General features: G+C 34.7%; 1 protein-coding gene across 1 annotated transcript; it reads right to left on the reverse strand.

The window, feature by feature from the left end:
* Nucleotides 1–22,132: 22,132 nt before the first annotated feature.
* LOC121428810 (LDL receptor repeat-containing protein egg-1-like) lies at nt 22,133–60,596 on the reverse strand. The gene is made up of 8 exons (XM_041625656.1): nt 59,874–60,596; nt 47,920–48,039; nt 35,383–35,505; nt 33,927–34,040; nt 28,052–28,165; nt 25,256–25,375; nt 23,532–23,693; nt 22,133–22,843 (listed from the first exon to the last, which is right to left on the reverse strand). Exons 1-8 carry the CDS (start codon nt 60,211–60,213, stop codon nt 22,716–22,718), a joined length of 1,221 nt encoding a protein of 406 aa, XP_041481590.1. The 5' UTR covers nt 60,214–60,596; the 3' UTR covers nt 22,133–22,715.
* Between the last annotated feature and the right edge of the window lie 352 nt (nt 60,597–60,948).

A 60,948-nucleotide genomic window follows, 5' to 3' on the forward strand; every position in this document is an offset into this window, starting at 1 on the left:
GTGTACCGGGCAGTCATCCTGCCGTCCTGTCGTCTCTGTATGCCGGTGAAGCTTGGACAGTCTACAACTGGCATGCCAGGCAATTGGAATCTTTCCAAAAAAACTTTTCTTTATCTCAAGGCAGGACAAAGTGCCAGACACAGAAGTTTTGCAGAGAGTTCCGATGGGGAGCATTCATGCAATGCTCAAGCACTCCCAGCTCAGATGGGCAGTCATGACCACAGAATGGTCGATACGCGTTTGCCAATTAGACTTTCTACGGCGAGCTGATGGAAGGCAAACGCTCGCATGGTGGTCAGAGCAAGCGTCATCGCTGTATGCCTGCCCCACTGATGTCTTGTGCCTGCCCACACTGCAACAGACCTGTTCGGGCAAAGATTTCTCTATTCAGCCTTCTTCATACCCACAGGGGTTTTTGAAGTTGTGATCGTCTTTGCTAGCGAAGGACGAACATCATCAGTAAAGCAAACAAATAATAATCAAAATCAAAACTACCTCCGAACATTTTCCTGATCTATGAGGAAAAGCTTCGCATATTTTTGTTGGATTTATACATAAGCGTCCATTAAAACTGTGTGTTTTTTTGGCTTAAAACTGAATATGAAATTCAAGAGATTCAAGCGCATCATTCCTCTTACCTCTTATTCTCTTTATTGCCTATCCACTATTATCCTATTGAGATTTATCTTAAATTTCCTCCTGTCAACATCAAATGTATGAATATCTATGTCTTATCTTCACAGCGACTTAAGCTTCTCATCAGCAAATAAATTATCATAAAAATCATTCGATCTTGTATTACTTGCATTAATTTAAGAAGTTGAATAAGAGTATGACAGAGAGATAAATATTTTGATCCACCCGCCAAGTTGTGCCTCTGAAAGTTTTTGGGTCATTGCACCATTGAAAAATACCAAAAAAATAAAGCAATCGAGTTAACTTAGGATTAAACTTTATTGTGTAATGACTTGCGAGTTAGATTTGTCCTGTCTTAACAAATCTGATGTTTTTATTTTAAAATGCGAACTTACTATCCCTCTATTTGTAGAATAAAAATGCACATGTCCCTTTACTTAGAACCAACACAACCTTTGGCATTATCTATCACATCTTCCATATACATTCAAAAATATATACCTTATAAAATCTAACCTTCTACTTTCATCCAAAACTGCAGCTACAATTGGATTGTGAATTGTGTTTATTCAAGTCATAACATATGCAATTGGAGATCTGGCATACCTTTATCGACAACAGTTGCCAAGACAACGGATTTCACGTGTATATCGTATGTATTTCTCATCAGGAGGAGCAGCAAACCTGTCCACCACTTTGTCTAGATTCATAACAAAAATTTGTACTTGTTCGGCATCGGTGCTCTTTACTAGCCGCATTTCTGATTACAAGATTTGTTCATGAATGTTCATGGACCTGACTGATTATAAAGCGTTAGCGCTTGATAGTAAGAAACCAGAGGACCAACAGTTAGATGCTCTTCGAGGGACTTAAGCATGCCTACCTGATCCCCCCTTGCCCATCGTTGTAGAAGTACATAAGTATATTAAAAATTGTAGAGATGTAAAACCATTTATAAAGTTCCGGAAATGCGGCTGAAAACAAAATGGCTAATTTATTTAAAAAACTTAACGTTTATGTCTCGAAAGGCTAAACGTTTACATTGAATATTAATATCATTATTAATATTTAGAAGCAAGGCAAAAATAAATGTGAATTCTTTTTTTATTGTGCTCATTCAAGATATTAATCTAAAGAAATAAAAGAAGATGCATAACACAAATTGTGACGTCATCACTTTGGCAATTAGACAAAAAAATCTTTACAGTCAATAAAGACACAACACACACTGTTTTCTGTATTTTGTTGTCCCATTGTATTCTGATCGCAAATCAAAATAAAGGGAAAATATTTCAAAGTGTGTATGTTCTTTTTTCAATCATTGAGGCTTCCTGCATTTCAGATAACTGACGATAAAATATATTGAGCACTTGTTTAATCTCAGTTTCAGGACACTGGAAATTATCTTTGTTTTCTTTATATATTATCAGGCCTGCAAGAAATATAACAAAAAATTACTTTTCAAAATTTGAATTGAAATAGCTAGGACTATTGAAACATGTCATCAATAAAAATAGGAAGAGTAAAAAATAACATATTAGGTTTTTTTTTACTTTCTTCAAATGCATAATAGTAAAGGATATTATAAATGAACAATGAAAAAATGATGATTGGTTGTAATTTTGTAAAACGGCTAATATTTCATTGCATATTAAAATATTGGATTAAGATGAGAGTAAGAAAGAGTCACTCTGGAAGCAGTTTAACTGATACCATGAATGTCAAATGTAGGCGATTGAAAGAAGTCACATGAATCCAGTTTATGTGTTGAGAAGGCAATCATATAGTGGATGACTTAATTTCATTCCACTTTTAAGCTTTCTACATCCACCATGATCTGTACTTTTATAATTCTCAAGAATTTCCTTAATGTCAGATTTCTCATTTATTCTACATATTAATTGGCAATCATAAAGAAGTCCATTTCATAAAATGAAGACAAAAATTGTCATATAAAATGGGTCGTATCAGTAATATAATGCTTAAAAGAAGCAGTGAGATATGGAAGTAGGGAGTCTTAAAAAATAATTTTAAATTACTTTGACCCGTAGAAACTTTTATCATCGGTTTTCCACCAAACCGTCTGACTGACTGAGTTTGTCGTCAAATATTCATCACAATCAATTTCTTGAATTAAACCTTAATTCTTATCACGTACGTGAGTAAGTTGGATTATGGATGTGGATACAGTAACCATCTTGTTTTTTTTTTGTTTCCTTCGTAAAAGATCAATGAACTGGTCATGGAATATACGGTATATTGTGAGACGTAGAATTGAGTTTACTTTCAGATAATAATATCAAACATCAGATACTTCATAAAAATACCAACCTATTCAAAGCAACATGAACGTTTACACAGTATTTTTAAAAAGAAAACAAAGTGATTTAAAGCTTTGGAGCTATTTTATTTCGGATATGTCCTTTATAAATATTCGGAAGTAAAAGGAGAAAAATAAGCTGAAAATTAATTTTCCATGCGTGGTTATATATATATCAATTGCCGATATAATTTGTTAGGTAGATTCTTTTACTCATTGTTATTATTATTTGTTATTCTTCTCTCGTATATAGATTCAACAAACGTGACGAATGAAATTTAAAATGACGGGCGGATATTTTAATAAACTAAGGTATACCACAATTCTGGATCAAAATGTCCTGGGAGAGTAACGCATGAGAGGATTACTTGACTCGTCCTTAACTTTTCTTTTCTGGAGAGCGTTTCATCAACATTTTTGTCCGACAAGTTATCAGACAATTTTCGTTGATTCTGATGGGTCGAGAGGCACTGTTACTATGACAACTGTCGGATGAAACATGATGAAACGTCCAACAAATCCTTTCATGAAATGCTCCCCTGTTTACCCCCATCCACCGCACTTGGCAAAAGTTTGGATCTTTAACAGACCCGTGAGGATGTCTCAGAGTACGCTTATACCCCCCTCCCTTTGAATAGACAAAAAAGAGAAAAATGAAGAGAAAAATGAGAAAAACGAATGAATGTGAGAAAGCGATTGTGAGGGTGTGTGTGGGTGTGTGTTTGTGTGTGTTTTACCCTCTTCGAAATATAGACAAGTTTCGCCTATTGCAAAGGTATTCATTATTTATTTGAATATGAATAAACAACTTGACAGTTAATAGAGTCATATACTTATACTTCGCTCTCTCTGCAGCTTTTTATTTGACCTTAAAACTATTAATAGACATAAACCATAAAACCGCCAAGATTTCAAGCTCTAATAATCGTTAAGGGTTTAATAGGTTCATCATTACCGAAGGCATATGTACTTGATTTATAGCCACACGCAATATAAATGCACTTTAATAAGTAGATATACGAGGTACACTTCGCAGTATAAGGGTTGATAATTCGGGAATGTTTTTTTTGGGGGGGGGATAAACCTATTTAAAGCATGGTGGCAAGAAAAAAATGATGGCATCCGACTCAAGATAAACAAACATAAATCAATAAGCAAGGAATGGTATGGTCATTATCACAAATGTAAAGACAAATCCGGTATCGCATTAGGAAACCTTCGATTCCAAGATAGCCCAATGCTTAAAAATCAATTACTAAAACTTGGATGTAATCCGAATTGAAAAAAATCTTTTAATTCATGTTTCACTATTTTCCTCCTAATCTGCCTGCGTCCATCCCTCATTATACATTCCGTTTTCTACAAACAAACAAACATGAAGATATAATCAAAACACAATAAACATTCCCCTCATTTATTTTTGTTAGTTTGGTCACAATGGATTGACATTTAGGATTATTGTAAATGTTAACGCCGCGGGAAATAAGAAGGGCGGTTAGATAATGAGCTCTATCAATCAGATGGCAAGAAAAGTAACACTTTTAAAATGCCATATTACATGGCTCTTATGACACATCTTTGAGGCTCTTTCTAGTCAGTTAATAACCTACATTAATCGATTCAAAAGTCAAACGTGGACATCACCCACCCTAGTCTCAAGCCTATAGTAATACATACAATATAAGCCCGTCTACATATTGAATGTTATATTAAAAGGCCAGAACTTGGACAACAAAAATGGGCGAAATGAAGGTGATACAATAAAAATGCACATGCCGAGAGTCAGGAAATTATATGAAATAGGTAAATAAAATAAACGCAGATTATGATAAACATTCGATATCAAATTACAGCAAAACTGCATTTCATTTTGAAGATGATAATTAATTTATTTGATTGAATGTCCACAGAAACTTTGATATGCCAGCGTGTATATAAATATGTGCAGGGGATTGATCGTGTATCGGTGGGTGTGCGTAGGTTGGCATGTTTGTTTATTGACTTTAGCCTTAAAAGACAAAAATACGCGTTCGTCAAACTTTATCATAAACATTATGTATATTTCCATCCCCCTTTCTTATATATATATATATATATATATATATTTATATATATATATATATATACAGTGCGTATCAAAAAAAGTTTACACTTTGAAAAAAATCCTGTAAAATTATACATTTGTAATATCCTGACGATTTTTCCACATTTTAACATTGGTACAGATCCATTTAATCAAATGACGATATAAATGTCAAAAAATATTTCCGCTTGAGTGAGCACCACTTACTTTTGAAAAGTTAGTGAAAAATGATTTGCGCAGAACTTTGAAATAGTTATGCGAATAAAAGTAGACCTTAATCATGAAGAACATGTATAATTCAGCTATTAGAATTGATTAAAAGATATCTTTTACCTTTTTTGACTTGTTTCCTTGCCCAAAATGCTTCGAAGAGAGCATTTCACCCCACCCCTCTCCCCAAAATACCGATGCCATCGTGAGGATATTTGCTTTACACTGAGCTGTGATTTACATGGAATGGCTTAAGCTTGATTTTCATTTTGTTAATCGTTGCCAAGCTTGGGAAAAGTGTGGAGAAACAAGTATTAAATGAAAAATGAAATTTAAACCCACTTCCAATGATAAAAAATTAGTGAAATAATGCTGGAGATGTCTGATATAAACTTTTGTTCATATTCAGTTATGTCCTCAGATCCAGCTGGCACAAAAAGGGTAAATGTTGTGCTTACTAAGTGTTGAAATTTCAATTTGGGTGGCAAAATCGTTACACAATGCTTGAATGTATCCATCTTATTTCAACTGACTAAAAGTGCAAGGAAAATGTATGAGAAATGTTTCGCAGAGTAAGTTTGATTTCACTGTTTCCCCTTAACACAGCGTGAAAACGAGCATTTCTGCGCAAACTGATTTCTGCGAGCTTTACAAAAATGGACAGTGCTCACTCATGTGTAACATTCTGACAAAACTTTTACTTTCATTAGATAGATGAGACCCAAACCCAATATTATATGTGAAAAAAATTAACCACATGTTGTATATTGTTTAATTCCCAGGGCTTTTTCAAAGTGTAAACCCTTTTTTTGATACGCACTGTATAAGAACCCATTAGTTTAAGAATCTACCAAGAAACTGTTACATGTTCTTGCTTATGAAATCTGTTTCTCTTTACATGTTAGATCAAGACAATCATATCATTTTATTAGATTGAGAGCACTATAGGCAATGTATTCATTAACATAAAGCAGATCACATATGCACTGACATTATTGATTTTGACATTTGGTTTCTGCAGTGGAATATTGTTCCAGCCGATGGCTTTCATGGCTTGAGTATCCATGGGTCAAGCCCATTATAGGTTAATATCACGGCCAACGTAATTTTTTTTCAAATATCAGGAATCATTTCATTCAAGGCCCTCTACAGATGTAATAAACTACCAATCCGTCTTTCATTTTACTATACTTATATCCATCATTGTGAGGAGAGAGGAGAAAACAAAAACATTAGGAAGAAAAAAGAGGGTAGAAGAAGGAGGAGGGCAAGAAAACAAAAAGGAGAAGGAGAAGAAGAACAACAACAACAATAGGAAGAAGAGAAACAAATTAAGATCGAAATATGGTACATCCATTCGAACTAAAGCAAATTCTTACAAATCAGCATGCATTTCGAACTTAGGCATGCATGAGGGGTTATATTCATTCCTGTATTACTACTTCAGTGAAACATCTCAACGATCCACCCCATTCAAGACCATTGCTTCCCAATGGGTTTACATGGTGTGAAAATCGAAGGGATCTTAGACACATGTGTTTTTATAATCTTAAAATATCCTATTTTTGGAGGGTGTGGGGGTTATATATACACAACAAAAAAGTAAATCCCCCCTTAAACAAGCATCCATAATTTCCGAACCACTGGGAGTGTTTAATATATTTTCCATGAGCATGTAGGTAATTTTATAAGCTACCCTCTTTGTGAATGTTACGGATGTATTTTATGTCATGCTTCAGTAAGCACCGGTAGAATGCAAAATTGTCACTTTTTAAAAGTCACAAGCAAAATATCATGACTTTTAATCCAGTTTATTGGAACGAATTCAACATTCTCATCATGAAAAAGAGTCAACAGGCTTGTAAAAGATACTTTCTAACGGATGATACAACTTTTTTGCTAAATTTTTTGCTAAATAAACACAATCATAATTTGCTAATTTGCTAATAATTTTTGCACATTTCTATTGATGAAAATGATCGAATATGATGACAATTACTTTTGGTAAGAATGTATTCAACAATATTCATCATTCCATGGCTCAATGAACATCTAATGAAAACAAAAATACGATTATCAAATATCATCGGCAAGTAATGTTTCAATTTGGTAGCTGAAATTATCTTTTCTCAACCTTTTACATTATGTTCATGACCAATTACCATGCCTCAATGATTCAAGGGCATTTAATTAAACATTCACGCTTGAATGAACATGTGAAATGTGATTAGCTCTTTTTTCCGTTATTAGAAAAAATTCAATTGCTAACTATGGATATCTATCACAAACCTATTTGCATAGTTAATTTGATTGGATTTTTATAGAAATCTTAATGCCTCAGTAAGCGCACAATATTCGAAAATTATGCAAATGAGAAGAAAGTTCAAGGCCTTGGCCCCACTCTATGCCGTATCGAATAGTTGTTTGAGTGTGTGAGCCCTTTGGATAGTGTCACTTTGATGCCATGTGCGAAGTTTCATGAAAAAACTATTGGCAGAAGTAGCAAAAACCGTCTATGAAACAAACCTTTATTTCACTTTTGTTAAAATTTTGACCTCCTCTTTCATAGAAATTGTGTACACTATGTACGCATATATGTTAAGGAATAAGTAACCCCTTATTCAATTAGGTATAACTTTTTTTTCAAAGCTGTCCTTAGCAGTATCATTTGGCAGTGATGTTTAGCAACCTATGGGCAGAATTCTATGCAAAAATGATATCGATTTGCTTATTTATGGATGAGTGAGTACGCCTCATAGGGGGAAAAGGGGCATTTTCATTGTCACAAACTCATTTTGAGGGGTTATAAAGTGAATAATGGGGGTAAATTCGGTTTCAAAGGTAACTTGATTGGTGTTGTTTTTATCAACCAGCATTTTTATCATCTCGCTTTCCGAAATTTTTACACTGTCATGATTTAGTGCAATCTTTTCCTAACAATTTTTCAGGATCAGTTGAAATTTATTGCCAAATCAGTGGTGGATCCAGAATTTGAAAGTTGGGAGGTGCCGAAAAATTGGGGAGGGGGGCACTAACATGTTTTAACAAGTTACAGAGGACACTACCATAATCCCCTATAAGATGATAGGTCACAAAAACAAAATTTGCTCACTCAACCATGAACATACGTTATCAAAATTTTGTGTGGAGTGGAATTGAACAGCAAAAATTGATATCACATTGTGGAAATATGTCCATTTTATGTCCACTTCGCTCGTGAAGAATTGTTTGATAAAATATGATAGTAAGTTTTGGTTGTCATTTCTATACTAACTTTGAAGAATGAACTATTCTTACGTAGTAATGCATGGAACTACCGTGATTGTTAACCATGTAACCAGGGAACATTCATACGGAGTACTTTTATTTTCGTCATCGGGAAAGAGAGAGCGAGCTAAAAAATATAAAAGGGTTCGTTTGCTTGAACGCTAAACTAAATGGGTCTGAAACCAGTAAATTAAGTGAGTCAACCACTCAATTAAATTAAAAGTATGAAACCAGTCTGACTATACTAAAATGGAAAATGGATCCCATGCAGTCCTTTTCTAGATACCACCCCCACCCCCACCAGCCACCCCCTCCCTCCTCTCCTCGAAGAGACAGAAAAGAGAGATCAAACTCACCTCGGTATATAAATTAATGGCTGGTCTCTAGCGATACAATTTCTCTGCGCAGATGAGCTCAGTTGATTAACAGATATCCGTCAGACTGCGAATCAATGAAATCTTATTAGATATTCTCTCTTCCAAGTGATTTCTTCAATCAGTTGCTTAATATGACGGCTTTTAACCCTTCAAGCAAATGATTACGCAACTCCTTTTCGGTAAGGCTAATGTACTAGAAGCTTATGACAGTTTGTCAATAGAAGTGATCAAATGTCCTCACTTGCCAGCTTTGCCTCCGTATACTGTTGTTACGAATCTATATATCTTCACTGCTCTGAGATCTCACACTTTATTGTTTGACATATCAATCTGCCATGAACTAAGGTTGGTTTAAAAACTTGTTTGTTTCCTTCCAGTGGAGAATAAGATTCCAAGAATAAGAGTTAGTGTGATGTGAAATGAGTCTACGGTAGATATGAAAATAGTTGATCATGTAGGGATTCTGTCGTTATTCACATGTCAATTCTTATGTACAAGAAACCTTCAATGAGATGAGCGCATTACAGAATCTACTCATGCTTCTTCGCTCTAGCTTTACAGGAAGAAATGTTAATCATCCGGAAAATGTCCAAAACCACAAATAGATTTAGATATTGTTATTTTTACAATGTCTTAAATGGTGTTATTGTCGATTTCCAAGGTGAATAATTCGCGATGGATTTCAGAAGTCCTTACAAGCGCAAAAGATCAATGCACTTAGCAACCGCGGTCTACCGTACTGTCGGTTTAATAGAATAATATATATGTCCTTGGTTCAAAGCATAATACTCGATTTCAATATAAATAGAAATATATTGACATCCGATAGTTTCGACCAGTGTATACAGCAGTAATGTCCTCAAATTGGCAAAGGATATTGATTACAATTTTGAGAGCATTCACAAATGTTTTGTATTGAAGACTGATTTTGATCAGTCTTATAAGTGTATCATCCTCAACATATGCTCAACAGCAGAACCGTATATCGCAATCGATGCATAACCAACCGGTGAAAATTATTCTCTTGATGCAAATATAGATGGTAAATAACCTGTTGTCAGACAACTACAGCCTCATTAAAAGCTCGTGTGTTTTTATCAGGGTAAGAGCGTAGAACGTAAATCAAAGACGCTTACTATTTGACCTAATACATCAAGCAAAAGGCGAATCACGATGGGCAGCAATTAGCATAAGAAATTGAATCACACCAAGCCTTTCTTCGTCACACACTTAAAAGATCAACCCAACACAGGTATCAAGAATGGGCAATGTCACACCAGTTCCCTGAGATGGAGTAAAGGCATCCAACCACTCACAGGACGACGCCGTTGCTATGCTCCAGATTGCAAATGAAATGACCATTGACTGAATTTTAACAGGTAGTTTTCCCGCGCTTCAAGATGTAATTGACACTTGGATCCTAATATGACATAACAAGAGAAAGCAAATCATTCACTCCCATAGAGGAAAATTGAAAGATAGGTTAGAATGGCAGTTCGACGAATGATCCAGTGTACTCATAGAGCAGAGTGATTTTACGGAGCAAGCAAGTCCAGACGGTTTAGAAATTTATATTGCGCGGCAAGTAGACGATAGCGTGTGTAGATGTACAAAATGATAGAACGTTGTGTCCCGCTTGCACGCGCACAAGCTTTTTTTCAATATTACGATTCATCCACATATTGTGCTAAGAAGTATGATGTACGGGAAAGCGAGCGCATCGCATGTGCACTAAAGTACTGACAGTGAAGATGTACATAGGAAGGGGATGAAAAAAAGTGCCCTTCGCCGTATACAACAGCTAGAATAGAGGGATCATGCCCCGTGGGACGAGAATACGACATTAATCAGACTGGGTACTTATGCATAGGGGATGTGCAGGAGGTACCCTCATTGATGACGAAAGGATGGGGGAATGAGAGAGTGAAGAGGAGAAATCACCAGGATTTGAGTGAATAAATGAATAACTGATTTCTAATTTGGTGTTAAATGACATAATGTACATTTCGTTTTCAGGTTTGGATTGTAGATCGAACACGAGTTATATGGGAAATTGAGACTGACTCTTTACACAAATCATATTTACTGTTGAATATAGCAAAATGTTATTTGGAAAGTTTTATATATTCTTTTAAGAATTAACAATGACATTTAATAGAGAAATTGAGTAATAGAGTGGTCTGGTGACAACGATCAATTTGTTAGTACCCTTTGGTGAGAAAAGCAAAAATAAATAAATAATGCCCCCCCCCCTGATCCAGACCTGCAGTGCATACGATTAGGAAAAAACCTTTGAATCACCCATCTCCATTGAATCCATTGTCATAATAATGAATAAAGAATGATCATGGAAAGTAAGACAACACCAGACATGCATTTTACCTCATATATTCCATCCAACAAACGTACAATTTCATATTAACCAATGAACTTGTTTTTAAATATAGGAAATGAAATTGCATAACGAGCATATAAGAGACGAGAAATTATGAAGTATGAGCTTTACGGCTCTTTATAATGCATGCGCGTATTCGGGCAGGCGAAAGAGGGGGAACAAAAAGGGAAAGGGAAGGGGTAGAAAGAAAAGGAAAAAAGGAAAGGGACGGAGGAAAAGCGATAGAGAAAAAGAAAATAAGTGGAGGAAAGAAAAGGGGGAAAAGGAGGGGAGGGAGGGAGGAGAGAGAGAGAGAGAGGGGGAAAAAGGGAAATAAATGAGCGGAGGGGACGCCAATTTGATGTTGACCAAAGGGGAAGGCGCCAAGTTCATGTTCAACCGATGGCGCCAAATTGACCTGTTATAATATTTACTAAATAACCCCTCAAAAAATGACGGAAATTAAATTTTGGCGGGCCGATTAGGGTAATTGTAAATGTAAACATTTCTTTTTCGCCCCTCTCTTTTAATGAAAGCTGGATCTGCCCGTTGGTATGACGTAAGAGAATGTGACTGAGGAGAATCAGAAACACTAACAATCATGATTCATGGTCGCTTAATAGGGAAGTTTTTGTATTGTATTTTAATTTCTTGCTTGCCCTAGCCCCTACGTATATATGATCGCATACTTGATCTGAAAAATAAGTTAGAAAAGAAAATATTGGAACCATCGGGATTTGAAACTCTTTTCTACTGTATCCTGGTAAGCGACCCTACCACCAGAGTCGATGACCGGCAATCAGTAGATGAGAGGTTCAAATCCCGCTTGAATGAATAAACATGGTTTTAAAACAAGATCTGCCGATTCTCTTAATGTAATCTTGCCAAACCCAATTTAAAATGTTTCAAACATGGTTATATGTATCTGGGAGGTAAGCTGTGGAACACATTTTCCATATGCTACAAACATTCAACATCTGCACAATTTTTCAAGCATATTTTATGTAAGAAAGCATTTTAACTGATTGTGTCTTATACGTATCTTTACCAGTGTAAACGTCCAGCTACATTTTTTTCTCTTGCCAACTTTTCGTGCAATAATTCTGTTAAGCGCGGACCTGGACGTTGCAAGTTTCCTCTCCTATTTACAATAGTTATCCTTGTACGTTTAAGAATCTGCAGTGTGCGGATTGTTTTTATTCATGTGTTATTCCAAGATGATCAGTCTACCGTGATTGTTTGCTGAAAGTTTATAAGTGGATGTTGGATGGGGATGTGAATGCGATAATTGATTGTGCGTAAATGTGTGTTAGGTGAAAGGATGGATGCATGTAGTGTGGGCTCCTCTGATTGGTCATGAAGTTTGCAAGTGGTTCCAGGTTCCTCATCTCTTTTTCTTTTTAACTAGTATATAACAATTTTTAATAAATTGCGTCAATACGAAATGCCTCTGTCATTCTTCTTTTTTTAAGCTTGGTATATGCAGCTGGTCGTATTCTTTATATCTGCTTTGATTTTTTATTTAACCTTTTTATTTTTTAATTGATCTTGATGTAAAAGAGTGTTTTATACTGATCTTGTGTTTTCCTTAAGAAACATACATTTCAATAAAATTGGTAAATGAATGGAACATGAAAATGATAAACTAATGAAACAAAAACTGGCAAAGTCTTTGACCAGACCCTTTATAGATTTTAAGACAATTTAGTTGAGGATTAATTTTCAGAATTATAATTGCATTTCACGAAATACCGTTTTGTTCGAAAACTATTTCAAACTTTAAAAAAGATTGTCTATACAAATATTTACTCCAGACGTTAAGGTCTAACAGCAATCCACACATCGCAAAGTTTCCCCGAGTATTCACTATTATATAGATCATGATTGCAAGGTCTGTGAAGTTCCCTGAATGCACCTATCTATGCAGTTTAGTTGGAAAACGAATTGAAACTGATCGAATAAAGTGCCAAACCAGCTGTCTTCTGTATACATGTAGATGCTAGCTGGTTTGATTACCCGGCATAATGTTCATTATTCTGGTCACCTTTAGTGTATTTCTGTAACATGAGCGATATTCAGGAAATATATTCTTTTTTTTGCAGGTACAGTTATTATCGTGAGGACTGCATCTCGAATCTCGAAAACGATAACTCGAAACTCGAAAAAGAGAATTCGTAACCCGAAAAGGATCCCTGCTTCTCACAATTATATACCTATATACATATATACATGTACCACCTTTATTTAAGCTACGCCTACCATTGTTCTCTTCATCCATTTCTTTCACACAATATTTAAATAAAAGAGTTGCCAAAGCTGTAGTACTTGTATAACTTCACACATTTTTTGTATACTTTCTCCCATACGTGTACTGTATCAAAGCAATAGCGTTGATCCAGCTGAGGCATGGCGGCTTGTCATTGTTCAAAACCCACCTTCACCCGACAAAGGAAATTATAGTTGGTATGGTGTCGAAGATCTGTCTATCTGACGGTCAATCGGATCGGGGTCGCCCTAGCCACTAACCCGTCTATGTGGTCTAGTGGTTAATGCACAGGCGTTCAAAGCTGGGGGGCCCGGGTTCGATTCCCGGCATGGGCATTTTTTCGGCATTACCGATTTTTCCAAAGGGTAAATAGCTCTGGGGAACCTTGATTTAAGCTACGCCTACCATTGTTTTCTATATCCATTTCTTTCACACTATGTATATATATATATATTATATTTCATAGGTCGTGTGTGTGTGTAATAGAATGTTCGCGTACAATATCCATGTACAATGTCGACTGCGGTGAGGCTATTCTCCTATTTTCACATGGCTGTATAGGATACACCTCACAAATTATCATTGAACTAATTGATTACTTATAATCAAACCGAACAAAACAAGGACGAAAATATTTATATGGGCAATGGGTAAAGATGAACTAAAATCGGTTAATAAATCATGAAGTGCTCCATGTATACACAATTAGTTATCACCGCCTAAAGGGATATTTATTCTTTATTTTGCAGGAGCAGGCGTGCACAGAGTATATAAAAACTTTTGGAGTGATATGATTTCGTCTTTCTTTTGGCTGCTTTTGCAGTAAAATAAACCGCATGTCACGCGGTGATTTATATCCGATATTTTCCAATCACACAACTGGAATTGCTGTGATGTATGAGAGTAGTCCAGTAGATCTCGCTTCAATGGCCACTTTGCTCTGATATTCATCTATTATGTAGACAGACCGCCGTTATTCTGCATGCTTGGTGAGTTCGGATAAATCATGCGCTGATATCGATATGAAATTTTGATGATGATGACCAGTTAAAGTATTTAGTAACTAGTCTCAAGGGCTTTTAAAAGAGGTTGAAAATAATCATATGTTTCGAATACGATAAAAATTAGATTTTTAAGAATGCTTCTCGGTAAGCAGTCTATAGCTCAGTGAAAGAGGTTATGATAGCCGCAGACCTACTGATTGATTTCTCAGTAGTCCTGTATAACTTTTATTTATATATATTAAAAAAAACACTGATGCTTTTTCCATTTCATCCCAAATCATGGTTATTCCATCCATCTATATGCAATCATGTTATGGATAACTCTGATAGCTGATTTATGTGTGTTAACTTCTGGTATTATAATTGTCACTTTAGTTTCACATTGTGATAAGCTATAATTTTTTTTACCTGATTGGCTAAGGGCATTTCTTTGTCAAAGTTAAAAAATCGACGTGACAAGTTTACTATGGTAGACCCCAATTCATGCAAAGGGTGAACAAAGTCTCCTCCATAATCAGAATTATATGGATATAACGCGTCACAATTGGCTACGAAATGAGTTCTCGAACCGAAAATAAAATAAAATATTCGGATATCCTCTTTATCCAAAAATATGATAAAACCTAAATCAAATATGTCAAAAGTGTTTATAATCACGATTAAACTCTAGCCTTTGACAACACGAATATATCAGTACACTGCTAGGCAAGGCACTCGGATTTCAATTTGAACTATTTGTTTACGTTGCCGTATCCATGGTAACGGCGGGCAAATCTACCAGTCGTTCGTAAGCATTGACATTACGTGGGCCTACAAATTAAATTGGAAAGCAGTATGGCAATGTCACACAGTTAGCAAGGTTTTATCAAGGTTCAAATTGCATTACTCCATTCTGCTCTCCTTTCCCCTCTTTTCTGGAAGATAATTTTTCTTTCATTTTTATGACCTTTATACACTGAAATTTCGTCACATTTTCACACTTCCATATCTCTTTGTCTCTCTCTTTAAAAGAAAACAGGATGGGTTCCTTTTATTATTTCATGGTGGGTTTGAAAATTTGTCTTGTATATTTAATTTTGGAAAGCGGAAAAGGGGCATTTGAAATTTACATAATTCTTGATTCTTTAAGCAGTTATTAATTTGAAATAAATAAGTCTTAATATTCCCTTGTAAATAAAAAGTTCCGCAACCAAGTAACAGATAATAAAGAAAAGCAAAAAAAGGTACGTAAAACATGATATAATTTTCTGAGTGTCAAAATCTATCACAAATTGAGATTTGTAAAGGTTAAAATATGCCATGTATGTCATGTTATGAAATTCTCAAAGTGTTTTGTCCGTTTTGTCATTACACGCACCCATATAGGCCTATTTCATATTCACTTACACATAATTATATATATATACATATATATGCATATATATATATATGCATATATATATATATATATATATATATATATATATATATATATATATATATATATATATATATATATATATATATATATATATATATACCGTACATACACAACCTCATCCCCATCTTCACGGACACATCACTCCACACAAATGTATAACTTGAAGTTTGCCGAGTTGTCGGATATGAAGACCCATATCTACACCACTTGTGCAGAATATGTTGTTGTGGAGTGCCTGGCTGCCTACGATGTAGCATCACTGTGTTTTAACTGCTACACATAAAAACTATAGGGTGTAATGTGCCTGAGAAATGTGAATAAAAAAAGCAAAAGAAAAATTAAACTATACCTGCTCATTCTCATTTTTACCAGTAGTGGTTAAAACCCAAGAAATACTGTGTGTAGCCGAAGCAGTTGTAGGAGATCCATGGAGGAAATAAGACGCAAATTGACCGGGTCAAGGTAATTTTGCTTTTATTTGTAAATTTAACAGCAGAATATAGAATTAGGAAAATTTCTATTTCACTCTTAATAATGTTCTCAAGTCTTTAATCGAATTATCCACACTATCATGCACACTTGTAGTAAATAGGTCATGGTGTTGTTATTATTATCTTGCTTTACCATAACAAGCCGGATCCATGGCGTCAAATTTCATACACTGTAAAAAACTGTAGTGTTAAAACTGACACCAATTGGTGTTAATAGAGGACCACACCCTGAGGTGTTAAAATAAGACCCTAGAGATTGAAGATAACACCAAAGAGTGTAAATGTAACAACCATTTGTGTTGTAATAACACATATAGGTGTAAAACTAACACCACCAATTTAACACCGGTGTAAAATAGCTGGAGTGGTCCTCTATGTACACCGGTTAACATCACAGTTTTTGCTGTGTACATAAGCAGTGGAATGGTATTTACAGTCATGTAAATCTGTAAATCAATAAATCAATCATAATTCCCAAATAGATTGCAGTCATCTAACACATGCCTCTTGTATCTTCTGCTTCAATCAACGATTTCAGGACAATTACATATATTTGTTTCGTAGATATTGCTTTTTGCCAGGGGAAGTGGGGTCTTTTAACGCTTTCCTTATAGAATCAGCAGACAATTGGGCCAAAATTAAAGATCGTGTTAATATTTTGTTAATCCAGATGCATTAAAATGATAAAAGCACCTTCTCTAGTTTATTATTTAAAAAAAAGGATAATTTGGATGTCTTATCCAATCACCAACATAATCATGAACATCATCATTATGATCATCATCAACATACCCATTGTTATCATCATCATCATCATCATCATCACTGAAGTCATAATTATCATCATCTTCATCACTGAAGTCATTATCAGCATCATCATCTAACCATTATTATCATCATCATCTTTATCCTTATCATCATTGTCACCATAATTGACGCAAATCAATGGTTTCGTAAATTTGACTATATTCTTATAATTTCTTACCTTTCATTAACTGAATCTTTGAAAACTTATAGACAGCTCTTCAACCTATTTTTATTCTCCTTACTTCTTCTTTCCCCTGTTCAGGTTCCATATACAGATATTCATTGGCCTCTGGGAGTATATTATTAGTTACCTTATTGGACTCTGGTGTTTCAGTCAGTAAGCATTACCATGGAAACAGATTCCATTTTAAGGATGATGAGCACTGATACATAATGCATTTGTGCAGGGACTTCCTTTTCTGCAATTCCAGAGTTAGGATATCCACATTCACGTTTATTCAAAGCACATCTTAAATGTCAATTCTGTATTTTCTTTCGTAATTCATGATCTTGTTTATTCAATAACGATAAAGCCGGAATCTACATCCGTGGGGAAAAATTGACCACAGATTTAAAAGTGCTATGCAGTTTGGATACCATGGGAGAAAAATTGATGTATACTATAAAAAAAATCAACATCATTAACTTACCATTGATGTCGATTAGATTTTCATTCACATGTAACCTACAATCTGGTTGGAATTGTAATTGATCTAAAATGAATTACATTTAGCCTATTGTAACGCTAGAAATTGTTAGGCCACAGGGGTGATTTCTTTTTCACATGCCAAAATTATTTAAAAAAATATATATTGATCTTGAACGGACTGAAGTGTCAAAGGTCTGATTTTCGGGTCAAATCGGAATCGGAAATTTTGTTTAGTTTGTATAAAACGAATTTTATCAGCAAAGTGCTTAATTAATAGGAAGACTGAAGGATATCTTGTCTTGCGATATTATCCATCTGGAACATGAAAAATAATAATGTTCCAAATTAATATTTTGAACAGAAATAGTGACCATGTTTATCTAATAGTCAATTAATTCAGGCGAAATTTTCATATTCTATTCAAAGTAGTTCTCCGGCCAAAAATTACTGTGATTTTAACAAATTGTAGTACAATTAAACAAGCAATATGGACAAATTTACGAAATCAGAAGAAATTTATAATACAGTTGGGATATTTAAGTTCTATATTATTTAGATGAGGCATTTGGATGGATATTGTGCAGTGAACAAGCTTATGAAATTGTATTTAAGAAATTATATTATAGATACACATATGGACTGGATTGAGAGGCCCAAGGGGGCAATGACTAATTGCATGGCTAATGCTTACAGTTTCCCCTAAATAATGCAAATTTTGAAGAATGCAACAACTGTGCTTTTCTTTCACATTTCAATCAAATTTCTGCGTTTTGCTTCCTTAACTTTACTAAGGTTTATACAATTTATATTGATTTCAGGCATGCGTAACCATTAAGTGTTATTTTGTCATTTTATTCATTCATTTAACGATATTTTGATAAAAGAAGACGACAGTCGTTGACATTGAATAGATATCCAAGGATAGCTTTTATTTATCTCTCACAAATTAATGGAATACATCACCCTGATACTATAGGTACACATAAATATACACTCAATAATTTGAGGTAAAGTAACAAACATTATATATAATCACAAGTTTTTTTTATCTCATAACCTCAATTTCCACCATTATATGTCTGCAGAAAATTAATAATGCTAATATACTTCAAAGAACTCGTTTAATTGTAATAATTATCAACCAACAACAAAATGATAACAAGTTAAAATAATTTAGTTTGAATGCTAAATAAGCTTCAGTATCATTGAACTAATCATCGTACAGACAATAAACTGAACCAAATCAAACAATGCGACTTAACCTATTGCCTTCTGGGAGTAGCTGATCCATGTTTAATATACTGCATGGAATGACAGAATTCAGTACTCAACGGGTTAATGGTGTGTGTGAGCATGGTGACAAAGATAAAGCAATGTATAAGTATGTAAAAGTAATGTGTGAGATTTTAAATTATAAGATTTAAGGAATATATATCCTAACACATTCAACTTATTTATTTCCATACTTTGAGTAGTAATCGTCTTTCACTTTTAGATTAGCACCTATATACAATAAATCTTAATGTACATGTATGTAATACATTAGCATAACAATGCACTCATTAACTATTTGCAAAAATGATAATTTGTGTTGATGTTACTGAAATAGGTGTGAAAATAAATAACAACATAAGTAATTAACAGCATCGTATGACAAAATAAATAATTGATATATTTCATTATATACAAATAAAATGTGTTTCCATTTACGAACGTTTAAAACATAAATGCAACCACTGGCTCACAAAAACTTTTGTTGTTGTTTGGTCAATTATCGGCAATAATAGATTAATCTAAGATTTGATAAGATAATAAAGCTGGAAACAGCCAGGTGATTCAAGATAGGAGCACCATTCATGAAATAATTGAAAGTAATGTATGCGTTTAAATAAGTAATATACTGGATAGAAGCACAAGGTCTATCTAGATTCGTTTTCTTTTGTTTTAGAATTCTTTATAATTGCGGAATGATTTGTCGATAGTCATATCGTATAAATGAGTAAAATGCTTCAAGAAATTACATAAAATATAGAATATTTCAAACTGCATTTTTTATACAAAATGTACAAATATCAGCAGCAGCAGTAGTGGTAGTAGTAGTAGTAGTAGTAGCAGTAGCAGTAGTAGTAGCAGTAGTAGTTGAAGTAGTAGCAGCAGTAGTAGTAGTTGAAGTATAGTAGTAGTAGTAGTAGTAGTAGTAGTAGTAGTAGTAGTAGTAGTAGTAGTAGTAGTAGTAATCATCATCATCATAATAACGGTATATTTACCCAGGCTGGCCACTTCAGTTTCGAAAACTGTTCTCCCAGCGGGCCATACTATTATTACCGCGGCTAAGCTAGGCTACCGATTCAGGTGCACACAGATTTTTGAGGAATTGTTTCTTGCCGGTACCCATTTACCTCACCTGTGCAGTGCCGAGTGCAGCACACCGGAGATTAATATCTTGCTGAAGGAAACTACGCCATGGCTGGGATTTGAACCCACGACCCTCTTTTTCAAAGTCTGGAGAATAATCCACTAGGCTACAACGCTCTAGTAGTAGTAGTAGTAGTAGTAGAAGTAAAAGTAAAAGTAGGAGTAGAAGTAGAAGTAGTAGTAGTAGTAGTAGTAGTAGTAGTAGTAGTAGTAGTAGTAGTAGTAGTAATAGTAGTAGTAGTAGTAGTAGTAGTAGTAGTAGTAGTAGTAGTAGTAGTAGTAGTAGTAATAGTAGTAGCAGCAGCAGCAGTAGTAGTAGTAGTAGTAGTAGAAGTAGAAGTAGTAGTAGTAGTAGTAGTAGTAGTAGTAGTAGTAGTAGTAGTAGTAGTAGTAGTAGTAGTAGTAGTAGTAGTAGTAGTAGTAGTAGTAGTAGTAGTAGTAGTAGTAGTAGTAGTAGTAGTAGTAGTAGCAATAGTAGTAATGTAATAGTGGAAGTCGTGTTAGTAGTGGTAGTAATGATAATGATGGCGATGATGATGATGACGATGATGATAATGATGGTCGTCATCATCATAGCCGTCGTCGTAAATCAGTATTAGTCAGTTTCTAGTAATAGTCGTAACGGTATCATCCTCTTTATTATCGTCACTATAACATGGTTTTGATGTTTAGAGGTTAATGAATATGAAAGAGCAAATTTTTGCCCAAGATAGACACAACCCATGGCTGAATCATGGAGCTATTAACAGAGTTGATAGCTCTATGGCTGAATGAATTGATTTGACAGGCTACATGTACAGACTCTTTTTTCCCCAAAAAAATTCTTTTAGGGTTAAACGGGTAAAATGCATGGAGCCTTATCAATCCGTCAGAAGAAGCATGGTCCATGGAAGAAGCAACCTTTTCAGCAGTGCCTTCAATAACACAGCCTTTGAAGTCTTTATAATGACCATGCTCAGTAAGAAAGCAATGACTCAACTGGGTGAAAGTGATACTTGCCATAACTTCGACAAAAATTTCGATTGGTTGAGTTATGCGTACTGGTAGAGGCAAATGTAAGATATCAATGGAAACCTGAAAATTGTTCTTTCATATTTTTGTAAACTCCACTGCTAAATTTGTTTATTCATAATTTCTTGATATCGCCTCCATAAATTTATATTGATGCGCTGTAAATTATTATCAAATTGTTATCTGTTGATCTGTCATTACTATTTTGAAGTCGTCAAAAGATGGCGCACAACAATAAATATATTTTTTTAATATTGAAGAGGGTTATGATATGGGACGCATTCGGTTCTAGTCGGGTCAATTATGGTTTTACCCCACACTAATTGCAACAGAAGTTTTTTTTTCAACTGTTTCTGATAGTATTTGACCCCAGGAAAAACATTCTAAAAATCATACTACCAAAATCCGCGTCAGGAAAAAGTGGTTGTTTTCAAAATGGCTTTCAAAGGGGAGGTTCACCCTGACAAAAAGGTAACTGCAAATATAGCATTAAAAATGATAATAATTAATACCGAAGGTTTGAGGAAAAATGGAGTATAAAATGGCTGCTACTACTTCAAAACCGACATAGTTCGTTTATTTTACGCTTGAGGAATATGATTCAAGAGTCAACTAATACATTGAGACAGGTAATAATGACAGTCAGTGGTTGAGTATGTCCAAAATCCAAGATGGCTTATCTTCGAATAACATTTTGAGCGTTTTTGTTCGAATTTATAGTGCGATCAATTATTTAGCTCTCACATTTGATAATACAAAGCAGCTATCATGTAAATATTCTATCGATTTATTTACTTTTTTCAATAAATTGAATATATTTTGATCTTTATTCATCAAACGGAAGTTTGCTCATCCGGCACCGATATAAGAAACGGTCAGGGTGTGAAATGAGTTAGTGAAAAGTAATATAGAACAGCGTGAAACATACATCTAAAAATTTGCTATCGTGGTATGGGGAATGACTCATGTTTGCTTATGCATGCATGATACATAGAATCGATCTCTTTTCAATGGAAAGCGAGGGTTGAAGGGAAATATTGTCACTGTCCTCGATTCCTTTTTCTTATAAAGAGAAGGGAGTGTAAGATGGTAATGTAACTTCACGTAATTAGCCCGAGAGTTTTTATTACAAAAGATCAATGCACATTTGAACCAATGTCACGCTTACAATTTGTTTTCGAGAATATTTGCAGATACTGTTTGAAAAATAATCAAATCTTTAAAATAAATATGAGGCATTCTCTGGAATCATCAAAACATAAGAACTTCCATGCAATCTCTCCTCCCTGATATGAAGCAGAACTTGCTGATATACAATAATGTGATGTAAAATTGATTGGTCACTAATAGACGAGAGAGGGCTGAATACACTATCCGACTGCTTATTATAAATAATCCCCAAAGTCACATTCTTCATCGCTTTGATCGGGACAGTCGTATACACCATTGCACATACCAAATATAGAATAGCACTTGTCTACTGTTTTACACCGCACTTGACCCTCAGGACAACCTGTAAAAGAAGATAATGAAGAATTTTTTTATATGAAATAAAGGAGCCTGTCTATATAATATCGAGTTTTTTTTTGCATACCAGAAACCTGAATTTCTTCCCTCAAGGACAATAACTTATCTTTTAAAGTGATGTCACATTATTTGATCGTAACAAACCTGTGTATGAATTATTCTCATTAACATTATTTAATCATAGATGTATATCATAATTTAGAAAATTGTGAAACTCTAGATTTCATTCAACTAATGGTCAAACTTTTGATTATCTATTGGTGGTTTGACAAGAAATTGGTCATTGTTTTCACTATGTGTATTAAAAGTACAACCTTCAACCGAAAGTTCCTTCCTATGAGCGCGGACATTGGTAAAAGAAAAATATTTTCGACCGAAATTTTTTCAGTTTCTAATGCCAATCTAACTTTCAAATCTCCTACAGATTCCCCAAATCATAGCAAGATATCTAACATGTTCTTTTTCTCAATATCTCGCTACTGAATTAGTTCAACAAAGAGTTATCAGCATGAACATGAAGAATGCTACAAAACCGTCTAGAAAGAAATAACGAGATCTCGCATAGTTTCCGAATTATTAAATGTTTGAATCTTTTGTTCAGCACCAATGAAAGATAGATATTTGGAAGTATATATGTTCTCGTTTATTATTCTACATTAGGCATCTCTACTTACAGAACCACTCATCATGGTGGTTTGGACACGCTGTATGTCCATCACATTCTTGATGTGAGAAAAAACAAACACTTTCATGAAGGCATCTTGTTCCATTCAGGTCATGGCAGAAATCCCAGAAAACGTCCGTCTCGCCATGGTACATGTTAAATGGATCATAGACTGTAAGGAAAATGAATGGAAACTGCAGCATAAAATATGAGTATAATACAGCTAAAAATTATGGTTCGGCCGATTTAGCTTATCATTTGGCTTAGCATTATTTTTGACAAACTAAAGGGTAAGTCTATATCATTGACCAACATCATAAATGATGAAAGGAAGATAATTGACGATGAAATGTGCCGGTATATCATTAAAATGGATAGGCCAATAAAGACGGCAATAAAGAGATTTCATGTTTTTTCTTTCAATTTGATATTTTTGACAAACTAAAGGGTAAGTCTATATCATTGACCAACATCATAAATGATGAAAGGAAGATAATTGACGATGAAATGTGCCGGTATATCATTAAAATGGATAGGCCAATAAAGACGGCAATAAAGAGATTTCATGTTTTTTCTTTCAATTTGATATAAACATGATGTTCCTCCCTCGGTCGCGCAGCTTTCTTCTAAACACTCTTTATAATACCGGATCACATTGTACCTGGGATCCAGTTTGTTTGGGTCATAAAATTACCCGGAATGACGCCAGATGAGACAAAGACAGGGTCGAAATGACCTGGGAAGGATAGTGACCCCAATTGATTTCTGATCCGGAATTTTTAAGAATGCAAATTTCTAAAAATACAAGTTTCTAAAATTGCAGCAGTACAAGAACGTAAGAGCTCTTGGAAATCATTAAAAGTATCTTGGTCGGAGCAAGGTCGGAGTAACTCTACTCAGACGGAACTACTCCGACATTTCCTCCGACTGGGCTTCCTCTGACCATTCCTCCGGTCAAAGCAGCCTTTTTCCTGGTGGGGATACAAGAAATATTTTTGGAATTTAATCCATGCACAACAAAATTTTACTCCGACTTGGATCCCGTATCTGAACGAGGCTAAAGACTTCCATCTTGAATTGTAAATAGCAGGTTATAATTGTTATACGTGTATTAGTATCATTTAAGGTCAAGACGACCACAGAAAAATGTTGATTTAAATAAATAGAGTAGAATCAAACTAGCATAACGCTGAAAATTTCATTAAAATCGGATGTAAAATAAGAAAGTTATGGCATTTTGAAGTTTCACTTGTTTTTCACAGTTATATGCACAACTCAGTGTCATGCAAATGAGTCAGTCGATAATGTCCATCACTCACTATTTCTTTTTTTATTGTTTGAATTATGAAACATTTAATTCTTTACATACTTGACAAATAAGTACCAAGTTGACTGAACCATATGGTATTAAACAATGCTAATTCAACATGTTCAGGGAGGGGTTAATCGTTGTTTCACTAGACAACGAGGAGAAAATTATAATATTTTATATTTCATATAATAAAATATAAAAGAAACAGCGAGTGCATGACATCACCAGTCTCCTCAATCGCATACCGATCAGGATGTGCATATAACTGTTTGTAAAATTAAGCGACGCTTTCAATTGTCATAACTCTCTTATTTTTCATCCGATTTTGATGAAATTTTCAGTGTTATGTTTGTTGGATTTTTTTTTTATTCAAATCAACTTTTAGTTGGGGTGGACCTGTCCTTTAAAGTGGATATACATACCACATGCAGTCTCGTCACTTCCATCAGAGCAATGAGTGTAATTATCACAAAGCCAGTCAGGTAGAATACACTGCTTATCATTTGCACACTTCATCTGACCAGGTTCACACTCAAATTTACCTGGATAGCAGAAAATTTAATGAATAGTGTTTATAAATCGCCATGCAACACAATGGTCTCACTCAGGGAGGGGTCTGTCCTAAAAGAACAGTCATCTTCTTTTCTCATTATTTGATTACATCACTTAGATCACTTGTGGCCCAGTGGATTAGTCTTCGGACTTTGAAACAGAGGGTCGTGGGTTCGAATCCCAGCCATGGCGTAATTTCCTTCAGCAAGAAATTTATCCACATTGTGCTGCACTCGACCCAGGTGAGGTAAATGGGTACCGGCAGGAAGTAATTCCTCAAAAAGCTGTGTGCACCGAGAAGGTAGCCTAGCTTAGCCGGGTAATAATAGCAGGGCCCGCTGGGAGAACAGTTTTCGGAACTGAAGTGGCTACCCTGGGTAAATATACCTTTATTATTATTATTATTATTATTATTATTACAATGGGTCCGAAAAAAAATAGTTCAAGGGACTGCAATCTATGGCATTCTTGAAAATTGATGTAAGTGAAAATTATGTTGATGGTTATGAAACTGTTTCTTTTGGAAACTATAGGCCCCTACTCAAAATGGTGTCTGGATCCGTCGGCAGTGGCGGACCGTGACCCGGAGGAGACAATGCTTTGGGGGGCACAGCATTGTTCACAAACAATGCAGTGCCCCCCCCCCCCTCCCCCCAATGCTATGTCTCCTCCGGGTCACGGTCCGCTATACTGTCCGTCGGTGAAATATGCCTGTATGACGTAACAAGAAAAATATCATTAGGCATGTTAGGCAAATGATATCGAAATCGACATTATCATAAAATAGCCTTAAAAACGGCTGATACTAAGCCTAAATTTTTTACCGTGACAGCCAATCGCGGTTCCCCGTTTGGTGTCCATCGTCTCTTTCGGTTCTATTATACTGTATATTGTTTCGCTCCAGCGTTCTAGTCATTGATGCGATTCTAGTACGATGAGTGCATGTCGAAAAGCTTCAATATGTCAGTTTTAAGGCTATTTTACGATTTTGCGGTACCAAACACTTATTTAAATCGACATTAGATTTCACTTCAGTTCAGTGCACATGGGTGTAACATTGTACTTACAGATAGATCCGAATTTGTCTTTGCTTACTCTCTTATATCCCTTCTATTCCCGAATGAACCGATCACTTATGAATAATGTGAGATAAAATTGAAATAATCATTTTGAGCTCTCAAACTCTTTCCATGATATTTAGGAAGAACATAATTTTAAAGTGATCCAGTGAATATTCTTTTTATTACAATTCCCTTACATATAACACACGAAACGTCCACCATATGATTGTTTGTGGTATCATGCATTACTATTCTTTACAAATGACTCCAAGCAAAATTGCCTCAATTTATTTGGTCATGCGCAATCGAGCCAGCGCCGTACAATCTTTGCCAATTGTTATTGTTATCAACGATTATTAGGGAAGGTGCCGTGGCCGAGTGGTGTAAGGCGCCTGGCTATACATGGAAAGTCCGCGGTTCGATTTCCGGCCGCGGCACCTAAGCCCATACGTGAGCAAGTCATTTAATGTACAACTACAATGATCTTTTATCCAGCTTTCAAATAAATGAAAATGCTATATGCATTATTGGTAATTAGGTGTGCACTTGTTTTTTATATACATAAAAAATTAGAAAAATATAAAAAGAATGAATCCGCGACTGTATTAAAATTAAAGATATCTTTATTATCATCGTACCTGTTTTTAAAATAATCACCGCCCTGTATAAATAGCATTATATACCTGGAGAAATGTGATACTATTCATGATGGTTTGAAATAACGTACTTCTCCCTACGGAGCCCAAATAAATTAAGTTTAATTGAAAGGATGCCCTTGGGATATTGTATAACAGATTCCATATATTCATCTAGCTATTTAAGGAGATAAAGGATAAGTATGGTCGTTAAATGTAGGGTCACCAACTTTACGATTTGTTTTATCAGTGGTTGCCCCTCTCCTCCTCCCCACCCCTCCCCGACACAAAATATCGCATTATTTAAATTACCGAAAGCCCGACTAGGAACGACTGGGGAGTAAGCCTAGCACTATTTTCAGAAGCTTCGGCTGGTATACTGACTAGGTAATATTGACTACCATGTAAGAGATCATAAGGGCGAGCGTTTGGTGACAATGCCTTTTATTCCGTCACTTAGAGCATTCAATAACAGATGTTCATTGCGATTACTTATTAATTAAAATTACTGGCAGATTATATCACCAGCATCTAATAATACGTTATCTTTCATTTGCACAACCCGAATGTTTCGTAAAGTCGTCCTTTAACTTTAGGGTATACAAATAACGTCACGAATCAGTGGAATATGAAGCACCAAATGTGTTACAATACTATTAGTCATTGTGTGAAAAATTAAAAAACTTTTCAAGCAGACAAAATTGTTGAGGATTTTGATTACTCGATTATAAGCGACTGTGATACAGCGAGTACTATGTTCTATTCATTCGTAAATAAGGCGTTATTCAATGTCAATGAACGGGTTTACGTCGTCACGTGGGCGAGTTGCGTCAAACTTGTTTAACATTAGAAACTCGGGACTGGCCTTGGTCTTTCAGGTTAAATAACTCCCCTAGTTCTCTATAATAATGTATTTTCAACAGGACCCAATATCTAGCACAGAATGTGTAAGATGGAATAGTGTACATACTACAATTATATTCGTCTGATCCATCTGGACAATCAAGAAGACCATCACATCGCCATGATGATGGATAGCAGGTGGATCCTTCCATACATAGGAGATTACCTTCAGGACACAGGGCTAGCAAAACAAATCAAACATTAGATAGAAAGTTAGTGGAAAATTATCCAGTGAGAGAGGTAGTATTATAAGAAGAAAGGGAGAAAGATAGAAGAAAGGGTGATAGAGGGGAAGATATGAGGTAGAAAAAGAAATAGAGCGCCGAAGAATCGATAGTCTAAAATTGAATTGACAGATATAGTGTAAAAAGTCTGAACATATATATATATATATAGAGAGAGAGAGAAAATATATCACAAAATATTTAAATAAAAAAGAGTTGCCAAAGCTGTTGTACATGATATATAACTTAACACATACACACACACACACACCAGGGTGACCAGACGTCCCGTATTTCCCGGGATTGTCCCGTATTTTGCTCCTTTGTCCCGGCGTCCCGACAAACCCTTCCCGGGACGCCTATTTGTCCCGTATTTAAGAATATTGAACAAAATGTAGTTAATATATTAACAAGTGATGAATTTTCATCAAATGACCAAGAGATGACGAAGCAGAGATAACAATGAAACTACATGTACTGTAATTTGGAGATGTAATCGGTGGAACAAATTATTGAGTTTTCAGAACTAGATCTTGTTGTATGATGCCGCTATGTATCATCTAATTTTTGAATTTGACAATATTACACTTTGAAATTTTAGTTTTTCAAAATTCTAAAAATGTATTAAAAAGCACCAAATATCATTATGATTTTTGTTAGATGACTGGATTTTTTTGTTTGCTTGAAGTTTGAACTTTTTTCCTCTTTCTTTTGTAACATTCTTTGTTCATCTTTATATCCGTCCTACTTGCCCTTTTTTTTGTTCCATCTATCTTTATTTCCGATCTTTTTTTCCTGAACCTTTCTCTCTCTCTCTCTCTCTGTTCATTTGTCTTTCTTTCCTTCTTTCTGTTACTTTCCTTTATTAAATTTCCATTTTTTATTTCCTGAAATCATTCTTTCTTTCCTAAACTTTTCTTTGCTTCCTTCCTTCTCCCTTTCTCTTTTTTCGTTCTTTCTCTCCTTCCATTATTTTCTCTTTCTTTCATTCTCTCTTCCCTTCATTCTTTCCCATAGGCGGCGGAAGCGGGGAGGGGGGACGTGTCCCCCCCTAAATTGTAGGTGGGGGGACGTTCCCCCTAAAAAAAAATTTCTATCCTTTTTAGGTGGTCTATGACAGATCACCTCTTAATTTCGTCAGAATTTTCTTATTTATTTATTTTTACGGATTTTCTTGTCGCCAAGTTATCTCAAAATCGACTTGATCAATTTCATTGAATTTCATGTCATCTATAGGATCTGTCATGGACACGTGCAGTGAAGCTTTTCAAGGTCATCAGGTCATGATGACGTCATCTAGGCGCCATTTTGTAAAATCACATTATCAATCATATCTCCATTATCAATTATCAAAAATCAATCAAATTAACATCACACTAAGTTCAGGTCAAGGGTCATCAAATCATGTCATCAAAGGTCACCTGAAGGTCACGACGCGCGCGTACGCGTGCGTCAAAATTTAAAAATGCTCAAAATCACTTTTTGACCAAACGAGAGTATGTTTCAGGTCATTCTAAGCATTTCAAAATTTTGCGCGCGCGCACGGATGCGCGCGCGTTTCCGCGCGTAATGCCTTTACGCAGTGCAAAAACACTGTTTTTTTTACATCATTGCATCGCTAATATAATTTTGAACAATTTGATACACAATTTAGCTCTCTCTGACAAATAATACCGAAATTAACACCCGTTAAAGTTTGCAGCACGTGTGCGCGCGAGCTCTCACTATAGGCCATATATGGGCAAAAACATGCCTATTGAAAATTCACTGTAGCTCTTTAAATAATCCGTTGACCCCCAATTTTTTTTCATATATCGATAGAGTATGAGTTGTAGATTTGATTTCATGTCACCATTGTCCCTAAATTATATCGTGACGTCATCAAAATGGCGCCTAAACTAAAAATTTCATTTTTTCAAAAATGACGTCATCAAATTTATGCAAATTTGGTTGTAACTTCTCGAATATAGATTGTTTTTCGCCCAGATTTCGATATGTTGTAGTTTAGAATGTACTCTTTCTCCTTAGTTATCATAAATTTTCGTTTTGAGAAACGCATCATTGCGTAAAACAGCGATAAAAAGAGGCATGTCATTTTTCCTCATTTTGCGTGTAATCTCTATGGGACATGACTTTTTCTCAAAACTAGATTCGACATTCCGCTATTTCGTAAGCCATATCTCCATTTTTTCTTGTCAGTTTTCCTTAAGCTTGTAGTATGTTGTAGCTGAGATTCTAAGCTTTTGGTAGTGTGCCCTTTATTTTTTGATCAGATGCCGGGATCATGCCCGTATTTCACTTGCAAAATTGGACTTGTAATTCTCAAAATTGCTTACGTGTATTCTCTATGGGGAATATCGTGGCTTTGACTGCTTCTTAAAGGGCGCGGGTTCGAGTCCTGGGGTGAACAAGATGAATTTTTTTCACTTTTTTTTCTTTTTGCCACTTCTTACATGATCCTTTATGATAATTTAAAGGTATAAAAGTTTAAATTTAGCAAGATAAAACAGATTATAATTACTTTTTTTCATATCACATGTATTTTGCGTGTAATCTCTATGGGACATGACCTTTTCTCAAAACTAGATTCGACATTCCTCTATTTCGTGAGCTATATCTCCATTGTTTCTTGTCAGTTTTCCCTGAGCTTTTAGTATGTTGTAGCCGAGATTCTAAGCTTTCGAAAATATGCCCTCCATTTTTTGATCAGATGCCGGGATCATGCCCGTATTTCGCTTGCAAAATTGGAATTGTAATTCTCAAATTTGCTTACGTGTAATCTCTATGGGGAATATGCTAGCTCAATGGATAACGCATTTGACGTGTTCGTCCGTATTGCTGACGTGTAGGTCCGTGTTGCTGACGTGGTGGTCCGTGTTGCTGACGTATTGGTCCGTGTTGACGACGTGCTCTGCCGGCATGATCCGTGTGAAGCTGCCGTGTTGATGCCGTGTTCACAGTCATCTGGGGCAAAACTATCCCGGACCTCCCCGGATCATGCCGGCATTGCCGTGTTGATCCGTGAGGTATAATCATCTATCTTGTATGTATCTGTTTGAAGATGTATGTCTGACGATTGTCATCACCACATCAATAATCACATTTAGTAATGGTCAAAACTTATTCTTAGGATGTCTACGATCAAGATTATCAATGATATCTAAATGATTTATTTCATACATCAGCCGACACTGAATGACAAATCATGACAGACCACCTAATTCGTCCGCATGACGAATTAAATTCTAGTTTTTTTTTTTGTTTTTTACTTGTCAATTTTTTTCCCTGCATCCCCCCTAAATTCACGTGGACCCCCATTGAAACGTGTGTTGTCCCCCCCTAAAATTTAGGTTGATTACCTTTTTTTTTTTTTTTGCTTGTCAAATTTTTTTTGGGCACTTGTCCAATTTTTTACATGTGTCCATCCCATTTCAGGTAGACACCCCCAAAACTTTTTTGCTTCCGCCGCCAATGTTCTTTCCTCCCTCTCTTTCCTCCTTTCTTTCATTATCTATTTTATATTTCCTTCTAATTCTTTTCCCTTATCATTTATTTACCTTCCTTCCTTCCGTCCTTGTTTTCCTTCATTCCTTCCTGTTTTCTAATTTCTTTGTTTCTTTCTCCCAAAGAATGAAAGAAACACTTTCTTTCCTTCATTCATTCTTTCCACCCTTTTTTCTTATTTTCTTTTTCCTTTCTCTCCTTTATTTTGTCTTTCACAAATTTATTCATCTTCCCTTCCTTTCTTTTTCTTTCTTTCTATATTCATTTCAAAGAATGAGGTAAAACCTTTTCTCTCTCTTTTATTCTAACTTTCTTTATTTTTTTCTCTTCTTTTTCCCCTTTAGTTATTTTTTTCTTTATTTCTTTTCAATTCATCTCTTTTCTTTTGTCTTTTCTTTCTCTCCTTCATTCTTTCGTTTACCCTCCCTTTCAATTCTTTACAATGTGTATCTTTGTTGATCCTTTTGTCGATTGTCCCGTATATCATTTTGTGAAATCTGGTCACCCTGACACACACACATATATATATATATATATGTATGTATATATATATATATATATATATATATATATATATATATATATATATATATATATATATATATATATATATATTATGTATGTATGTATACATACATACATACACATGATATTTGTTTATATGAAGAGCTCAGTTGCTGAATGGGGTTAGGCCCATAATTCATCAAATTTGATTTTTTGTTGTCTCAACGTATACATTTTTAGTAGCTCTATAAGATGATACCAATCGAAGGTTGAAATTCCGATTAAAAAGTGAACAAAAATGACAAAGAAAAATTCACCTTTTTTCAAAAGGGGTTAGGTCCATTTAAGGTTTGTTGCAAAAGGGGTTAGGTCCATAAAGATTTTTTGGGAAAATAATACTAAAAAACATGTTGGGAAGAATGAAATCGAAAAAGCTGGCCTTCTTCGCATAGACTTGAGGTCGCAACAACTTATACTTCACCATGTTCATAAAATTTTCTATTTAAACGAATATCATTACATATCAAAAAACTTTACACTGTCATCTAATATTCACGGGCATGAAACAAGAAATAGTCTGTTTAACTTTGTTGTACCTATGAGAAAAGGTCAAATTGGCAACACATTTTATTGTAATGGTATACATTTTTGGAATTCCCTCCCTAATCATGTTAAATCGGTTAAGACTTTTACACAATTTAAAAGAGTATTGAAACAACACTTAAAAAATGTCCCCACTCTGTAATGTCAAATATTCTTTCTAATTTCATGTGTATCATGTAGTCTTATATATAACTATTTAGTTACGATTTATTTAATTAACTTGTTTTACATTGTTTCATCATCTTTTGTTGTTTGCGTGAAAGTTTTATGTCAAACTTATTTGTACTTTTTCATATCTTAGGTTTTACGATTGATGAATCTTGTATTAGTTACGATGCATTTAGCGCTACCTAAAAACTGATTATGGTATAATTTTCATATGTAACCTAGAAGTAATGATCGTTTACCCATCCTGTTTTTACAATTATTTTAATCATATTTTGCGTAAATGTTTTTCATGACAATCTTATTTGTTTTTGTCTTTTTATATATTTTTTTACAATTCTTCGTGTAATTTTAGTGGTCTAGACTTAATTGATGTCGTTTGTAGATTTCTATAGGTGTTTTTTCATAGATGTACATTGTTTTTGTCAATTACTGATGTAAGGACCCCATTGGAAATAAGCCATCTCGGCTTTCATGGCCATCCTGTCAAGGTATACACTACTGTTCATATTTTCATGTACTTTTTCATAGTTACCTGACAAATAAAATCAATCAATCAATCAAAGGGGTTGGGTCCATTTTTCCTGAATTTTATTGTTTTCTGTATCAAAACCTATAGATCTCTAGTCGCTCTGATGATACCAAAGAAAGTTTGAAATTCAGGTTTAAAAAGTGAATAAAAGTGGCAAAGAAGAATCACTGCTTTTATTCAGAAGAGATTGGATTCATTTCAGTTTGCGTGCAAAAGGGGTGAAGTTCGCAATGATATTTCTTTGAAAAAAATATATAGAAAAAAATTGAAGACAGGTAGATTTATTTTAAATCCAATTTTATGTTCACACGATAGGGTAGTACATCATGACAATTTTTTGCATGCAATCAGTGAGAATAAAAAACGCGAGAACGCGAATCCCAACTTTGAAAGCGTTTCCAATTCGTTACCTATCTCACAGTTTATTCCGATGAAACCAGGCAGGCACGAGCAATTGTAATCATTGACCATATCGTTACATGTTCCTCCATTGTCACAAGGTTCGTCTGCACAGTCATCAGTATCTGAAACGAGTATGAAACGGATTATAATAGTATTCTATTTTTTTTCATCTCTTTAAGCTATGTGTGCATGGCCCTGGGAAGCGGGAGTGCTGGGGGTACCCAAAAGAAATCATTGAGGTGCTGTATATCATTCTTCATAGGCAATACCGGAGGTGCCGTGGCCGAGTGGTCTAAGGCGTCTGGCTATACATATAAAGTCCGGGGTTCGATCCCCGGCCGCGGCACTTATGCCCGTGATCAAGGCATCTTATGTGCAATGGTCTTTTATCCTGCCTTCAAATAAATGGAAATGCTGTATGCATTATTGGTAACTTGGTGTGCGCTTGTTTGAAAAAAAAGCCTATGGTATTCTGGAAAATTTGTTAAAATTGAAAAATAATAACCAATATGACATTCATTTCAACTTCTCGGGACCAATTTGACCTCCATTTTGTTGTACAAACCTTCTTCTTTTTTTTTGTGGGGGGGGGGGGGGGTTAAGTTATGTCAAAAACAACAACAACATCATATTATTCACAGTGCCCTATGAGTGACAGTATGTCTTTATTTGTCATTGACATGTGGAGGGGGCGTCTCATATTGGTTGCTATACTAAAAACAATCTGTGGGAGACACGTGCGGATTGCTACCATACCACTGGATATACACATTACTTTAATCCATATTACCCCACTTTGAGACTGGAGTAGAGAGTAGCAACGAGTAGATTGATGTCTTACCAAAGGATGTATGTACAACTGGGAAAATTCAACGCATGAGTCTCATCTACCATACCAAATCAATTCCAAGACACGTTATATGGTTATATGCTAAAAAGAACCTTCAAAATTACATTCATACATTTACATGTATACTATTTGCTCATGACTATCTCTCCTGATTTAAGGATGAATCCCCAAGATGAATCCACTCGTAGATCAAGTGGGTTAGAATAATATACCCCCCAAACATGCCAAAAAGGAGATTACTTATAAGCTTATCAAAATATTATAAACAAAAACAAATATGGCAAAGTATTGAATAGTTTCATAAGACAATGATTTGCAATAATTTAGATTATTAATGGGATTCCTGTATAACACTCACCTTTCTAGTTGTTATTCATAAATATTAAATTTTGTTCTTATAATAAAAAAATGATTTTTCAGAATGAAATTTACATAATGTTCCTGTGACTAAAACAAATTTTCACGACTAATGTAATTATGATAATTTTATTTTCAGCATAATTGATTTTCAGCCTGACATTAGCATTGTGTGATTTAGCAGAGTAAAGCCCAATCGACGGATTTTAGATTGAATACATGATATAGATGACTGATGAACCCAAGGGTTAACTTACCACAATAAAACTCGTCTGATTCATCTAAACAGTTCACTTGTCCATTACATATATCTGAAGCAAGAATACATTGCTTGCCGTCAGCACATTTTTCCATCGTCGCGAGAGGGCAGGATTTGTTTTCTGTAAGATACAAGATTCAAGATTCGAGAGGAAGATACAACATTTAAAGAGGAATAAATAAAATATAATCTAAAACAAAAAAAAGATTCAAGAGGACCTTATCTCTCATCATGTTCACCAATACCCAAATGTCTCTAGAGGTTTCGAAAATCAAATGCGTTCAAAAATCCAACAGTTCTATTTAAAATTTCATGGTCCAAATGACCGCTGAATTTGAATTAAACCTAATCTTTGGCTAAGAATTTGTGATACTTTTAAACTATGCATTAACATTACTGTTGGATCATTATTGCAAACATCGGAATTTGCCACTTGCTACATTTTCCCGTAAAAAAACAGATCGCCATAAGATTTTCACATTTCCTCGAGTCATGAAAATTTGATATCTCTGTAAGATATTTTTTTATTATACGGTATTTGGTTTGGTTTTTATCATGTTTAGTTTTTATGATAAAACGTCATGCATTGTCATTATTCCTGGGCCACCCATCATAAAGCTTAGTGATTGACCATGATGATGATCTTTTACGATTGATGCCTCGATTCTTGTGTATCCAATCAGAAAAGATCAGCATCATGATTAATCACCAATAGTAATCATAAAAATAAGGATAAATTATATTCGTTTGTAGATAACGAATGGAAAGTCGACATGGTAGAGGGATATATGAAAATAGGAATAAGAAATAGGAAAGAAAAATTGGGTGTATTGATAGCATGCGGGTTTTAATCGAATAAGAGAATAAGATCGTTTGAAAGAAACAAATGAGAGAAACTACGAAAATACATTAAAAAAGCAAATTACAAATAAACCAAAAACGCGGCTTATCTGTTGAAGGAAGGTGATTTGCCTTCTTTTGGAACAAACAAAGAAGCAAATGCTATTATACAGGACATTAAGAAGTAATGATCAGATGATTTCTGTATCTTTACGGTGAGATGGGTGTTCATAGTTGATAATGTTGAATAATGTGTTTTCATAAATATTATGATGTTGAAGCAAAACCATCCAAAATTCTATATAAACATCTTATAATACCATTGTTGGTTTCCAGGAGTATCTTGGTCGGAGGAAGAACGGGACATTTCCTCCAACTGGGCTTCCTCTGTACCTTCCTCCGTTCAAAACAGCCTGCGTAATAATGCATAGATTTTTACTGCGACTAGGATCGCACGTTGTCTGAACGAGGCTACAACTTCTCAATCTTGAACATCTCACTTGAAGAATGTGGCATTTCTAAAACATGATTAGCATTCATTTTTTGCAATCTTTCAAGGAATGATATTCAGTATTTTATTTATCATTATCATCTTCTTCTCTTTATATCTCATTTCTATTTTTCAAGATGAGTTTTAATAAGTCTGCCAACTACCAAAGTAGATATACAATTAGGGAAAGTTAATGAGGTGAAAACGACAAATAGAAAACTAAAACGACGTCACTGTGATTCAATCATCTACACCATCATTTTGTGGCACAAAATTATAATGAATAAAAGGCTTCCAAGTATTTAATACCTAGTTCCTGCATTACTTGTCAGTTTTGGCTGTGTCACAACAGCTCTATTTTGATCAATGACGATGTTGTACCGCGGTCACTGGAGAGATGTTTGATGTGTGAATCGTCTCAGATAGAAGACGCTAAAGGGGTTTCAAATGACTCCCTTGGTACTCTTTCCCCGTCATCCGCCACGCCCACATCTCTACCTATACTTATGAATGAAAGACCTCTCTGAATGGAAGATCGTTGACCTTTGGGTATTTTCTGAACACCTTCCATGTCCGATCTCCTTGGTACTGATATCCAAAGGTCAGTTTATTTTCTTTTTTTTATCTATATATTCTTGTCCATTTTCCGAACATTTGGTTCCGTTTCTCCATTCTTTGGAGAAAGAGTTACTACAATACCATTCAATTTTTGTGCTGCATGATTTTCTACTTCCTTTTGCCATTAAATCGATTTTCGATTGATTTTCCCGAAACTTTGGTTGATGTTTCTTTAGATATTTTCTTTGTAGACCTTCCACAAGGGCTATTTAAAGGTAATTTCACTTTAATCATTTTCATATGAATAGTTTAATTGCCGTAAAACGTTTACCATGAAACAAAGTTTTCTTCTTAAATTGTTATTTTTGTAAAAGCAAACCAAAAACCATTTTTACATTTGTTTATGGAATACACCCACATTCAACCTCTTTGAATGAAGTGATAAAATATATTAATATGAAAAGACATTATAACATTAGATTTACACCCTTTGAATGAATGTTTGGATACAAAGACGATAATTTGTAACTTATATTTTTCTTTTGCTGAAATGTGTTATATATAAATGTAAATTCCAAAATATCTCCCCCACCTACCAAGCTTTTAACATTTATTCGAATGTTAATAGAGACAGTAGCGGACCGTGACCCGGTGGAGACAAAGCATGGGGGGGCACTGCATTGTTTGTGAACAATGCTGTGCCCCCCCCCCCAATGCTTTGTCTCCTCCGGGTCGAGGTCCGCTACTGAATAGAGAAACATAGTAGAGGATAGCCAAAAAGCAAATTAAACCAATTTCCGCAGGAGATTTGAGCTGTAATTTGCTGTGAATGTTCATTGTCATCTTTATTAATCTCTATGTGATGAAATTCATGTTGCACCTCTATTCATTTTTCATTTCCTTTTTATTCAATTTCGTTTATATTGTCATGCTATGTGATATTCCATGTATTTTTTTTGGTTGTATAATTATTTTAGCAATAAAACTGAATTATATAAATTAAAAAAAAATTCTCTTCTTAAATCCACCATATTATATCTATATAAATCATTTTGTTATTCCAAACACTACTTTGTAGACACACCTGGCGCATTGTGTATGTTTTTTTTTATATAAACTGAGGTATACTTTTAATCGCCCAAGGTTTACTATTCCAATCATCCTCTCCTATATCCCGCCATTCAAGACGAGGTCGAAGTCTTTAGTCACCCGTCTGTCCCTTATCCTACACTACGCCATTGTTTACTCCGTTTCTTTCTCCATTTCATCATTTTGTTTTCCTTTTTATCATCATTTTGTCTTTCCTTTTTATCGTTTAAGGCTATTAATTTTAAATGTTTTTCACGATTCGTATTGCTGTCAAGACTATAATTGTAAGGATAAAAACAGGGGGAGGGACTTATAACATGTGGTAATATAAGGAACACGTTCTGACTGGAGGCGAAGCTATTAAAATATACGAATTAAATTTTTGCATTAAGGATTGAAAAGGAATCTCAGCTTTCAGCAATTAGACTTCGAATTAGAGTTTTCCGGAGCAGTGCCTCTGACGTATTCTGATATCTTATACAAATTCCTACGTTGGCTATATTTTGTAAACTGACCAATTTACCGTATGAATTTGGACTTACGAGCAAATAAAGAGGAAGAATCAAGAACAAATATAAAATATCTCATAAAGTGGAAGTCACACTGGCATCAAATTCAATGAAGGTATGAAAAATCCATCCAAACTATATATTATTATTCTGTAACGTCATATGAGAGCAGCTGTCTTATAGACAAACGCGACTTGAATGATGTTTCTATTACAATATCTAACTTCTTCTTCTTTTTCTTCTTCTTCATCTCCTACGTCTTCTTCTTTATCATCTTCTTTATCTTCTTCATCATCATCATCTTCTTCTTTTTCTTTTTTTCTTCTTCATCGTCTTCTTCTTCTTCTTCATCATCATCATCTTTTCTTCTTATTATTATTAGTCTTCTTTTTCGACATCTTTTCTTCATCTTCTTCCTCTTCTTTTCTTCTGTTTACCAATTTCTGCATCATTTTCGACATGTTTTTTTGTAATAAACTTAAACTAATTTTTCATAATTCCATATCCAAATGAAATTCTACAACATACAACCAGTTAAAACTTGTGTTAAAGACTAAAAGAACAGGCCATATCAATTATCTGCCTTGTTTATCAATGTGGCTGTTTATTTTTCTCCTCGAAACGGATGCAATTTCTACGAAGAAGATAATGTGTTCGCTGATAATTGCTGACGCCATTGGAGGAAGGAGATCAGATGAACGAACTAAATGCGTTTCCTAATTATGAAACTCTTCGCTATCTCGTAGATATTGGCGATGCCGACACCTGTGGATTGGTTGCGTTAATATCAATATCTTGTCAACACACATTTCAAGCGATTGCAACGGAAACTGAATTAAAATGTTTTTAAGCAGTTTTTGAGAAAATAAGCCTAGCAATGGAAAACTTTTAATATTGTGAAACCAGGAAACAAACAGTTGTTTACGGAAGGACATATTAGGTATCTTGGGAAGTGTCTCCTGCTCGATTAAGAGGAATATCTCATCCAAACTCACACCAACCCGTCGCATCACAGAATCTCCCTCACAATATTACATTTAGTTCATTTTCATCGGAAATCGGCTCACTTCATTGTATTTCTTTAAATAGATTCTCATCTTTAAATTGCATGCTCTTTAATTTCCCCTCTTTAAAACTTTTTTTGTGAGGGGGGGGGGGGAGCTCCGCTGCTTTCTAGCTATATGGTCAATAAACCATTTGAACTATATCCAAGTGATCCAAGCGAATGAGAACGGAAGAAGACAGGAAATTACTTGATACTTAATGTGAAACGAGAGTAGATATATCTAATTTGAGATTGAGAATTGTTATGAATGGGTTCTAATCTGGAAATAATGTAGCATGGTCCGTATAAGTGTGTGTGAGGGTGCGTGTGTGTGTGGATGTGAGTGGGAGAGAGAGAGAGGGGGGGGGGGGGTCATCACCGAGGCTGGGGCCTAAGAACTATGAGAGTTAAGTTATTGATTGCAACGCCCGCCCGTCAATGTTTGCCATTTTTACCACGCCAAATACACTGCAATTGTATTTGATTTGCAGTACTTAATTTTCATTTGGATACAGAAATAGCTTGTGCGTCTGATGTTAAGCTACCTACTTACTTAAATTCAAGTTTGCTCTTTAACTGCAAATGCTTTTCAAGGAGTTGCATGCATTTTGTACGTTTTATATTAATATTTCAATCAACTTAAAAAGAATCATATTAATGATCATTTTCCGTCTGAAATATTCAGTTACCCATGACATGTCTACAAACATCATCTGATATTTTTGGTTTGCCCCCCCCCCCCACTCTCTCTCTCTCTCTCCCTCAATCTCTCATTGGAGCTGTAGGGATAATTTGATGATAAAGAAATCTTTAGCTCTAACATTGGTCGTCTTTCTATTCAAAATGAAATATTTATATTATACCCCCCAGTGCTATTGTACAAGATCCAGATTTTTAAAGGTATATCAATAATTTATATATCCATTAGTGATTCTTACTGTACACAGACTGATAATTCTCTTCGTGTCTCTCTATTACATTATTTCCAGGCTAACATTTATGGATTTGATAACAAAGAGATCTTCGAAAATTTGATTTAGAATATGATTGGCCATAAAAAGTCCAGAAACGTTGGCGGATGTCTTTCAGTTTGTTTAAGCAAATACCGATTCGATGTTCAAAAGTTGTTACGAAAGTCTTTCCGCATCAAAGAAATCATCTTTTACCAAGCAGTATTTTAAGTTAATATATCAGATTGATTTCTTTCCTCTACCCCAAACCTTTACAAATTTGTTTTAAAAATCCATTGCTATATACATATACCACTTGTATTTTTGCACTTTGATTTACACCTCCCCGTGATTGAAAGAGAAGAAAAAGCAATTTTATTTTCAATTTCGATTACAAGTTCTGAAACAACCTTGTTTAATTGAGTAAACTTTCATGAACACAATCAACCCCTCCCCCTAAAAAAGGAAACATTATAGGACAATTTTAATTTAATTTAATTTGGATATAGAAAGGCAATACCAAGGAGAAACTATACATATTCCCTAAGGTATTCAAATTTGGATGTGATTTATTTTATTAATATTGTATTGTTTCTTTAGAATGTTTAAACGGCGTTAAGGTGTGTAATCTGCAGAATTTTATGATGTATTATGATACATAAAAATCAATAGACAATATAAAATTAATAGGGATAATCTTTTTTATATATACATTATTTTGTTGACGAAAAATTTCATATTTTTCGGGATCAAGTTTACAGGAAAAATACAATTTAAGTCTTCTATATGTTCGGTGCATTAGTCAAAATTAGGGGCCCACCTGACACACGATACTTTTCGATGAACTTTTAACATTTTCTATTCATGATATTCATTACCTTAGGAATTATATTTATTTTCCCCGAGTGAATTTTCAAAGGAAATCGTGAAAATCAATCAATCGTGTTCCCTACTTGTATCTCGAAAGTAGACTAATCCATGAAACAACCTACATGTCTAGATCCACTCATTCCATCCTTAAAATGTAATTAAAATTAAAAAGAAAATGGATAAGTTTAGGAACATACCGTTCCTGATTCTTGGTTTCACGCTGTCCCTTCATTAAATATGTTTCATAAAAATACAGAATGATATAACCAGCAACATATCAACAAATTTACCTATATCGAAAGAAAAGCAAAAAAGCTATGCCATTTTTAAAAATTTTATTTTATTTCACATAAAACGGAATCAAAGTGAAGTGACATGCATATTCCAATCACTGTGCAAATAAAGAAGGTCTTTGATATAACACACACATTCAGTATTTCTTTTGAACTTGATTCAATGAATTATGAACCATTTTATATTATATCCTTCTTAAATAATGGTCTGCTTATCCCTAGTAGTAACGTAGTTACCACTATTGTAACTATTATCCAATCAATAATCTTGTGTGATTACCGAATCTAAAAATGTTTAAAATAAAGAGTTAAATCAGTTAAAACAGTTAAATCGTGTCATCACATTACCTTGGCATGTTTCTTGGAGAGGATCTTAAGCCTTCAGTTCTCAGGTTGTTTATTACGTGCGTTCGAAACAAGGATGCCCTTTTTGTCTCCTTGTTTCTAGCGTTGCTGTTGAATGTCTGGGGTCTATATTATGGTTGTTCCACTTTATATGTTTGTCATTTTGCCTCCGACGAAGATTCTGCTAGGATCGAAAGCTTAGGCCCCTTTTTGACTCTCTAATTTACTCCACTGGCTCTCTTTTATTAGATTTAGAGCAGTTTCAGCAGCTTCTTTTCGCCATATATATATATATATATTCATATTTCCCCGTGTAATATATTTTTATTAAGAAGTAATCGAATCACGTAGGTGTAAGGTATGTTATGAAGCTAATGAACAAGCAAGTCTTCGTCAGTCAAGAAGACAGGCAACTTTCAATTTAAAGACATAGTTCTTTGAAGATAACATGGTATTTTACAAGATTAGACCCAATATACCTACTATATTAGTTATTATTATTATTATCATTTATATACTGCGATTTTCCCAGAATGGCCCAAAGCGCTTACAACAAGAAAAGAAATTGCTACAACAACTATAAAAATGAACCTAAAAATCGGGATTGGAAAAAAAAGAAAGGTTTTAAGTCCCTTTATGAAGCAACAGATGTTGATTGTCTAAGAGTAAAAGGTAAGCGATTCCAATATTTAGAAGCGGATACAGTAAAAGTCCTATCTCCAGCCAGTTTCTTAGTGATTTTATATGTGAGACGGAATGGGTCACTGGAGGCTCGTACCTTCCTGCGAGGGGTGTATAGGGTCAAACAATCACGCAGATATAAAGGTGCCTCTTAAATTTGCTAATGGCTAGAAACGCTGACTGACGGTGATACATGCGTGGCAAAATAAAAATAAATTCTATTCAATTTCATGTAGTCCCGATTAAGAACTTAGAAACAAGAAATTAATGGATGGAAATATTATGTCAACTCATTCAATACTTAAAATGATACTGAAATACTTCGTTTTTGCGACTGATCAAATATAAAAGGAATGATCCATGAAATTAAGAATAATCTTGAATCTTATCGAGCCAGTGAAGATGGACCATGAACTAATAACAAACATGTCACAATTAAGTCTTTTATTAAATGCACGATCAAAATATAAGTAAACAGTGAAAGGGTATTGATAAATCACGTTCCTATAAACAGTATACTTAATGAAAGGAGCAAAAGCTTTGCATTTACTAAAATAGAAAAAAAACTCGGTAAAACGAAAAAACATGAAGAGGGAATTCTATTAACGAAACCTAATCAGGAGGTAGGGTGAGAAAATACGCAAGCAATAAACAGCTGCAAAATGGAAAATCAAAATAATAATATTGCGCAAGAGGGTAAAAAAAAAAGATGTGTGTTAATTTTTAGACTTCCTGTTTCGAAGTAAACTCAGAGGTCATTAACTCTTGTTGAACTCTTTGGATTATGAATTGTAAAATGATAATGAAACCTAAAAATAAATTATTAGTAGCAACGAAAATAATGTAAAATGAACTGTTAATTGTAAAAAGAAAAAAAAGAACGAGATAGTGATACAACTGCAGGATCGGGGATGTAATATTCGGTAATAATATGTTTGAAATGACCACAAAAATATTAAATGAATTTATATATATCCTTGAACAAGGCATTTGCATGTATCTGCCATTCTCTTCTAACGTAAATCAAGGGAAGATTATTCATTAATAATTAAGTGTTCGCGTTTGTGTCTGTTTTGGGTTGTATAACTTGCATTCTGAGAAACATAAAAAAGCAAGAAATTTTCACTTTTATCCATTTTGCAAGTATGAGAACAGTGGCACATCCGATTCTCGTATTACTATGTGGGATGTTGATCAATGTGTTGAACCGATTTTTAGGAACAAATTATTTTTATTTCATGTGTATTTCAATATTGGGCCCGCAATTGAATATGACGTCAATGTCAAATTGAGTGGGCATGACAATGTACATTAATTCTTATATTACCCGAAGGAACATAATAAGATCGTTTAAAAGTATTTCATTAATGAATTAAGGAAACTACCAATCATTTCCAGATGATTGCGTTCGCCTTTGATTCAGAAATGTGATAAAATATAGTGATAAAATATTTCAAAATGAATTTTTAGTTTATTCATTTCTAACAGAAATATACTACAAGATCATTACCTAGTTGACGTTCGGTAGCATATCTGATAAGAGATAGACTAAGTGCACAACCACAGATTATGTTTTTCTGCATGATAGTAATTCGTTATACACAATGTAAAGAGATGTGTGTAAATGTTTGTGGAAAAGTACCACAATAGACCTTTGCGTTAGTACATTATTCATTTCTATTTGACACTTGATTATGTATGTTTAAAAATTTCAACAAAAGGTTAAGCAACACTTTCAAACACAAAAGCTTTTCAAATCAGATATAGCTCTCCTTAATCTATCAACTTTGTTTTAGCGATATCAAGGGTTGCCGAAAGTAATTAATTTTTGTATAAAGTCAGGACCATTTGAAAAACAAAATGCACAGCTATGTTAGACAACAGTTATGTCACAAAAATCTAGGATCTTACCAGTTATACTCTGTAAGCACATAACATTTCACCTGTAAAATATGGTAAGACCGTGTATATTGGTTTTCGCTGATTTTTTTTCTGTATTATAAAGAGGTTTGCTTTATTTCTTGTGATGCGCATACAAATATTATATTTTAGGACATCACGAAGGCTTGCACTCGCTCGACGTAGGAGAGGAACGGGTGTCCAAGCGGCATCACCATCCCCTTTAAACTTTTCTATTACTTTGTGTAACGTATATCTCTCCTGCATTCATGTTAACTTTCTTCTTACCATGAGATCGATTGGGTAAATTTCTATTCGCAGAATCAATGTTTGGATATTTGATCTTTAATATCGTAACCTCTTGATGTCGAACTCATCTTTACTGTTATGTTTGGTTCATCTTTCAGGTGAGTGAGCCAATGAGTCACAGCCTGGAATGAACTTGAACTTACCATCGATTGTACCTGGATGACGTGGTAATGAATCTCGTGAAATTATCATCTATAGCAAGCGATTGAATTTCTATTCAATTTTATTTTTCAAATGTTTTGTTTGCTTTATCAAACCAACTATTTTGTTATTATGGCCAGCATGCGTATCGTTCATTGAAAATGCACCAAACATCTCTACTACCAAGCATCCAACTCTCACAAACAATCGCAAACAAAAAAGAGAAATAGAGAATGAAATTTAATCAATAATTCCCTGCTAAAGAAACACCCCCATCTCATCGCTGGTCATATGGAAAACTAAAAAGAAGAGGAAGTTTTGATATAGAGAAGTCAAAATTTCCGTATTAGAATTTTTCTCTCATTTCAGTACCACAGTATGGTAAAATTCGCAACAAATCTGACTGGTTATGATTGATCCGAATCTGATTCGTGTCAAAAGCTTTTGAATAACTTCATACCTTACTATTGAGAACGGGAAAACGTTTTTCATGCCGTTAGCTGGGTTACGCGTGAAATCTTCTAAAGTTAAAGTAATTATAATGGTGTTCATTGTAAGAAAATAAACATTTGTAAGTCGTCTGTGATTGTACTTCTTAGTACTTCTTAAATAAATATAGATCCCTGTGAGGCATGCTTATCACTTTATTATTTGATTACTTCTACAAACCGAAAATAGCTTCCTTGTCAACCTAATGAACGGGACACCCGACCTCAGATATCGAAATGCCATTTACGAAATTCACTTAGATACCCCCCCCCTTTTTTTCTCATCTTCTTTCGTGATGTCATAATCTCTACCCTCCGAAGATAACGCTATCAATTGAAAGGATATTGTACCTTTGACATCCGTATTTTCAAAACAATAAATGTCAACAAGATGCACATTTGGCACCTACTACAGTTCCACGTGCTTACTGACAAATTATTCAGTCCAAAAGTCTGGTTGGCCGCAAGTCTCTTAATCCTGGAAGAATATTTGTATATTTTCAGTGGTTGATTGGAAACTTCTTGATTAAGCATTAAATAAAATCACTTGAAACGATTTAAAGACTTATCACAATTTTGCTCTACTTTTAGAGCTTGCCTTCTTATATAGATTTGAATGAAATTAAATTTACAATTTACAGTTTATCAAATATCGAATCGACTGGTAACTCCTTCTTTCTCTTAAGGCCCATTTATCCATTAATGGTTGATCATAATCATCTCCCTCATTATTTAGAACTGAGAAATTTGATTGATCCTACAATCTGAACTTAGCAACATATTCTAAGTTTAATGAATAGTTATTTTAGTAAGTGGGCAGTTCAAATTAAATGAAAATCAATCAAATGAAATTAGCATGTAAAATTGAAAATTTCGTTTGCATTTTCCGTCATTATTTTGAATACATTTTTTAACAAAAGAAACTCAGTGTTAAGTATATCAGAGATGGGTTCCCTACACACATCAACTACATCCCACGGCCATTCTTTTAAGATAATCCCCTAGAAAAAAAATTTCAATCAAAATGTCAGCTCTCTTAAGAAGGGTGTTAGAAAGAAAATTTGAACTCTGGGGAATTCGATAATTGCTCAATCGTAAAAATATCATGAATTAATAATAAAAAAAATAGGAGAGCAGGTTATTGCATTGCCTAAATCACTGGCGTAAATCCTTGCGTCACACCAATTGTTCAGGGAGGTGATCAGTGATTCCATCCCCTCCGAACAGTAGATGTGACGCAAGAAGTTACTCTAGTGCCTTGAATGTTAGCGTATAACAATCTTCCATGAAGAAATCTTTAGAAAATTTTAACACCAATGCTCGAATTTTGAGCACTTAACATTTAGTAATAAAATTTTGTATATATATATATATATCAAGAGTCTCATTCAAATCTAAGAACAGGTTTTCTCATTCCCTGTCGTAAACTAAGATCATCGATGTTACAGTGTATACCCGAAGCTAAGTGGCGTTCGGGCAAACATTGTCCCTCTCTCTAGTTACCCCATTGGGCCCTACAGTTTTCAATTCGTCTCTGCCGGACTGTCGTCATGAAAAGACAGGCCCATTCCTTGTCGGTTGTGATTTATTCTTGATTATACATAATAAACCAACTTTTCTTATTTTAATATGAGCCATAGAAAATTGACAAGATTCATTTTCATTGAGCACCCTTCGTCTCCTTACCCTTCCGAAACTGTCCATGAGCATCTAAAAAAATGAAATTTACAAATTGAATCGATTCTTTGTATACAACTTGATCATGTGTGATATCGTCTACCAGGACATGGTAGGAAATAGGATAACATGTAGGCTACCCCATTTGGACGTTACTTTCTTCCGTTTTACAAATTAGAAGTTCCCGAAAAATAATTGCGAGTTTATAAGATTTGAACACTTGTTTCAAACGGATCGTTAAAAAAGGTTAGGCATTTTTACACAGCATCTCTATGGAAACCAGTTGTAAGAATTTGACACATGTTACAATTCCGAAAAGTACTCTGATACATTTTGAAAGGAGATACGTACCACAGTTTTCTTCATCTGACAGATCTATGCAGTTTGGAAACCCGTCACACGTTCGTAATTTCTGGTAGCACTGTCTGCCATTATTGCACGGAATCGAATCATCCGGACAGCGCCTGTGTTCTAATAAGGAAAGACATGAAAATGAAAACATCTGAGAATGAAAGCCTTAACATCGATGTACATGTACGATGTAGATCTAGAGTTGGCGGCCATTTAAAGAGACTCCACTGGTTTACTAAGTTGTGTTCTATCCAGGATGACTATAGTCAGGCCTCCGGGAAATCCCATGTGTATGGATGATTCTAAGGAGACATTGTCTAAAATCAGACTAATTATTTCAAGCAATATCTCCATCTGCTAAGGACACATTTTGGAACCGCAACGACATATTCGCCAACTTTGCCTTCTTCTCAAAATGGCTCACTTTAGACGAATATTAATTTGGTCTAACGACTGCTTGATGTGAATACTCGTTTTCCTGTACTGTAGATCAAATAGTTTTATTTTTTACTAGTAATAGTATTGATTATACTTCTTGGTACTTGAACAATGACCAATTTTACTACTAATATTACTAATTTGCCAATTTTTCAGTTACTATGTTGGGTCTTATGTTTAATAATTAAAAAAATCAAGTAAGAAAATCACGGTTCACGGAATGGCAGATTACAGAATATCTTTAGAATTAGAAGTCGTTCAAATATTGTACCTATTATTAGACAGAAAAAACGTACAATGTTATACATTTCCTAAGTATTCACATCATACCTAATATTCATATGATAAAAAGGGCATATATACGACATTTTTAAATTATGAAGTATACAATTTTGTAAACGACAATGGGAGTAACTTGCATGAAAAAATAGCAAGTCATTTGAGGGTAAGATATAATCCATACACTCTAAAAATGAAATGCTAATATAGCAGTAAATGATTAGAACTTCATTTTTTTAGAGTGGAACATGCACTACAAAGATATATGGTCGTTAAAGGCATTTATTTACTTATATGTATCATCATTATTACTATTGTTCATTTTTTCTTTTATTTATTAATCCAATAACATATGAGGCCTGTTCCCTATACGGTCAACATCCCTCTTCATTTTTTAATTTTTATATTTTAAGTACCTGTATGGAGGAAAAAGAAATCAATTATAGTTTTATGATTTGTCTCACTTAATTCTAGATCATAAACAGTTTCATTCAATCTATTTTCAAAACTATTCACATCTTAAAAGGAGGAAGTGTGTGAGGATACAGATGTGATGAGGCTTGGTGGCGTAGGTGTAAAGCTTGTTTCCGTTCGGTAAACGCCTTTATCACCTGCTGCTGTATAGAGCAACCGGAATTAATCTTTTCCTTGTCACAGATTTGCGAAGTTTGCATCCACATTCAAATCATGATTCAGGTTTAAACGGAACTTCAAAACAGTGGGTACTTTCATTCCAACGAAGGGTATTAGTTTGAGTTGGTGTGTATACATTTCTGTATTAATTACCGAACTGTGAAGTAAAATGTATCTGGTATTTTTCTAATGGTGAACAATTATGTAATAATTTAATCAAATAGGCTCATAAAGTTTACAGTGCTATAAAATAGAAGGGATATAAAGTTTTCTTCTCTCATGGAAAATCCAATAGTGCAGGGGTATGCATTTTGTTGAAACCGACTTCAGGTATTACTGTACAAGCAGTACATAGAGATGAATCTGGTCGTACTTTGCTTTTAAATGTATCATATGGCAATTCTAAATTCACCGTGATTAATATATATGGTCCGAACAAAGATGAGATAGCAATGTTTGAAAATTTACATTCCATGATGCAACAGTTTGGTGAAGAACCTTTTATTATAGGTGGAGACATGAATACTGTTCAAGACCCCAACATGGATCGTTACCCTAACCATACCCAACATCACCCTCATTGTTTTACTCTTATGGAATTAATAAAAGAAGACATGGACTTGATAGATATATGGCGCCATATGAACCCTTGCAAATTTAAATTTACATGGTGTTCTATGTCTGCCCAAAGTAGAATTGATTATTTTCTTATATCTAGTACACTGAAAGCCTTTGTAGATTGTGCTGACATACATTACGGTTACAGAAGTGACCATTCAGCTATCAGCTTGTCCGTCAAACGTTGGGTTCCAAAACGGGGCCCAGGCTTTTGGAAGATGAATACTTCTTTATTATTAAACCCTTTTTATAAATCAGAACTGAAAAAAACTATAAATTTAGTTATTGAGGAAAACAAAGATATGGAAGCTCATAAGCTTTGGGAATATTTGAAATATGAAATTAAAAAAAATGTATTGTTATATCTTCCAATCATAAAAAAAATATAAAAACCAAATATGACTGTATACTTAAAGAAATGGAAAACATTCAAGATGCTTTGTCGGATAACCCTGATGACTCTTTTATAAAGGAACAGCTATTATGTAAGGAAGCTGAGTTACATCGTATGCATGAGGAACATGTAAGGGGAATAATGGTTCGCACTAGAGCCACATGGATATCGGAGGGAGAAAAAAACTCCCGTTATTTTTTAAATTTAGAAAAAAGAAATTTTGATAAAAAACATATACAGAAGTTGAAGAAAGGTGATATGACTATTACCAAACCCAAAGATATATTATCAGAAGAAAAGAATTTCTATGCAACATTATACGGTTCGAATAATATAGAAGATAATGATATAAAAACTGTACTCAATAATCTGGATATACCTACAATTGGGCAAGATTTAGTCGGGTTATGTGAAGGTTGTATTTTAGAAAAAGAATGTTACGATGCAATCATGTCAATGACTTGTGACAAAACACCTGGTACCGATGGTCTACCTGTTAATTTTTATAAGATGTTTTGGGAAGATATAAAAGAACTCATTTGCAAAGTATTTAATACCTGCTACACGTTAGGTGAACTATGCCCATCTATGAAAAGAGGAATAATAACTCTTTTACCCAAAAAGGACAAGGATAATCTTTATTTAAAAAATTGGCGTCCAATCTCACTCCTAAATACCGATTATAAAATTTTGGCTAAAATTATTGCTTCAAGACTTCAAAAAGTTCTACCCTCTATTATCCATTGGGACCAAACTGGATTTATAAAGAATAGATACATCGGTGAGAATATTCGTTTACTCTTAGACTCAATATACTTATGTAAAAAGACAGAAACTAATGGTATTGTCTTCTCAATAGATTTCGAGAAGGCTTTTGACACGGTTGAATGGAATTTTATAGATATTTGTTTGAACAAATTTGGTCTTGGTTGCACATTTAGATCTTTTGTTAAACTTATGTATACAAACATCGAGAGTTGTATAATAAATAATGGTTTTTCATCTAAAGTGTTTAATCTCCAAAGAGGGGTAAGGCAGGGCTGCCCCCTTAGCCCATATCTTTTTTTAATTGGGGCGGAGATATTAGGTCTTATGTTGAGACAGAGTAAACAAATTCGGGGAATTCATCTTAATGGACATGAAATACGCGTAAGTCAGTATGCTGATGACACATTAATTTATCTTGATGCCAATGAATGTAACCTTTTAAATTGTTTTGATATTTTAACAAAGTATTCTAATATTTCAGGACTTAAAATAAACGTTAACAAGAGTAAAATTGTAAGGTTAGGTAATTTCAAAGGCACATTATGTAGACAGTTAAATGTAGAATGGGTTGATGAAACTATTGACTACCTTGGAATAAAAGTTCCTATACGTGATTTATCAAGTATTTTTTCATTAAATTTTGATATTAAACTAAAAGAAATCCATAAACTTTTAAAAATTTGGAATTTTCGCAATTTGACACTTTTAGGTAAGATTACTATACTGAAATCCCTGGTACTTCCAAAATTTGTTTATCTATTCAGTAACTTACCTGATCCACCCCAAAGCTTTTTTGATAACCTTCAAAAAATATTCTTTGAATTTTTATGGAGCGGAAAGAGAGATCGAATTAAAAGAAACATAATGTATAATGAATATGAAAATGGTGGTTTAAAAATGACACACATAAAAAGTTTTTGTAATGCGCTCAAAATTTCTTGGGTCAAAAGGATATTAGATAATCAGAATAAGGGTATGTGGAAACCGTTTTTTCTTCATCAAGTAAAGTCACACGGAGGTGAATATATTTTTTACGGTAATTTCTTTGCTAATGATGTAACATTTTTCCATGTCAGCCAATTTTGGCACGATGTATTGATATCCTGGTCTTCCTATAAATATTACAACCCGGTCAAATTTAAAGAGATTTTATCTCAACCCATTTGGAATAATTCATTAGTAAAAATAGATGGTAAATTGATATTTTTCAAACACTGGTTTGATAAAGGAATTAAGTCGATTGGGGATTGTCTTAATATAAATGGATGTTTTCGATCTTTTGAAGAAATGCAACTAAGTTTTAATTTACATATGAACCAATTTATGCGTTATTACGCTATTGTTGATTCTATAAAGTCAACCTGGTCAAAAATGTTTACCCAACGTAACCCCGCATTTTCTTCTGAAGACAGGAAACTCTCTTTATTTTTATCACAAAAGAAACCAACAAAATTTTGTTATTCTATATTTGTAAATAATGTATGTTTAAAATTGGAAAATACCAATCACTTAGATAAATGGGAAAGTGACCTAAATTTAAGTTTAAAAACACTAATTCAGTGGCAAGACCGTTTTAAAATATTATATAGGGCGACCTTGGATACCAAGATACGTTCATTTCAGTTCAAGTTTATTCACAGACGTATAGCAACCAATTATTTTTTGTTTCGCATTGGGATAAAACGTTCACCTAGTTGTAATTTTATGCACCTGTTTTTCTGTTGCCCAGTTGTTAAATTATTTTGGAATGAAGTGTACAAATGGTTAGTTAATTTGAACATTCTAACTTTGCCTTTTTCAGTTTTGGATATTTGTTTTGGAGTCAAAATAAAAAATAGTCTTATTAATACCATTATATTTTATGCAAAATTCTTTATTTATAAGCAAAAATACAATGAGAAAATCTTAGTCTTCAAACAATTTAAAAATGAAATTATTTTTTTAGAAAAAGTAGAGCGAGCAATCGCAGTAAAACAAGGCAAACTTTCAGTTCACTTTGATAAATGGAATTCTGTAAACAGGTATCAAGATATTCTTGCTGAATTGTAATACTTTTTTTTATACTTATGTATATGATTTATTTATTGCTGTTATTATTTATGTATATTGTGATTTGATTTTGAAGCAATAAAATTTATAATAATAAAAACAGATAGGTGAATCCTTGGTTTGATATATTTTTTTACATGATGAAGGATAAACACTTTTACCTGATCACTACTTCAAAACTGCTCTCGATCATTATTCAATTGTACCATCACTTCTACATTGTCATAAATGCTAGCCTTTCAACCATCAGAGTCTGTATATTGTACAAATATCAGACTCGGAGGAAGTAAAGCGGGAATTTTTGGCTGGCATTACTAGTTTTCACGAGGGGCGAAGCCCCGAGTAAAAAAACAGTAATTTTGCCAGTAAAACCAAGGATGCATAATTCCCTCTATACTGTCGAAATAAAGGCCTGGTATATATGTTTTATATCATTCTTTTAATAAGTTAGATCAATAAATCGAGTTATTATGCTCGCAGTTCATCTTTTTTAATCTGAACCAAAATTAAGATACCGCGTCGCGCTGGCTGATCTATCTTTCCCGATAAGTGCACTATTCCATCATTGACGTCACGGAATAGTATATTGTCTTTAGTGTGCGATCTGTTTCAATAGCATAGCTAGAATATGTTTGGTGTCATGATGCTGTTTGAACCAATAACTAGAGAAGATTAAATTCATGTAGGATATAAAGCAGAATATACAAATAGAGCACATTATGAGTGTGTTGTGCGGTGCAGCGCATTTGAGGATTTACAAGATGCGAAATCACGAGGCGCTTGAGCCGAGTGCTTTTGCATGTTATTATACCTTCATCGTCACTACGTCACGAATTTTAAATGCGCATTGTTGTTTATAAAATTTGAATTGGACATGTGGTTCGAGTCTCTCCAAAAATTTGAGCATCGCATTTTGGAAGAGATCATGCATGCTTTCCATTATGACATCGTAGGTGTATCTAGTAATGCGCGCCGAAAAGTAAGCGCATAATCCCTTGCCGTAGCCCATTCTTTGAAAGAACGCGTATTTAGTTTTTACGCGCTGTGGTTAAAATGCATGGTAAAATGCACAGTGCTGCACAAAAAATTGCACAACTGGGAGCCGGAGGTTGGGTAAAATTAAATAATGAACATGTGACTTGCGTCTGCACTCGCCAATGGCTTCATCCTTGAAGCTGTTTTATGATATGCTTTACTGCCTAACCATATACCTATTTTAGGTTTGATTAGGGTAAACCGAAATCCACCATCAAAAATTGTTGTCTCATAAAAGTGTCATGCATATTCACATTTATATACATGGTCTATCACATGTTAAGCTGTAGCATAAAGTGCTACCACTTGAAGAAAACATAATTTTAGTGAATTGTGTTTTACACAACTACACCCCAAATACAGATATTTTGTTTCTGAGAGCGAACCTAAATTACTTCTCAAATCGGGTCTATTTGCGTAAGCAACGCCAAGATATGTGTAAATAAAAAAAAAACTTTCGGAAATGTCCCATCTTTAAATGTCCCTAGCCTCTTACAAGGCACAGAATAGTCAGAGAAGTTGAACTTGTTACATATCTAATGACATTGGAATAACGAATAAAGGTTTTGATTTTCTTTTCAAACCCACGATCATCTATAGTTTGTGCTACGTCATGCAATAGGTGAATAAATATCATTCATTAATGTCAGTTATCAGGATAAGACGATGTGTGTAGCATTGATGCTCTATGCATCCCCTTTTCAACTTAATTCATTTTCAAGGACGTTCGACGATTAAAATGAAGTTCATAGCGTTTTCAACATATTTTACATAAAGTCGATTTACACACCTCATCCACACACCATCATTACAACACCCGGATACAACATCTATCATAGAACCTCACCCACACCCACACCATCATTACAACACCCAGATACCACATCTATCATAGAACCTCACCCACACCCACACCATCATTACAACACCAAGATACCACATCTATCATAGAACCTCACCCACACCCACACCATCATTACAACACCCAGATACCACGTCTGTCATTGAACCTAACCCACACCCACACCATCATTACAACACCCAGATACCACATCTATCATAGAACCTCACCCACACCCACACCATCATTACAACACCCAGATACCACATCTATCATTGAACCTCACCCACACCCACACCATCATTACAACACCCAGATACCACGTCTGTCATTGAACCTCACCCACACCCACACCATCATTACAACACCCAGATACCACATCTATCATAGAACCTCACCCACACCCACACCATCATTACAACACCCGGATACAACATCTATCATAGAACCTCACCCACACCCACACCATCATTACAACACCCAGATACCACATCTATCATAGAACCTCACCCACACCCACACCATCATTACAACACCAAGATACCACATCTATCATAGAACCTCACCCACACCCACACCATCATTACAACACCCAGATACCACGTCTGTCATTGAACCTAACCCACACCCACACCATCATTACAACACCCAGATACCACATCTATCATAGAACCTCACCCACACCCACACCATCATTACAACACCCAGATACCACATCTATCATTGAACCTCACCCACATCCACACCATCATTACAACACCCAGATACCACGTCTGTCATTGAACCTAACCCACACCCACACCATCATTACAACACCCAGATACCACATCTATCATAGAACCTCACCCACACCCACACCATCATTACAACACCCAGATACCACATCTATCATAGAACCTCACCCACACCCACACCATCATTACAACACCCAGATACCACATCTATCATTGAACCTCACCCACACCCACACCATCATTACAACACCCAGATACCACATCTATCATTGAACCTCACCCACACCCACACCATCATTACAACACCCACATACCACATCTATCATTGAATCTAACCCACACCACACCATCATTACAACACCCAGATACAACATCTATCATTGAACCTAACCCACATCCACACCATCATTACAACACCCAGATACCACATCTATCATTGAACCTAACCCACACGCACATCATCATTACAACACCCAGATACAACATCTTTCATTGAACCTAACCCACACGCACATCATCATTACAACACCCACATTAAACATCTATCATTGAACCTAACCCAAACGCACATCACTATAACACCCAGATATACCACATCTATCATAGAACCTCACCCACACCCACACCATCATTACAACACCCAGATGCCACATCTATCATTGAACCTCACCCACATCCACACCATCATTACAACACCCAGATACCTTATCTATCATAGAACCTCACCCACATCCACACCATCATTACAGCACCCGGATACCACATCTATCATAGAACCTCACCCACACCCACACCATCCTTACAGCACCCAGATACCACATCTATCACTGAACCTCACCCACACCATCATTACAGCACCCAGATACCACATCTATCATTGAACCTAACCCACACCCACACCATCATTGCATCCAGATACCACATCTATCATTGAACCTAACCCACACCATCATTACAGCACCCATATGTCGATATAGGGTATCAGCGGAAGAACAATAGTCTGGGTTTGGGTGGTAGTTTTAATTTTTCCTACGATGTCGTTCTTTTGATTTGCAGCAGTTTAAAACGGAAACATTATTATCAACATGACGTTTGGGCCATCGATATGATACGGTATCACACATACATCACATTTCTAAACAATATTTGGTTATTATCTCCTTGTAGCATCTCCGTGAAACTCGAGTACTTCACTTTCAGAAATCGATGTTAAAGAAGGTGGTATTAAAAGTAATTAAGTGTGAAAATTGTATACTGAAAAGATTGGTGTTGTTTTAATAGACGGATCAATGTTTCCTCGAGACTTTATAAGGACTGGTACTTAATGGTTCCATGCGGTCTGGTCCAGCCAGAATATTTTCATTCAGATTCTGTTATTGAGAAAATATCAGACCTTTTTCACAGGCAAGCCAAACAGTTTTCTTCCCAGGGGAAAAGTGAATGGTTAAAGGAAACTCGTATACATAAAAATTCTGGCAGAGGGTTTTTAAATATTTCAATATTTGAAAATTTATCAACGTACTATATTTTTCAGTTAACATATTTCGCAAGCTTATCTGCGTTTGGTCCGCACCATGTACGCGGCGATTACGACTACGCTAATTTTCAATAGGTCCGTATTGACCCACGCCTTTCAGGAGCATTCCAAGAGGGCTTCCGAATGCATGAACCTGATCACACTGTGGATCATTTAAATAGCGAATGCCTGCGTATATTTGGATGATGAAAATTCGTATTTTTCCACCAAAAGGAAATTTTAGTAAAAGTTACCAATATTCTGCGGACGATACGGATTGATTACGTATGTAACGGGTAAAACCTGTGAATGAGCCCATCCGCTGTAAATCCGCTGGCACATGACTTGTAACGGACGACTTACGGATGACTTACACTAGTGCCTGAGCATGTCGGCTTCCTCTGGCGACCGCACCATCCGCATCTAAGCCCACGTGGATCGGAACTTGGGTCAGTCGCATTTCATCAATTATGAGAGCTAGAATGTTTTTTTTTTTAAATAAATGTTTAGCATAATGTGCTTTAACATTAATTTTACCTTATGGACCTACCTGTCTAATATTCAGGAAAATACATTTTTCAATTTCATGTATGTGATTAATAAATTACTTTAACAAGCAATATTATACATGTATAGAAAACAAAATATAGAAAAAAATACACCCAATGTGCCTCGATCCACAATTAAAAGATAATATTCGTTCAATTTTGAGAGTAATTTTTTTCAAAATCATCCAAAATAAATGGGCAATGGTTTCAGACTATTTTGAACAAAGGGAAAAAAAAATCAAAATTTAATATACCAACAGTTTTCAGATACTTCTTAACACCAAGGATATTATGAGGAATTTATATTGTAAATATCTAAATGTTCTTGATGTGTTTATGAATTTATAAATAAATCAATATACTTCCTTTCGTAAGCTTGTTCATGCCATTGTCCCCTTGGTAATGAACATTTTTAGGAGGTTTTTCGCAAACATTTTTCCATTCGGCAGGTATAGCAGACATGACAGAATAATAACCAAATATTGTTTAGAAATGTGATGTATGTGTGATACCGTGTCATGTTGATAATAATGTTTCCGTTTTAAACTGCCTGATTGAAAATTGTGAATCAAGGTAAAAAACCCCGTTGTTGTCTTTATTTCAATGTTGTAAAAAAAATTGGTTTTAGATTTAGGTTTAAATGATTATAAGACTTCACCCCCCCCCCGTTCTAATGAGTTTACGTATGAGTTACATATTTTACGTATGGATAACGTATATTCTGCGGATGCTTATACGTATATTTTGAGATTTTCAAAATATCCGCTGCGGACCTGTACTGTGTCTGCGGATCTTACGGATTGAGTCTTGGATAGATAAGGATGCTTACTGATATTACGGATCCTTGCGGATGCCTACGGATTTTTATCCCTAAGCATCCGCAGCTTCCGTAATGGACCATATGACTATAGCATCAAGTAGCCTGTCTTAGGTTCTCTCCAATGAGCCATTGAGTCAATATCCGGGTCTCTCTTTATTTTACTCATTTGGATGCGGTCATTTTTCGCTCTCTCCAACAAGAGGTAGCTCGAGGACACTTCAAAGAACATTATTATCATTATTATTATTATTGACAATATTATTTATTCGGCATTTCAAAATACATGAATAGTAGTACAATACAAATTACATAAACAATATGATATACGTGACATAATACAAAGGACCTGGAATAGAGATGACGGGGCTGCCTGGGTTTGGAAAAGGTTAACTAAATTACCATGACCCACAGGTATCCCTTCCCAAACCCCTTTACCTCCATCCAGGTCAGTACAAGAATATGAATAGAAACAAATGAATTAAAAGTATACAACTGAAACTGGAAACATTTGATTTGGCGAAACAAATGTGAAACGGATCCATCTGCAATTATCATTTCAATTGATTTATTACAATATAAATTATAAAAGAAGAGAAATAAAAATAATAATGCAGTAATCTGACTTGATTGTGTACATATCTAAACTGTTTCGAATCTTAATTGACTACTTTATTATTGGAGGACACTCTGCAAGAGCTTGTCTACGATTGAATAAGAAATTGAGCTACACTGAAGAATTTGACAAATAACTAAATTAATGAATTAAATACAAATTATCCATTGTAATTCCAATCGACTTCACTTTGTATGTATTAAATTTAATTTCATTACATCCGGATAAGTTGCGGAATAAATGCGGATCATGATCATAATATATAAATGGGTGCCCCCCCCCTTCGGAAATTTGTTTTGTTCTTTTTTATCTCACTAATGAGCACATTATGAAACAAAAATAAATACATCTCGATTCTTATCTCTGCCAACGCAGCAGACGTGAGTTTTTGCGTTTGAGTCCAGTTTCTGGTATAGAATTACGTTTCTCCTGTAGTAAATCGTTTCATCTAATTTGGAATAAACACCTTTCGCCCTAGTCAAATAGACAAACTTCTTCTTTCATCTTATTCCATTTCTTCTTCATATTCGTCTTTTTGTTGCTGTTGATGTTCTTCTTCTTCCTACCTTCTTATTGTCTGTTGTACGTTTAAATTTTTCGCTTCAATGAATATTCTTCAGGATTATCAGAAATTTTAGTTTCCTTGTTAGCAAAAAATATTTACTCACCAAATAATCTAGTGATCATACTGCGCAATTCATCGTGTCCGATATTAAGTTGGCCTATAAATCTAGCCAGATGGGAAACAGTTTGAGTAACAAGTTCTTCAGGCTGACTCTCCGTGACAGTACGGATGGTCACTGTCTTGGCTGCTGATGGCGAAGGCTCGTAAACTGTCGACTCTTCGTACCATATTCTAGGCTCTCCGTTTAATATACGAAGCCTTTTGAATAAAGAATCTTCAACCGACGTTGATATAGTAGGTGGAAGAAGGAAAATGAGAGAAAGAGCACCGAAAATAAAAACATTTACATCGGGTATTGTCCATGCTCGGAAAACCAGCATCATTGAGACGGTTCACTCAACATAAGCCGGGAAGCGACGAAAGAGCGGACGTGTCGTCTGCTTTGTCGACGTCGTTTACATAAAGTGAGAAAAATAACGGCGCAGAAAACTCCGTGCGGGTATATCTCTCTATATCAATTAGCTTGGTCACAAGTCAAAATGAAATAGATAAAAAAGTTACACCAGTAGTTCCTAAAAATCACTTTAGAATCGGCAACTGCGCTACGTCTTTTCAAATGAAATAAAATGAGATGGCACTGCTTTTAAAAGCTGCTCTGCTATTGATTAGATGATCTTTTCACTACCAGATTCTCCCACGCTCGTACTATGATTAATTGTATTTCATTCGCCCTGAGGTACTCTCACTCACTCACTCTCTCCCCCTCTCTCTCCCTCTCTGTCGTTAACATTGTTTGTCATTCTATGATGTGTCGATAGATCCTATAGTTTTCTTTATAATCCCGTAATTGATTTCTAATAATGTTCAAGCTTAGTGCGTACTACGGCTTACGCAAGTTGGAAGAGTGAAAAGTATGCGTATGCAGCAAGGGATGTATATTACAATAAGTATAAAAAAAACAATAAGAGGTGAAAAGAGATAGCGATTGAGAGAGAGAGCGCATGGGATATGGCAAATTCGTTTTTCTTTTTTTTTGCAAAAAGGCGTTGGGGAGAAAAAAAAAGAAAGGCGACTTGAATGTTGGTATAAAAAAGGAAGAATAAAAAACATTAAAAAAT

This window comes from Lytechinus variegatus, chromosome 1 (assembly GCF_018143015.1).
Source record: "Lytechinus variegatus isolate NC3 chromosome 1, Lvar_3.0, whole genome shotgun sequence".
Lineage (NCBI taxonomy): Eukaryota > Metazoa > Echinodermata > Echinoidea > Temnopleuroida > Toxopneustidae > Lytechinus > Lytechinus variegatus.

Excerpts from the sequence above, each read along its gene's own strand:
- LOC121428810 (XM_041625656.1), bottom strand. The coding sequence starts at position 60,213 with ATGATGCTGGTTTTCCGAGCATGGACAATACCCGATGTAAATGTTTTT. Across the intron at positions 48,040-59,873 it reads TATGATCACTAGATTATTTG|AACACAGGCGCTGTCCGGAT; the intron begins GTGAGTAAATAT and ends TTTCCTTATTAG. Across the intron at positions 35,506-47,919 it reads GTCAGATGAAGAAAACTGTG|AAAACAAATCCTGCCCTCTC; the intron begins GTACGTATCTCC and ends TGTATCTTACAG.